Source organism: Megascapheus bottae, chromosome 4 (assembly GCF_031878675.1).
Source record: "Megascapheus bottae isolate mThoBot1 chromosome 4, mThoBot2.hap1, whole genome shotgun sequence".
Lineage (NCBI taxonomy): Eukaryota > Metazoa > Chordata > Mammalia > Rodentia > Geomyidae > Megascapheus > Megascapheus bottae.
Genome location: NC_143512.1, coordinates 85219195 through 85289489, shown reverse-complemented (window position 1 = coordinate 85289489; position 70295 = coordinate 85219195). Strand labels below are relative to the sequence as shown.

The 70295-nt window shown below is 53.7% G+C and overlaps 2 protein-coding genes across 4 annotated transcripts; one reads left to right on the top strand and one right to left on the bottom strand.

Moving 5' to 3' along the window:
- Positions 1-13320: 13320 nt before the first annotated feature.
- On the bottom strand, positions 13321-14117 carry Mrpl36 (mitochondrial ribosomal protein L36). 3 transcript variants are annotated; one of them, XM_090331191.1, is made up of 2 exons: positions 14066-14117; positions 13321-13772 (listed from the first exon to the last, which is right to left on the bottom strand). In XM_090331191.1, the coding sequence occupies exon 2, from the start codon at positions 13769-13771 to the stop codon at positions 13427-13429; it is 345 nt and encodes a 114-aa protein (XP_090187317.1). In that variant the 5' UTR covers position 13772; positions 14066-14117; the 3' UTR covers positions 13321-13426. The 3 variants fall into 3 exon arrangements, with proteins under 3 accessions (XP_090187317.1, XP_090187316.1, XP_090187318.1); XM_090331190.1 differs by lacking the exon at positions 14066-14117 and adding an exon at positions 13923-14050; XM_090331192.1 differs by lacking the exon at positions 14066-14117 and adding an exon at positions 13939-14050.
- Positions 14118-18131: 4014 nt separating this feature from the next.
- Positions 18132-49219, top strand: Ndufs6 (NADH:ubiquinone oxidoreductase subunit S6). The gene is made up of 4 exons (XM_090331189.1): positions 18132-18288; positions 19885-19938; positions 48022-48144; positions 49016-49219. The coding sequence occupies exons 1-4, from the start codon at positions 18181-18183 to the stop codon at positions 49079-49081; spliced, it is 351 nt and encodes a 116-aa protein (XP_090187315.1). The 5' UTR covers positions 18132-18180; the 3' UTR covers positions 49082-49219.
- The last annotated feature ends 21076 nt before the right edge of the window (positions 49220-70295 follow it).

Sequence of the window (70295 nt, the reverse complement as noted above, 5' to 3'; positions counted from 1 at the left end):
CCTGAGGAGAACACAGTACCTGAGGAGAACACAGGACCTGAGGAGAACACAGGACCTGAGGAGAACACAGGACCTGAGGAGAACACAGGACCTGATGAGAACACAGTTTCTGATGAAACATAGTACTTGAGGAGAACACAGGACCTGATGAGAACACAGCACTTGGACTGGTCATTTGCTATGTATCTGACAATTCACCTTAACATTAGATTGAAAATATTTGAAAAAACATGTTTGTGCCGAACATGTAGAGATTATATGTTCTTGTCATTATTCTTCAAACAGTATAACATGTCAATTGTTGACACAGCATTTAGTGTCTCCATTTTATTAGGTGTTTTTAGTAATCTGGACATGGTTCAAAGCATATAGGAGTATTGGCAAGTATGGTGGCATTTTATACAAAGGCCTTAGCCCTGTGAACCCCAGCAGAAGTGGGGCCCTGGACTCAGTTCTCACTGGGCCCGTGGGTGTATGTGTGTGGATGAGGTAGGCCTGCAGGGTAATAAGACCTCAGGGAACTGTGAGAGTGATTTGTTCCATTAAGCTGTCAGAATAGAGAGGCCTTGTGTCTGGGGTGAGGAGGGGTCCTTGATTCTGGGGTGAGGAGGGGTCCTTGTGTCTGGGGCCTGGGAGCCCAGCACTGGTGAAGCAGACAATGTTAAAGCTCAACAGATGGCTGGAGCGTCATTAGCCGTCCACTCTTAAAAGGTCTGTTTGTGCTGCACCTGGGTCAGGTGCAGGGCCCCAGTTAGAGAGGGGGTCCTGAGCAAGGACACAGCAGGTCCTGCTGAGGTGTGAGGCTGGCCCGGGGCCTTCTCTAGACCCCTCAGGGGTCCCCAGGGGCCTCAAGGGTGGCCACGGCCTCCCCAGGGGTCTGAGCGTCACCTTCGTGTTAACTGCCCGTGGGAGGCCCAGCGTGACTCTTTGATGTAAGGAGTATCTTTTTTTTAGAGAGAGGAAAGCTTGGAAGCTGGTTTCCCTTTGGAGAAGGGAAGGGCTGAGGGAATGAGATGGGTGCCCGACTCTCCAATTGCTCTCTGCTGTGTTTCCATGTGAGTTTGATACCTAGTTTGTATTCCATATAGTCATAAAGAAGGTTCTTTAGAAGCTCAACATATAAAAGTCAAAAGCTGGCTCAAGCCTCAGGGTGGATGGATCACAATACAGCATGGTGGCAGAGCATTCAAGGCCACCCCACAAGGGTGAAACAAGAAACGCTAATGAGAACACAGACAGACACTGGGCATATCCTGGGGCCAGCTCCAGTGGCTGTCTCCTGTGGCTGTGGTTCTGTGGTGGTGCTGATATTGGTACTTGAGCCCATGTAAGATATGGAAAAACCAACTGAGTCCTTGGTGCTGTGTTGTGGATAGCCAGAGATCAACCTGGAGCCAGACACTGAGCCAGCTGCCAAGGGGGGAAGCATTTGACATGAAGTGAAACTTCCCTTTCTGCCTTCAGTATTTTCCTTAATTAAATGAAAGTGAATAAGAAAAATAGCTTTTGTTCTTCAAAACCACCCATTTATCAATGCAGAGGCAGGAGAGCCTGAGCTATCTCCTGCATGCTGGAGGCCCCAACAGCAGGGAATCTCCCGTGGGTGGCTGCCATGGCAGCGTGGTCTCCCTGAGGACCACACTGCGGTGACCACTCTGGCACTGGATTTCGGGCAGGTGGCCCTGGCATTGCCCTCTGGGAGTCTAGTCCTGCTGCCGTGCTGGCACCAAGTCCCATGGCCAGCCTTGGGCCCGCTCTCCCTGGGGCAGGGGTGTCATGATGGCCCTGAGCAGCCTGAACTGCCTGTCCCTCACTGCTTCGTGGCCTCTTGTAGTGGCTGCTGTGTCACAAGCTACTTCCCCAAAGGCTGCTGTGTGCAGGGCCTGCTGCCCTTGAGCAAGCCCAAGGCTGAGTCTGGTCACCTGTTCACCATCAAACACCGACAGCTCTCCCAGGGACCTCGTTTGCACCACCCTCCCATGCCCCCCCCCAAAACCCTTATGTCCCCACAGCCAAGGATACTTTGGGAGGTGAGGCCTGTGCAGGGATGAGGGCAGGAGGGGTTGGGGACCTCATGAAGAAGGGATCCACAGAGGCCCCTTCCACCATGATGCAAGGACACGAGTCAGCAGGGTCATCAGTAAGTCAAGAAGTGGGGCCTCACCGGAGTAGACCGTGCCACGGGGCATCACTGGAGAGGACTCACCGTGCCACAGGGCTTCACTGGAGTGGATTGACTATGCCACGGGGCCTCACTGGAGTGGACTGACTGTGTCATGGGGCTCAAACGTGGGCTTCTAGAGCTGAGAGAAAGGCCTGTCTATGGTGAGCCCCAGTATATAGTCGTAGTGGTTTGGACATGAAGTATCCCCCGAAAGCTCCCACGTTGCAGGTCTGGTCCCCGTAGGTGGATCGGGTCACTGGGAGGTGACTGGACTCTGGGCTCTGAGCTGGTCAGTGAATGAGTCCTCAGAGGTTCAAAGAGACTGGGCTGTGGGAGGATGGTGGAGACGGGGTGGGGGGTGGTGTCTGACTGGAGGAATCTGGTCACAGGGTATCTGAAGGATGTGGCCTGTCCATGGCCTCTTCCTGTCCCATTTTTGGGGTCCTGGCCACCATAAAGTGAGCATCTTTCTCCTCCACCCGTTCCAGGACTAATGCCAGGCTGCCTCGGGCCTGGGAGCGACAGAGCCCCGATGCCAGGCCACCTCAGACTACATGACGGAGCCAGCTGCCACAGGCTGAGAGCTCTGAGACCATGGCCCAAACAACTCCTTCCTTAGGTTGTCTCTAGTGTCTTGTCACAGCAGTGCTAGGCCAACTCCACAGGGGTGCTGTGTGTTCAGCTTGGAGACTCTGCTGGCTCTCTGGCCTTGCAAGTACGATGCTTAAAAACATAAAATCCAAGCTGGGTGCTGGTGGCTCACACCTGTAATCCTCTCTACTGGGGAGGTTGAGATCTGAGGATTGTGCTTTGAAGCTAGCCAGGGCAGGAAAATCTGCGAGACTCTTATCTCTAATTAACCACCAAGAAATGGGAAGTGGAGCTGTGAGGCAAAATGGTAGAGTGCTAGCCTTAAGAGAAAAAATTCAGGGACAGTGCCCAGGCCTCGAGTTCAGGGCCCATGACTCACACACACACACACACACACACACATTTATAAATACACACATACACACATACATACATATATACCAGATACAAATGAATTTCATTTGATTTGGCATTGCTTTGTCTTATTTGATGTTTTAATTACCCAGCACCTGTATGCTCACTGGAGCAAATCAAGGAAGGTAATGAAGACTCTGTCTTCTTCCCCCGCCTGTAAGCCACCTAGAGGATGATGCAGAAGCAGCGTGTGTCCCATGGGCTGTGTCCCCGGGCAGTCCCTCTGTCTGGCAACTGGCTTCCAGCAGCATCAAGAGACAAGCTGGGGGAGCTTCTCCCCAGGTGGTACGTGGCCCAGGAGAGGCCTCTGCAGCCCCTGCGGGCCCACTGATCCAGTCCTGGGACTATGTCTGGCTGTGAGGCAGAACGGGAACAGCAGCCATCTCCATGACAGCCTAATGGTTGGGGTGCTGGCCGTGCCATCCCCATTCTTACTTCTAGCAGAAATTCAGGTGCCACTGGCTTCAACACCTTTGCCAGCAGGCAAGGAGAGAAGCCAAGGCCAGCACAGTCAGCGGGCCTCGCACCACCCAGCAGCCAGGACGGCAGCACTTGCACCAAATACACGTCACCACGACGTGAATGCCCATGAGTTCACGGTGAACACGTGCGTCATCTCAACGTGAATGCACGTGAGTTCACGTGAACACATGCATCATCTCAATGTGAATAACTGAGCTCACGATGAACACGTGCGTCATCTCGACGTGAATGCCCGTGAGTTCACGGTGAACACGTGCGTCGTCTCGACGTGAATGCCCGTGAGTTCACGGTGAACACGTGCGTCGTCTCGACGTGAATGCAGGTGAGTTCGCGGTGAACACGTGTGTCAACTCAACGTGAATAACTGTGAGCGCACGATGAACACGTGTGTCATCTCAGTGTGTAGTCACTGATCTTCTAGCTCCTCCTCTGTGGCCAGACCTTTTTTTTTTTTTTTTCTGTTTTCTTGTTGTCTTCATTTCTTTTCCGGGATGGGAACTCGAGACCTGAGCATATTCAGGAGGCCTTGTTTTCTATGCATCACTTTCTGTGCATCTCTAATTTGTTCTTGTAATAGAAAATATTCAGCGGACACCAACGATTATGGTTCAAAACCATCCTGGCAAAGAAAGGCTCTCTGAGGACAGATGTTGTGATGTCCTGCTGGACCCCTGCGGACTTGTGCCTGACCTTGCCAATGGCCTTCACCGTGTCCTGGACACCTGCTGCCCCTCCCATTTCCCAGCACTTCTGACTGTGCAATCTCTCTGTGCACAGTGAGCAGGAGCCAGCCCTGCCACGTGAGTGGTGGCCACATGTGACACCCAGAGCAGCCTTCTTGTGGGCTCAGGGGTCCCCACATTTCACTGACCCACGAGGACCTGTGCCCAGGCTCTCGCACTCCCAATCCCTGATGACGTCTGAGAGGCCTGGGACAGAGGCTCTGATCTTGGGTTCCTGCAGTGAGGGAAGCAGTGTGGAATCCAGCCCCGGCAGGATGCCGAGGGGAGTGGAGACAGGAGTGGAAGGCTGTGCGTCCTTCCTCAGTTCAGGTCTGTCATGTAGGAGGGCTGTTTAGCTTGTCTTGGCAGGGAAGAGCCAGAGCGGTCAGCTCAAGTCCACAGAGGGCAGTGCAGACACACAGAGGCCACACGATGACCAGAGCGCATGCGTTTTCACCTGGAAGGAAAGCGTGCTATAAACTTGCTATTACCACAGAGTCAACATGCCTCTTCTATTAGGAATGTCACATCACCAATGACATGTGTTTGTGTCCCAGCTGTGTGAGTCCCCCTTGCTGCAGAAGAGTCTGTGTCTAGTCAGTTCTGGTTCTGGGCGTGAGACACAGAGCAGGCAGGGGACGGGCAGCGTCTTTTCCTTGTTTCCTGCAGGGAAGCGCTGGTGAAGTAGATTCAGGGAAGGACAGGTTGGACAGCAAGGCTGTGCATTCCCCTCTCAATGACCTCGGGTCACTGGTGCTCTGGGGTGGGGGAAACGCCCCTTCCCCACCCCTGTCACTGTGAGGACCCAGGCTGAGGAACTTGCTGGAGAGGAGCAGATGAGCTGCTGGACACCCTCACCACAGACTGTGGGTCTTCAAAAAGAATGCTGTCTCCCTTAAAAAGACCACCTCGAGCAATTGTCTTTTAATTAAAAGAATGAAGCCGGGCGCTGGTGGCTCACACCTGTCATCCTAGCTGCTCAGAAGGCTGAGATCTGAGGCTCGGAATTCAATGCCAGCCTGGGCAGAAAAGTCCCTGCGAGGCTCTTATCTCCAATTAACCACTCAAAACCTGGAAGGGGTGCTGTTGCTCAAGTATTAGAGCACTCTCCTGGAGCACAGAGGCTCAGGGACAGTGCCCAGGTCCTGAGTTCAAGCCCCACTCTGACAGCATGGAACAGCAGCTCCCCCACTGTGTGCTCCTCAGGCTGTCTCAACCCGGGTTCTTCAGAGTGTGCCAGGGTGTCTGTGGAAGCTACAGTAGAGAGAGGCACGGATCCCTCTGCCCTGTAGTCTTTGTGATGGGAATTTCATGCCAGCTTGATGAGGATGCCCCAGAAGACACCAACACCAGTCCAGATGTGGCTAAATGAGATGAGCACTGAAGTCAGCAGGAGAGTTCGACTGTGAGCTTACGGGATGGAATCCATCAGACCATCACACCCGCCTCCGACAGCCTGCCTGTGGTGGCTGTGTCCACGGCTCAAGGCAGGAGGGTCAGGGTTCCAGGCTGGCCTGGGCAGAACCATTCCAAGACCCCCATCTCAACCAAAAAGGCTGGGTACAGCAGTACAAATCTGTCATCTCAGCTGCATAGGGAAGTGTGAATGGGGGCACTGTCCAGACACGGGCAAAAATAAAGAAGAGCACAAGAGGCCAAAGGCCTGGCTCAGGCTGTTGAGCACCTTCCCTGCAAATGTAAAGCTCTGGATTCAAAGCTTCACACCACAGTACTACCAAACGCAGATGAACAAAATGCCACCAACAGATGTGCAGATGTGGGCACAGATGTGGGGGCCTGGGCTTTGTCTACAGCCAGGCTGCAAAGCACATTGTCCCTTTCTGTTTGGGGACACTGCAAAGACATGGCAAGTGTGTGGCTCCCTGACCATGGGAGTGGGCCAACGCTGGGTGAGGTCTGTGGGCAGGTCTGGCTGTGTGGACACCGGTGTCTGAACACCTCAGAGTCAGGCAGCATGTGTGTGTGTGTGTGTGTGTGTGTGTGTGTGTGTGTGTGTGTGAACATGTGCAAGAGATTGTGTAGGCTGAGTGTCCCCAGGGCTGGCCTGAGGGTGGGGTGTCATCCCGGAGAATGCTGGGCCATTAGGGGACTCTGCTGGAACAGCCAGTTCCTGCGTTTGTTTCTTTCTGCTGGAAGAAAGCTTCTGTGTGGTTCTAATGAGCAGCTCTCCTAAAGAGAAACAATAATAGCAGGGAAACGGAGGCTGTAAACTTGTAATCATGTGTGTCAAACACAGGGTGGTATTTCCCCTGAAAACCAGAATCGCTGGAGTGAGAGAGGGAGTGCGGAAAGCGTGTTTTCTCTGACAGAAGTTAATTCCAAACTAAGTATTCCCTGAAAGAAAGGCAAGAAAACATTTTTACATGTCTGTCATTTGTCCTCAAAGGACTCAAAACAAATGCATTTCTCCGAGCCTGACAGGGCCTCACTCAGGTGGCCTGGGGCTGTAGGCTGGCTCCAGTGGGGAGGGCTGGGGGGGGGGGACGGCTCCTGTGGGAGGAGCTCAGTGCTGGGTTAATGATAACCAGGGAAGGTCAGCTGCCAGTGGGATGGGGGCCCCAAGCGGGCCAGCGGGGAGCCTGGGCAGCCACTGCTGGCAGGGCTGTGGACTGAGTGGGCTCCACACACAGATTGGCCAGGCTGTCCCCAGGAAGCAGGGCGGCTCTTCACCAGAGCCCGTGCGCGGGGCAGCGCGGGCCTTGGCATGGATGCCAGCCTTCTGCAGAGTGGGAAGTTCTTTAGCTTGGCCTCCCCGGGTTTCTGCTCTGAGCCATAGGACTGTGTCTCCATCCAGTGTGGCCAGGGCCAAGTATCTGAACAGCTAAACCCAGAGTCCCCACATGCCCGCTGCTAGGGAAGGGGCTCCAGAACCTGTCCCCTCCCGAGGCCAGCCGAGGGCCGGGGTATGTGGCTTACACCTGCGAGCTGGTCCTGACCTTCCAGGTCTCCTGGAGGCCCTGCTGGTGAATGAGCCACACTGCGAGGCTGGGGTATCGCTGGGGTTCCAGGCAGAGGAGCTGGGCTGGGCAGCCTTGCCCTCCTGTGGACACATGCCCTGAGACATGCCTCCACAGTGCTGGACTCTCCATGTTGGTGGACTCAAGTTCTGAAGCCATGTGGCCTGGCCCGAGTCCCCGGGGCTGGGTTAGTGGGAAGCCATGGTGCTGCTGTGGCCTGTCACGCACGTGTGGCGATGCCAGCACCCAGGTCAGAGGTGGGGCCTGTACTGTGCCCACGGATGCCGGGGACCAGCTCTTCCACGTGGGCCGGGAAGGCCAGCTTCCGCCCCACAGTTGGGAGGGCCCTCACCTGGTGTGGGCTCCTGCCATAGGGCCGAGACATTGCTGCTGCTCCAGAGCTGCCACCTGGTGGGTTCGGGGCCAGGCCCTGGTGGGAGGGGCAACCTGGTCACCAGACCCGGGCTGGGCTGTCAGCTTTCCTGACGGAGACACGCCCTCCGGGGTCCAGCATAAGGCTCAACTTCTTCTGGTTTCCTGAGCTTCTGCTGTGCCAAGCATGTGGCATCTGCCATTGTACATGCATGCACCCCATGCCAGGTGTACACATAACCATCACACGTGTGTGAACATGCCTAAACACATCACATGGGTGCACACGTATGCACATGTGCTGGTGCATGTGGCACACAAATGTTGAATGGGTGAACAGTACACACATGTAGCACGGCACAGGCATACCCAGACGTGTGTTCACATGCACCACACACAGCTGCATGCCTTTGCACGCAGTCCCCATACCTCATACATGTGTGCCCAGTCAGGCTGTTCTAATCAAGACCCCGTGGGAACTCCCTCAAAGTGGCCCTATATAACAAATGATTGTTGTCCTTACTGTACTATGTTATCTCTCATCTCCTTTGCTGTCCCTTGGGTATCTCATATTGTTATAGTATCTCACTTTGTTATCTGATATATTGAATTTATTTGTATTTGGTTATTTGAAATTTGATAGGGAAGGGGGGAAAACAAAGTGGGGGGGTAAGGGGAGGGTAATGGGTACCAAGACATGTGAAAGGGTATCAATGTATGTGAATTAATGCACCTTCTATCTGGCAAATATCATGTAACCCTTTTATTAATTACAATAAAAAATAAACATAAAAAAAAGGTAACAACAAAAAAAAGTGGCCCTGCCCAGGGGCCCATGGTCGGCCGCTGGTCTGACCTGGGCCCTAGTTTGCTACCGAGGGACTTGTCCCTTTGGGAAGCTGGCCAGAGGATCGGTCTCTGCTCATCACCCTTGCTCTGGCCTGAGGAAGCTGGGCTATTGACCACTGTGGGGGTATTTTCAGGCCTTTTGAAGCAGCCTTTGAATCTAGAAGCTGTGAATTGGTGCCGGCCTATAAATAACGGCGCTGACAGGGCCCGCTGATGGACGGCCCCTTCTCCCCATTACAGCCGGTGACTGTGGGAAAATTAATGTAAGTGGTGGTTAATTTCTAATGAATTCCATTCAAGCGGTTAATATGGTCCCTGGTGTTAGGGTAACCTTCATGGATCATTGCATTATGTAAATAAATTCTACTTTATGCTAGTTTATTTAAAAAGACAGTGAAGATTTGAAAGTCTGGCGAAATCTCTGCACATTCAGGCAACAGACCCATGGCGGGCAGGAAACTGTCGTAAAGGGAGAGAAAATCAATCCATCAAGAGCTGGCCTGGAAGTTGACTTTCCCAGACTGACTGGCTGGCCTACTGTTGTATTTCAACCACAAAAGTAATTTTTGCTTAAAACCTGGTGTAGTTGGTATCGCAGGGCAGAGGGCGGTGGTCTGAGAGTTCAGGAGAGGCTCTCAGAGTTGCTGGGGCCAGCTCAGCCCTCTGCATCACTCAGGAAACTGCCCCACCCCTCACCTGCTAGGCCCTGCTGGCATGTGCCACACTGGGCACCCCCCTGCCTGTGCTCCTCCTAAGGTGGCAGTCAACCCCCAGGCCCAGCCTCCCCTCAGTGCACCCCTCCCTCCACACTCTGGAGCCGGGGCCTTTCTTCTGGGCCTGCATGAGGCCACCTGGAGCCTGAAGGGACAGCCTGCTCCCTGAGATGGGGAGGGCGGGTTCCGTGGGAACTCTTGGGGTCACTCGAGGGCAGGGTGGGTCCTGTGGGAACTCTCTCGGGGTCACTAGTGGGGAGGGTGGGGCTCTGTGGAAATTCTCAGGGATGTCCACACAGTGGACAGACATAATGGCAATGGCCCTCTCCAAGCTATCTTTGTCACATTGTCACCTGGCTATGAAGACAGCCCTGGGCACTACAGACCTGTGTAAATGGCTTCTCCCCATGGCAGCCATAAGACCACAGGCTACTGAAATGGCCATCGTGGCCCCCTGCCAGAGTCTGTGCCCAGAGGTGAAACAGATGCCAGGCGGGTGGTGTGAGGGCCTGGGTCTCCAGTGCTGAGGGAGAGGGTGTGGTCACTGGAGGTGAGAAGGTGTGGTCACTGGAGGTGAGGGGGTCTCCAGTGCTGAGGGAGACAGTGTGGTCACTGGAGTCTCACCGCCAGGGTGAAGTCCAGGCAGGTGGCAGGGCTGCCCCAGCTCTGAGCTTGTTCCCATGTCAGGGTGTTGAGGGGCCGTGTGGGGCCTCGCCCATCCTCAGGCTCCTCTGAGGACCGGCTGTCACCCTGTTTGGGCATCCCAGGTCCCCCTGCAGACTATACCCCTGTCCAGTCTGGTTTCCAGACCTTGGAGAGGGAAGCGGGAAAGGTCAGTGCGCAGGGGACCAGCAGTGTAGATTTCCAGGCGCAGGACTTCCCCCCATCTGCTCACCACAGAGCAGAGCCACCTCACCTACCCAGGATTACTTTCCTTTGTGAATTGCCAGATATGTTCTGAGATGCAGGAGAATTAAAGCAAGCCTCCATCCATTTTCCTTCTCCAAATTGTGTGCCCTGGGGATCCAGAGAGGGAGGCTAAGGAGCTGGAGACAGCTTTGGGGAGTCACTCGGGGAAGCTCCAGGGGCTCCCAGAGCTGGCCAGAACACCAAAGGCTCAAGCAAACAGAGCATCTGCCTTTCTAAAGGTCAAGTGTAAAACTCCTAGTCAAAGGCTTATGTGAATCCTGCCTCCTTCCAGGGATGTTTCCGAGGACAGACTTTGTGTTTTGAACACCTCGTTGAAACAGTGAGTGCTGCCAGCACTCCGTGCAGGCTCTGACCTAAGAAGCCTCACACACAGCCGGGGCGCCATGGCTCACACCTGCCATCCTAGCTACTCAGGGGGCTGAGATCTGAGGATCCAGGTTCAAAGCCTGCCTGGGCACTGAAGAACGTGAAACTCTTATCTCCAATTAACCACTAGAAAACCGGAAGGGGGTGCTGTGGTCCCAGGGGTAGGGCGGTAGCCTTGAGCTGAAGAGCTCAAGGACAAAGCCCAGGCCCAGAATTCAAACCTACCACCACCAACAAAAAAAGAACCTACACACATGCCTGCCTTTACCACAGGACCTGATTTCAAAACAAAGCTTGAGGAGTAACTGTTAAAGAATCACAGGTGGAGTCCCCGCATCTCAGGAGACTCCTTCATCCTGTCTCAAACAATGGGTCTGTTCATTAATGTGAACAACTATGACCATAACTGCACTGAATCACCGAAAGAACAGTTGTATGTGTAGATTAGAATTGTGGTCCACACCTTGACTTCCAGATGATCTGAGACTGCAGAGCTCCCTGCCGGTGTGCCACCCCAGGAGACCCGCAGCTGCAGCCTAACAAGACAATGGCGCTTCAATGGTGTCCAGCCAGGCAGGACCCCGAGTGAGTGGAACCCTGAGACTGACCAGGCTGGTTCCCTGAGGCTCAGTTCTTCACATGGAGGCTGCCTACTGCAATTTATCTCAAGATGCAAAACAGCTCCCTTGTGTCTATAGTTCTTCACTGGTGCCTAGCATCTTAATGAAGGGAGGCAAGTTGGAGAAAAAGAACTGATCTGAGTATGAAGTTTTCAAAAGGAAAAAGTCAGCAATAAAGAAAAAGTTCATGTAGATTTTTAAAAATGCTCAAGTAAAAAATATCACTTACAGGGCTGGGAGTTTGGCCTAGTGGTAGAGTGCTTGCCTCGCATGCACAAAGACCAGGGCTCAATTCTTTGGTACCACATACATAGAAAAAAGCTGGAAGTGGTGCTGTGGCTCAAGTGGTAGAGCTCTAGCCTTGAGAAAAAGGACCCAAGGACAGTGCTCAGGCCCTGAGCTCAAGCCCGGGATTGGCAAAAAAAAAAAAAAACACTTACAATATCCTGTCCAGTGGATCTCAACTGACAGAAGCCAGAGCCTGGGAGCTGCAGCCCAGGGCAGGAACCATGGCCCCCAGGCTCCTCAGATTGCAGAGCAACTGCTGAGTGGAGAAAGGACAGGAGTTCCTCAGAGGACACCGGATAGGGCCAAAGGATTCTCCAAGAAAGACAGTCGTAGAATGGAATGGAGTCTTGACTGGGACAAATTTACTAGATCCTTTTGTGTCTTCCTCATTTTGAACCATGTCAACATAGTATCTAGTAATGATACTTTAAGGTGATTTAAAATACATACTTAATCTACTTCCATTGAGTTAATCAGCATTCATCCAAATTCATGCCAACTTGAAGCTAGACACGGGATGGTGTTTAGAATTGAATCTGTGGATATGTCGTCAGGATTTGGAGACAACAGTGACATGGACTACGGCAGACCCAAGCCGGTGACTGGGGCCATCGTGACAAGAGACTCGGGCTCAAGAACAGGTGAGGGGCAGGCTGTGGCTGGGTGGCAGAGCGTATTTCTAGAATGCACAGGGTCTGGGTTGTTGAAGGCATCAAAACACCAAACCAACCAACCAAGATTGAAGCAGAGGCCAGTGAGACGGCTTCCAGCCGATCACTGGGCAGGCAGGGCCCTCAGGCCTCACTCTGCACTTTGGATTCTTTTAGTCGGGCCTGTTCTGGTGTAGACTCTGCTCCTGGGGCCGAGTTCTCTGTAGACCTGGCTGCCCCAGGACTCTCATAGCCACCTTCCATACGACGCAGGGTTCTCTGCCACCCTGAAGTGCACACCACTGCACAGGCCTTCCTCCTCACTGCCAGGTGACCAGTTAACGCACAGCCCACACGGAGACCCCTCCACACCACAAGACCCCGGGAAATGGCATCAAGTGCCCAAATTCTACCAACTAGCCCTTCACTGTCAGCGTCCACTGAAAATGTCCCCAAATGCATGGCACTCCTGGTGAGATTGGTCCTCATAGCCTCTAAGCATGAGTTGTGCCCCCTGTCTGTAAAACGGGTAGTGTGCTGCACAGGAACCACAAGGCCAACTAGCACTGTAGTCTTTTTTTTTTTTTTTTCCGCCAATCCCAGGGCTTGAACTCAGGGCCTGAGTGTGGTTCTTGGGCTTTCTCAAGGCTAGAGCTCTATCACTTGAGCTACCGCACAATTCCTGGCTGTTTGTAGGTAAGTGCTGAGGAATGGAACCTGTGTCTTCCTGCAGGCTAGAGGCAAGCACTCGACCACTAGGGCAAACTCCTGACCTAGCCCATTAGTCTTGAACCAGTAGCCTCCCAACGGCCTGAAATCTAGTGCTTTCCTGAGTGGAGGCCCCAAACTGCAAGGCGAGGCTTTCCCTAGACGCTGGACCACGCTGCTTCTGTCCCAGACACGGACGGTTTTTTAAGGAAGTGTTTTCGCTGTCTTTGAGGAGCAAGTCCACTAGGACAGTGGAAGACATCAACCTGCTAGCTCAGAGCACATGACTGCGTCCAGGGTCCCAGGCCCAGGGTGTACCCATTCACTGCTGCCCAAAAGGCAGCCCCTCTCCTTCTGAAGAGCCACCACCCCGCGACGTGGCGCAGGGAGGCGGCCCCGCTCCTTCAGAGCCACAGAAGACCTCCCTAACGGGGCCCCGGCTGCAGTGGAGTGGAGTGGTTCAGGGCGCGGATTCAGCGAGGTCCACAGCGCTGGGCTCACTCAGGTTTTATTTCCCGGGGTTGGGGTGGGGGGGGGCGGACACGTTCCTGGGCCCCGCGGGGTCCCCGCCGGCCCGGCTACTTCTGCCTCTGCTTGTGCTTGGGGTTGGTCCTGCACAGCACGAACCAGCGCCCGCGCCGCTTCACCAGGTAGCAGTCCCGGCAGCGCTTCTTAATGACGACCTTGGTCTTGAACCCCAGGGCGGGCTGCAGGAAGGAGGGCAGCGGGGACGCGGGGCAGGCGCGGGGCCCGGCGAGGCCCGGCAGCCCGGAGCAGGCGCGGGGCCCGGGGAGGCCGGGGAGGCCCAGCACCGGGGACGCGGAGCAGGCGCGGGGCCCGGCGAGGCCCGGCAGGCCCGGGCGCACACGCAGGAGAGGGTCCACGACCGAGGCCACCACGGCCCGGAGGAAGGCGGCGGCCATGCTGCGGGGGAGAGGGGCCGGGTCAGCTCGGGGAGCGCGGGTCACCCCGCGAGGTCTCCAGCGCCCCCCACCCCCGCCCCGGGGTCCCGCCGCGTCCCCCGCCCCGCCCCGCCAGCCCGTCCGCCCGGGTCCCGCTCCTCGGCGCCCCGACCCTGTGGCCAGCGGACCCCGCGGTCAGGCCGTCAGGAACGCGGCCCCGTCCTCACTCGAGACCCAGAGACGCCGGCCCGCCCCGCTCCCCGCCCGCGGGCTGCGGACCCCACGTGGAAGGGGCCGCGGGCCCGCAGCACCTACCCGGATCCAAGGCCCGCGTCCGCGCCTGCGCCTGCGCCTGCGCCTGTGGCCAGGAAGCCCTCGCCGGGAGGAGGGACGCGCGCGGGTCACGTGGAAAGCCGGGCGGCGCATGCGCACCAGCGCCGCAGAGCCGCCCCCTGCGGAGGTCGGGTGGGGCCCAGTGCAGCCCTGAGAGGCCTGGCGCCTCCAGGCCGGCGGAGGCCAGGACGAGGTCCCGGGCGCAGGCAGGGGGCGAGGCGGGCGAGGGCGCCCCTTAACACGACGCCCCTCACTCGGGGGCCGTGCTCCCCGCAGCTCCCCTCGGGGTAATAAACGAGGAGAGCTTCACAGAGGGACCAGAGCGATCGGCCGCCATGGAGGGACAAGGGCTGTGCACGGGGCCTGCGCCTAGGGACAGGGGGGCCCGGCTTCCACCCAGGTCAGCACCCCTGCCCTTCACAGGACTGCAGATCCACTCACTCCTTCACCCCAGGTCAGCACCCCTGCTCTCCACAGGACTGCAGATCCACTCACTCCTTCACCCCAGGTCAGCACCCCTGCTCTTCACAGGACTGCACCTCCACTCACTCCTTCACCCCAGGTCAGCACCCCTGCCCTTCACAGGACTGCAGATCCACTCACTCCTTCACCCCAGGTCAGCACCCCTGCCCTTCACAGGACTGCACCTCCACTCACTCCTTCACCCCAGGTCAGCACCCCTGCTCTCCACAGGACTCCACCTCCACTCACTCCTTCACCCCAGGTCAGCACCCCTGCCCTTCACAGGACTGCACCTCCACTCACTCCTTCACCCCAGGTCAGCACCCCTGCTCTCCACAGGACTGCACCTCCACTCACTCCTTCACCCCAGGTCAGCACCCCTGCCCTTCACAGGACTGCACCTCCACTCACTCCTTCACCCCAGGTCAGCACCCCTGCCCTTCATAGGACTGCAGATCCACTCACTCCTTCACCCCAGGTCAGCACCCCTGCTCTTCACAGGACTGCAGATCCACCTACTCCTTCACCCCAGGTCAGCACCCCTGCTCTTCACAGGACTGCAGATCCATGCACTCCTTCACCCCAGGTCAGCACCCCTGCTCTTCACAGGACTGCAGATCCACTCACTCCTTCACCCCAGGTCAGCACCCCTGCCCTTTACAGGACTGCAGATCCACTCACTCCTTCACTGCAGGTCAGCACCCCTGCTCTTCACAGGACTGCAGATCCATGCACTCCTTCACCCCAGGTCAGCACCCCTGCTCTTCACAGGACTGCAGATCCACTCACTCCTTCACCCCAGGTCAGCACCCCTGCCCTTTACAGGACTGCACCTCCACTCACTCCTTCACCCCAGGTCAGCACCCCTGCCCTTCACAGGACTGCAGATCCACTCACTCCTTCACCCCAGGTCAGCACCCCTGCCCTTCACAGGACTGCACCTCCACTCACTCCTTCACCCCAGGTCAGCACCCCTGCTCTCCACAGGACTGCACCTCCACTCACTCCTTCACCCCAGGTCAGCACCCCTGCTCTTCACAGGACTGCACCTCCACTCACTCCTTCACCCCAGGTCAGCACCCCTGCTCTTCACAGGACTGCACCTCCACTCACTCCTTCACCCCAGGTCAGCACCCCTGCTCTTCACAGGACTGCACCTCCACTCACTCCTTCACCCCAGGTCAGCACCCCTGCTCTTCACAGGACTGCTGATCCACTCACTCCTTCAACCCAGGTCAGCACCCCTGCTCTTCACAGGACTGCACCTCCACTCACTCCTTCACCCCAGGTCAGCACCCCTGCCCTTCACAGGACTGCAGATCCACTCACTCCTTCACCCCAGGTTAGCACCCCTGCTGTTCACAGGACTGCAGATCCACTCACTTCTTCACCCCAGGTCAGCACCCCTGCTCTTCACAGGACTGCACCTCCACTCACTCCTTCACCCCAGGTCAGCACCCCTGCTCTTCACAGGACTGCAGATCCACTCACTCCTTCACTGCAGGTCAGCACCCCTGCTCCTCACAGGACTGCACCTCCACTCACTCCTTCACCCCAGGTCAGCACCCCTGCTCTGTCTCTGGCAGGTCATGGCAAGCCTGCTCTTCTGGAGGGAAGCGGGCTGGCGAGGAGGCAGCCTGCTGGCGCTTCCTGCTTCTATGTCTTGTAGACACAGGAAGGTCGTGGAGATCGGCCATGGCCTGGCAGTCACTGTTCAGGTTGTCTGCCCTCCTCAAAGTCACAGCCAGGCTCAAACATAAAGAAGAATGGAAGGAATTGTTTCCCAGTCTGGGCTTTGAACTCGGGGCCTGAGCAGGGTCGTTGGGTTTCCTCAAGCCTGGAGTGCCATCCTCTGAGCCGTAGCTCCCCTTCCAGTCCTTTTCTACATGTATGGCACCTGGGATCGAAGTCGGGTCTGTGCGCGCTAGGCAGCCATGCACCACTGACCCTCACCACATTCTACACCAGCCGCTTCCACCCAAGCAGCGCCCTCCACTCCACGTCCTCACCACATTCTATACCAGCTGATTCCACCCGAGAAGTGCCCTCAACCCGACAGGCCCCGGCGCTGCCCAGGCCACCCCGCCCCGTCCTCTGCTCTCCGTGGGTTCTTCACGCGGTGTCACCTCGTGCAGTCCCTCCGCTCTCCGTGGGTTCTTCACACAGTGTCACCTCGTGCAGTCCCTCCGCTCTCCATGAGTTCTTCACACGGTGTCACCCGCCCTGTCTCCTGGCTCTCCACGAGTTCTTCTTGCGGTGTCACCTCGTGCAGTCCCCCCGCTCTCTGTGGGTTCTTCACGCGGTGTCACCCACGCAGTCCCCAGGTCCCTGCGGGTTGTTCTTGCAGTGTCACCCACCCCGTCTCCCCGCTCTCCGTGGGTTCTTCTCCTGGTGTCACCCGCCCCGTCCCCCAGGTCTCCGTGGGTTGTTCTCGCGGTGTCACCTGCCCTGTCCCCCGGCTGTCCGTGGGTTCTTCTCCTGGTGTCACCTGCCCCATCCCCCAGCTCTCCGCGGGTTCTTCTCCTGGTGTCACCGGCCCCGTCTCCCAGGTCTCCGTGGGTTCTTCATGGGGTGTCACCCGCCCCGTCCCCCGGCTCTCCGTGAGTTCTTCTCCTGGTGTCACCCGCCCCCCCCCCCCCCCCCCCCCCCCCCCCGCTCTCCGTGGGTTCTTCACGGGGTGTTACCCGCCCCATCCCCCCGCTCTCCGCGGGTTCTTCTCGAGGTGTCATGGTGACCCCTGGGCTGGGCTCACAATTCTCCTTTCTGATTCCTGCATGGCCCGCAGGCCTCCGGAGCAGGACGGCTTCAGGCGCGGATCTCCCGCCTCTCGGAACCTGGGATTACCTGCACACCCGGTACCCGCTGCTGGGCCAGCCGCCAGATGCCCACGGGGCAGCCCGTCCACCTCCCAGCCTGGCGGCGCGCCCTGTCGAGGAAGGGCGTGGCAGGGAGGCTCCGGACCGCGCTCCCTCCCTGGGCCTGTCTGGGCCGCGGGGGCCGAGCCCGAGGTGAGCCCGGCCCCGGGCGGCGCGGAGGGGACAGGCCTCGCCTGCTCCCGCGTCCCCGGGGTGAGCCCGGCCTCGGGCAGCGTGGAGGGGACAGGCCTCGCCTGCTCCCGCGTCCCCGGGGTGAGCCCGGCCCCGGGCAGCGTGGAGGGGACAGGCCTCGCCTGCTCCCGCGTCCCCGGGGTGAGCCCGGCCCCGGGCAGCGTGGAGGGGACAGGCCTCGCCTGCTCCCGCGTCCCCGGGGTGAGCCCGGCCCCGGGCGGCGCGGAGGGGACAGGCCTCGCCTGCTCCCGCGTCCCCAGGGTGAGCCCGGTGCAGCCTGTCCCGCCCCTCCGCCCCGCCCCGTCCCGGCCCCGCCCCACCCGGACGCCCCGCCCCGCACGCCCCGCAGCCCAGCCCCGCCCCTCCCAGGACGCCCCGCCCCGCACACCCCGCAGCCCAGCCCCGCCCCTCCCAGGACGCCCCGCCCCGGACGCCCTGCCCCGCCTCGCCCCGCCTCCGGAAGCATCCCGGGCCGCCGCTCCCGCCCGTGTCGCTGCGAGGTCCCGGCGCCAAATAAGTCCCGCGGAGCGCCGTGCGCGTGCGTGGACGCCCCGAGCCGCCGCGCGCCGGTCAAGGGTCGCCGGGAAGATGGCGGCGCTGGTGACCTTCCGCCGGCTGCTGGCTCTGCCCTGGGGCGCTCGGGGCTTCGGGGTGCAGCTGTCGCCGACAGGGGAGAAGATCACGCACACCGGGCAGGTAACGGCCACCCCACCGCGGCGCGGGCTGGGACGGCGCTCGGGGCGGACCGGGGGACGGGGACGGGGGCGGGATCCACGGGGGACGGGGGGACGGGGACCGGGACGGAGGGACCGGGGGACGGGGACGGGATCCACGGGGGACGGGGACGGGGACGGGGACGGTGGGACCGGGGGACGGGGGCGGGATCCACGGGGGACGGGGACGGGGGGGGAGGACGGGGGCGGGATCCACGGGGGACGGGGACGGGGACGGGGACGGTGGGACCGGGGGACGGGGGCGGGATCCACGGGGGACGGGGACGGGGGGGGGAGGACGGGGGCGGGATCCACGGGGGACGGGGGCGGGGGCGGGGGCGGGATCCACGGGGGACGGTGACGGGGGGGGGAGGATGGGGGCGGGATCCACGGGGGACGGGGACGGGGACGGGGGCGGGATCCACGGGGGACAGGGACGGGGGGGGGAGGACGGGGGCGGGATCCACGGGGGACTGTGACGGGGGAGGCGGGATTCACGGGGGACGGTGACGGGGGGGGGGGAGGACAGGGGCGGGATCCACGGGGGACGGGGGACGGGGGCGGGGGCGGGATCCACGGGGGACGGTGACGGGGGGGGGGGGGGAGGACGGGGGCGGGATCCACGGGGGACGGGGGACGGGGGCGGGGGCGGGATCCACGGGGGACGGTGACGGGGGGGGGGAGGACGGGGGCGGGATCCACGGGGGACGGGGGACGGGGGCGGGGGCGGGATCCACGGGGGACGGTGACGGGGGGGGGGGAGGACGGGGGCGGGATCCACGGGGGACTGTGACGGGGGAGGCGGGATCCACGGGGGACGGTGACGGGGGGGGGGGGGGGAGGACAGGGGCGGGATCCACGGGGGACGGGGGACGGGGGCGGGGGCGGGATCCACGGGGGACGGTGACGGGGGGGGGGAGGACGGGGGCGGGATCCACGGGGGACGGGGACGGGGGGGGGGCGGGATCCATGGGGGACGGGGACGGGGGCGGGGGCGGGATCCACGGGGGGCGGGGGCGGGATCCACGGGGGATGGGGACGGGGACGGAGGGGACTGGGACTGAGGGACCGGGGACGGAGGGACCGGGGACGGAGGGACCGGGGACGGGGGCGGGGGGACGGAGGGACCGGGGACGGGGGCGGGGGGTCGGGGACACAGGGGGGACGGGGAAGGGGGAAGGAGGGCGGGGAGAGGACAGGACTCTGGGGGTGCCGGTGTCCCCCGTGGGGACGGCCTTGCGCAGCTCGGGGTCACAGGTCACCTGGTGGGAGCCCCCCACCCGGGGTTCCCCGTGGGCTTGAGCCAGCACGCCTTGCTGGTGAGCGGAGAGCCGAGCACTGTCCCAGCGAGCCTCCACCGGCTCCACCCAGCGGCGCCCAGCAGACGTGGAGACTCGAGCTGTGCGGCCTGGTGGGAAGGCTGGCGGCCGGCACCGTCCCCTGGCCTGCCCGGCCTCACGTGAACCCCACAGGCACCGCTCACTAGCCTCCTGCTCCATGGCGTCCCTTCTGAACGCTTGCACTCCACACCCCTTTCACAGTGGCTCTGTAAAAGTCGCAGCTGCTCTTTTTCTTCCAGGCCTACGATGACAAAGACTACAGGAAAGTTCGATTTGTAGGTCGTCAGAAAGAGGTGAGTAAAAGTCTAGTCCATCAGAGCGTGCAACTCTGTGTCACGTCCAGACCGCGAGAGCCAGGGGATCGTGCTTTCAGTCCAGACCTCAGACTGCCACGGGGGAGGCAGGTTGAGAGTGGCGCCGGCTGCCTAATCAGCCTTTGTCCTTCCTCTGTCCCGCAGGCCTGTCCGGCCCTGCGCTCTGGACTCTGACAGGCTTTCCTCCATGTCTCCTCCTGGAAGCTCCTTCCTTCCGGCCTCAGAACACCTGTCAGGTCTTCTTGCTCCACTAACGTGGTCCTAAATTGGAGTTTTCCTCAGTGCTGGTCTCAGCTGCATTCTTTCCCCTCTTCGTGGTGTGGCATTTGAACTGTGGCTGCCATAGGGAGTGTGTTCTTTGCAAGCCACAGCCCGTACTCCTTGGTATCCGAGGAAGGGTGGGTAGAGCTGTGTGCTGCCCTGCAGCAGCCGCCCCTCGCACTCTGGGACTACACAGATGGTCGCCACTGGGGTGGACGCTGGAGACGGATGGTGGTATGGCTGCAGGGCCTTAGGTGAGCAGCTAAGAAGCTGATGGGTCTGTAGCATGCTCCCTATCTCCTTGTCTGACTCTTAAGAGATTGAGCACATGCACACACACGGATGTCTGTTACAGAGGCTGAAGGCGAATTCTCTGTGGTTTCCTGAGGGATAGATAAAAAGTCTGATTCCTAGAGCCAGTGTTGGAAGGGATACTGGCAGTCAGTGAGCCCGTGGCATCTGTATCAGAGCCAAGAGAGGTTCTGGTATTCTTGCCGGCTGGGTGGCTGGCAGTAGTGAGTCACGGGTCTTGGCCTCACCTGTCTGTCCTCTGGAAGTCCCTGTCAGGTGAACGCTGCCCTGCCCTGCAGTGGTGGGGTGGCTCTCGCATGTCGCCGTGGTGTTGGTGAGCCTGCACTGCGCTGTCTCTGCATCTGGCAGTGGACTTCTCTCTTCCCAGCAGCCATGGCTGTGTGGTTTTATGTCAGCACTTGGCCCCTGCTGTGGTGCTTAGCTCTGTCTTGTCACAGCGATGGAGCCACTGGCCTCGCACAAAATCCTCTGAAACTGAGCCAGCATAGATATACCCTTTACGTTGTATGTTAGGTACTGTTCTTGCTATAGCAACACCCCATCGTGTTGAGGAAGCATTATTCGCAGTAGCTCAAATGAAAACAGTCACCCACAGACATGGACATGACAAGGCAGGACACATGCATGGGGCCAGGAAAAGGCACAGTGTTGTCCCCAGGGGTAAAGATGGACATGGTTCTGTGAAGGGTGTTGTGTATATAGGTGAAGATGAAGATCTGGACACTGGGTCTGTGAAGGGTGTTGTGTATATAGGTGAGGATGAAGATCTGGACACTGGGTCTGTGAAGGGTGTTGTGTATATAGGTGAACATGAAGATCTGGACCCGGGGTCTGTGAAGGGTGTTGTGTATATAGGTGAAGATGAAGATCTGGACACTGGGTCTGTGAAGGGTTTTGTGTCTATGGGTAAACATGAAGATCTCGACACTGGGTCTGTGAAGGGTGTTGTGTATATACGTGAGGATGAAGATCTGGACACTGGGTCTGTGAAGGGTGTTGTGTATATACGTGAGGATGAAGATCTGGACACTGGGTCTGTGAAGGGTGTTGTGTATATAGGTGAGGATGAAGATCTGGACACTGGGTCTGTGAAAGGTGTTGTGTATATAGGTGAGGATGAAGATGTGGACACTGGGTCTGTGAAGGGTGTTGTGTATATAGGTGAGGATGAAGATCTACACTGGGTATGTGAGGGTGTTGTGTATATAGGTGAGGATGAAGATCTGGACACTGGGTCTGTGAAGGGTGTTGTGTATATAGGTGAGGATGAAGATGTGGACACTGGATCTGTGAAGGGTGTTGTGTATATAGGTGAGGATGAAGATCTACACTGGGTATGTGAGGGTGTTGTGTATATAGGTGAGGATGAAGATCTGGACACTGGGTCTGTGAAGGGTGTTGTGTATATAGGTGAGGATGGAGATGTGGACACTGGATCTGTGAAGGGTGTTGTGTATATAGGTGAAGATAAAGATCTGCACAATGGGTCTGAAGGCTGTTGTGTATATAGGTGAAGATGAAGATCTGGACACTGGGTCTGTGAAGGGTGTTGTGTATATAGGTGAGGATGAAGATCTGGACACTGGGTCTGTGAGGGGTGTTGTGTATATAGGTGAAGATGAAGATCTGGACTCTGGGTCTGTAAAGTGTGTTGCGTATATAGGTGAGGATGAAGATCTGGACACTGGGTCTGTGAAGGGCCTGTGTATATAGGTGAAGATGAAGATCTGGGCACTGGGTCTGTGAAGGGTGTTGTGTATATAGGCGAGAATGAAGATCTGGACACTGGGTCTGTGAAGGGTGTTGTGTATATAGGTGAAGATAAAGATATGGACAATGGGTCTGTGAGGGGTGTTGTGTATATAGGTGAAGATGAAGATCTGGACACTGGGTCTGTGAAGGATGTTGTGAATACTGGTGAAGATGAAGATGTGGACACTGGGTCTGTGAAGGGTGTTGTGTATATAGGTGAAGATGAAGATCTGGACACTGGGTCTGTGAAGGGTGTTGTGTATATAGGTGAGGATGAAGATCTGGACACTGGGTCTGTGAAGGCTGTTGTGTATACAGGTGAGGATGAAGATCTGGACACTGGGTCTGTGAAGGGTGTTGTGTCTATGGGTAAACATGACGATCTCGACACTGGGTCTGTGAAGGGTGTTGTGTATATAGGTGAGGATGAAGATCTGGACACTGGGTCTGTGAAGGGTGTTGTGTATATACGTGAGGATGAAGATCTGGACACTGGGTCTGTGAAGGGTGTTGTGTATATAGGTGAGGATGAAGATCTGGACACTGGGTCTGTGACAGGTGTTGTGTATATAGGTGAGGATGAAGATCTGGACACTGGGTCTGTGAAGGGTGTTGTGTATATAGGTGAGGATGAAGATGTGGACACTGGGTCTGTGAAGGGTGTTGTGTATATAGGTGAGGATGAAGATCTGGACACTGGGTCTGTGAAGGGTGTTGTGTATATAGGTGAGGATGAAGATGTGGACACTGGGTCTGTGAAGGGTGTTGTGTATATAGGTGAGGATGAAGATGTGGACACTGCATCTGTGAAGGGTGTTGTGTATATAGGTGAGGATGAAGATCTGCACACTGGGTCTCTGAAGGCTGTTGTGTATATAGGTGAACATGAAGATCTGGACACTGGGGCTGTGAAGGGTGTTGTGTATATAGGTGAAGATGAAGATCTGGACACTGGGTCTGTGAAGGGTGTTGTGTATATAGGTGAGGATGAAGATCTGGACACTGGGTCTGTGAAGGGTGTTGTGTATATAGGTGAGGATGAAGATCTGGACACTGGGTCTGTGAAGGGTGTTGTGTATATAGGTGAGGATGAAGATCTGGGCACTGGGTCTGTGAAGGGTGTTGTGTATAGGTCAAGATGAAGATCTGGACACTGGGTCTGTGAAGAGTGTTGTGTATATAGGTGAGGATGAAGATCTGGACACTGGGTCTGTGAAGGGTGTTGTGTATATAGGTGAACATGAAGATCTGGACCCGGGGTCTGTGAAGAGTGTTGTGTATATAGGTGAGGATGAAGATGTGGACACTGGGTCTGTGAAGGGTGTTTTGTATATAGGTGAACATGAAGATCTGGACACTGGGTCTGTGAAGGGTGTTGTGTATATAGGTGAAGATGAAGATCTGGACACGGTCTGTAAAGGGTGTTGTGCATATAGGTGAGGATGAAGATGTGGACACTGAGTCTGTGAAGGGTGTTGTCTATATAGGTGAGGATGAAGATCTGGACACTGGGTCTGTGAAGGGTGTTGTGTATATACGTGAGGATGAAGATCTGGACACTGCGTCTGTGAAGGGTGTTGTGTATATAGGTGAGGATGAACATCTGGACACTGGGTCTGTGACAGGTGTTGTGTATATAGGTGAGGATGAAGATCTGGACACTGGGTCTGTGAAGGGTGTTGTGTATATAGGTGAGGATGAAGATGTGGACACTGGATCTGTGAAGGGTGTTGTGTATATAGGTGAGGATGAAGATCTGGACACTGGGTCTGTGAGGGTGTTGTGTATATAGGTGAGGATGAAGATCTGGACACTGGGTCTGTGAAGGGTGTTGTGTATATAGGTGAGGATGAAGATGTGGACACTGTGTCTGTGAAGGGTGTTGTGTATATAGGTGAAGATGAAGATCTGCACACTGGGTCTCTGAAGGCAGTTGTGTATATAGGTGAAGATGAAGATCTGGACACTGGGGCTGTGAAGGGTGTTGTGTATATAGGTGAGGATGAAGATTTGGGCACTGGGTCTGTGAAGGGTGTTGTGTATATAGGTGAAGATGAAGATCTGGACACTGGGTCTGTGAAGGGTGTTGTGTATATAGGCGAGAATGAAGATCTGGACACTGGGTCTGTGAAGGGTGTGGTGTATATAGGTGAAGATGAAGATCTGGACACTGGGTCTGTGAAGGGTGTGGTGTATATAGGTGAGGATGAAGACCTGGACACTGGGTCTGTGAAGGGTGTTGTGTATATAGGTGAGGATGAAGATCTGGACACTGGGTCTGTGAAGTGTGTTGTGTATATAGGTGAGGATGAAGATCTGGACACTGGGTCTGTGAAGGGTGTTGTGTATATAGGCGATAATGAAGATCTGGACACTGGGTCTGTGAAGGGTGTTGTGTATAGGTCAAGATGAAGATCTGGACACTGGGTCTGTGAAGAGTGTTGTGTATATAGGTGAAGATGAAGATCTGGACACGGTCTGTAAAGGGTGTTGAGTATATAGTTGAGGATGAAGATGTAGACACTGGGTTTGTGAAGGGTGTTGTCTATATAGGTGAGGATGAAGATCTGGACACTGGGTCTGTGAAGGGTGTTGTGTATATAGGTGAACATGAAGATCTGGACACTGGGTCTGTGAAGGGTGTTGTGTATATAGGTGAAGATGAAGGGTGTGGTGTATATAGGTGAAGATAAAGATCTGGACACTGGGTCTGTGAAGGGTGTTGTGTATATAGGTGAACATGAAGATCTGGACACTGGGTCTGTGAAGAGTGTTGTGTATATAGGTGAGGATGAAGATCTGGACACTGGGTCTGTGAAGGGTGTTGTGTATATAGGTGAAGATGAAAATCTGGACACGGGGTCTGCGAAGGGTGTTGTGTATATAGGTGAAGATGAAGATCTAGACATTGGGTCTGTGAAGGGTGTTGTGTATATAGGTGAAGATGAAGGGTGTGGTGTATATAGGTGAAGATGAAGATCTGTACACTGGGTCTGTGAAGGGTGTTGTGTATATAGGTGAAGATGTAGATCTGGACACTGGGTCTGTGAAGGGTGTTGTGTATATAGGTGAACATGAAGATCTGGACACTGGGTCTGTGAAGGGTGTTGTCTATATAGGTGAAGATGAAGATGTGGACACTGGGTCTGTGAAGGGTGTTGTGTATATAGGTGCACATGAAGATCTGGACACTGTGTCTGTGAAGGGTGTTGTGTATATAGGTGAGGATGAAGATCTGGACACTGGGTCTGTGAAGGGTGTTGTCTATATAGGTGAGGATGAAGATCTGGACACTGGGTCTGTGAAGGGTGTTGTGTATATAGGTGAACATGAAGATCTGGACACTGGGTCTGTGAAGGGTGTTGTGTATATAGGTGAAGATGAAGGGTGTGGTGTATATAGGTGAAGATAAAGATCTGGACACTGGGTCTGTGAAGGGTGTTGTGTATATAGGTGAACATGAAGATCTGGACACTGGGTCTGTGAAGAGTGTTGTGTATATAGGTGAGGATGAAGATCTGGACACTGGGTCTGTGAAGGGTGTTGTGTATATAGGTGAAGATGAAAATCTGGACACGGGGTCTGCGAAGGGTGTTGTGTATATAGGTGAAGATGAAGATCTAGACATTGGGTCTGTGAAGGGTGTTGTGTATATAGGTGAAGATGAAGGGTGTGGTGTATATAGGTGAAGATGAAGATCTGGACACTGGGTCTGTGAAGGGTGTTGTGTATATAGGTGAAGATGAAGATCTGGACACTGGGTCTGTGAAGGGTGTTGTGTATATAGGTGAACATGAAGATGTGGACACTGGGTCTGTGAAGGGTGTTGTCTATATAGGTGAAGATGAAGATGTGGACACTGGGTCTGTGAAGGGTGTTGTGTATATAGGTGCACATGAAGATCTGGACACTGTGTCTGTGAAGGGTGTTGTGTATATAGGTGAGGATGAAGATCTGGACACTGGGTCTGTGAAGGGTGTTGTGTATATAGGTGAGGATGAAGATCTGGGCACTGGGTCTGTGAAGGGTGTTGTGTATATAGGTGAAGATGAAGATCTGGGCACTGGGTCTGTGAAGGGTGTTGTGTATATAGGCGAGAATGAAGATCTGGACACTGGGTCTGTGAAGGGTGTTGTGTATATAGGTGAAGATAAAGATATGGACAATGGGTCTGTGAGGGGTGTTGTGTATATAGGTGAAGATGAAGATCTGGACACTGGGTCTGTGAAGGATGTTGTGAATACTGGTGAAGATGAAGATGTGGACACTGGGTCTGTGAAGGGTGTTGTGTATATAGGTGAAGATGAAGATCTGGACACTGGGTCTGTGAAGGGTGTTGTGTATATAGGTGAAGATAAAGATATGGACAATGGGTCTGTGAGGGGTGTTGTGTATATAGGTGAAGATGAAGATCTGGACACTGGGTCTGTGAAGGATGTTGTGAATACTGGTGAAGATGAAGATGTGGACACTGGGTCTGTGAAGGGTGTTGTGTATATAGGTGAAGATGAAGATCTGCACACTGGGTCTGTGAGGGGTGTTGTGTATATAGGTGAAGATGAAGATCTGGACACTGGGTCTGTGAAGGGTGTTGTGTATATAGGTGAGGATGAAGATCTGGACACTGGGTCTGTGAAGGGTGTTGTGTATACAGGTGAGGATGAAGATCTGGACACTGGGTCTGTGAAGGGTGTTGTGTCTATGGGTAAACATGACGATCTCGACACTGGGTCTGTGAAGGGTGTTGTGTATATAGGTGAGGATGAAGATCTGCACACTGGGTCTGTGAAGGGTGTTGTGTATATACGTGAGGATGAAGATCTGGACACTGGGTCTGTGAAGGGTGTTGTGTATATAGGTGAGGATGAAGATCTGGACACTGGGTCTGTGACAGGTGTTGTGTATATAGGTGAGGATGAAGATCTGGACACTGGGTCTGTGAAGGGTGTTGTGTATATAGGTGAGGATGAAGATGTGGACACTGGGTCTGTGAAGGGTGTTGTGTATATAGGTGAGGATGAAGATCTGGACACTGGGTCTGTGAGGGTGTTGTGTATATAGGTGAGGATGAAGATCTGGACACTGGGTCTGTGAAGGGTGTTGTGTATATAGGTGAGGATGAAGATGTGGACACTGCATCTGTGAAGGGTGTTGTGTATATAGGTGAGGATGAAGATCTGCACACTGGGTCTCTGAAGGCTGTTGTGTATATAGGTGAAGATGAAGATCTGGACACTGGGGCTGTGAAGGGTGTTGTGTATATAGGTGAAGATGAAGATCTGGACACTGGGTCTGTGAAGGGTGTTGTGTATATAGGTGAGGATGAAGATCTGGACACTGGGTCTGTGAAGGGTGTTGTGTATATAGGTGAGGATGAAGATCTGGACACTGGGTCTGTGAAGGGTGTTGTGTATATAGGTGAGGATGAAGATCTGGGCACTGGGTCTGTGAAGGGTGTTGTGTATAGGTCAAGATGAAGATCTGGACACTGGGTCTGTGAAGAGTGTTGTGTATATAGGTGAAGATGAAGATCTGGACACGGTCTGTAAAGGGTGTTGTGCATATAGGTGAGGATGAAGATGTGGACACTGAGTCTGTGAAGGGTGTTGTGTATATAGGTGAGGATGAAGATCTGGACACTGGGTCTGTGAAGGGTGTTGTGTATATACGTGAGGATGAAGATCTGGACACTGCGTCTGTGAAGGGTGTTGTGTATATAGGTGAGGATGAACATCTGGACACTGGGTCTGTGACAGGTGTTCTGTATATAGGTGAGGATGAAGATCTGGACACTGGGTCTGTGAAGGGTGTTGTGTATATAGGTGAGAATAAGATGTGGACACTGGATCTGTGAAGGGTGTTGTGTATATAGGTGAGGATGAAGATCTGGACACTGGGTCTGTGAGGGTGTTGTGTATATAGGTGAGGATGAAGATCTGGACTCTGGGTCTGTGAAGGGTGTTGTGTATATAGGTGAGGATGAAGATGTGGACACTGGGTCTGTGAAGGGTGTTGTGTATATAGGTGAAGATGAAGATCTGCACACTGGGTCTCTGAAGGCTGTTGTGTATATAGGTGAAGATGAAGATCTGGACACTGGGGCTGTGAAGGGTGTTGTGTATATAGGTGAGGATGAAGATCTGGACACTGGGTCTGTGAAGGGTGTTGTGTATATAGGTGAAGATGAAGATCTGGACACTGGGTCTGTGAAGGGTGTTGTGTATATAGGCGAGAATGAAGATCTGGACACTGGGTCTGTGAAGGGTGTGGTGTATATAGGTGAAGATGAAGATCTGGACACTGGGTTTGTGAAGGGTGTGGTGTATATAGGTGAGGATGAAGACCTGGACACTGGGTCTGTGAAGGGTGTTGTGTATATAGGTGAGGATGAAGATCTGGACACTGGGTCTGTGAAGTGTGTTGTGTATATAGGTGAGGATGAAGATCTGGACACTGGGTCTGTGAAGGGTGTTGTGTATATAGGCGATAATGAAGATCTGGACACTGGGTCTGTGAAGGGTGTTGTGTATAGGTCAAGATGAAGATCTGGACACTGGGTCTGTGAAGAGTGTTGTGTATATAGGTGAAGATGAAGATCTGGACACGGTCTGTAAAGGGTGTTGAGTATATAGTTGAGGATGAAGATGTAGACACTGGGTTTGTGAAGGGTGTTGTCTATATAGGTGAGGATGAAGATCTGGACACTGGGTCTGTGAAGGGTGTTGTGTATATAGGTGAACATGAAGATCTGGACACTGGGTCTGTGAAGGGTGTTGTGTATATAGGTGAAGATGAAGGGTGTGGTGTATATAGGTGAAGATAAAGATCTGGACACTGGGTCTGTGAAGGGTGTTGTGTATATAGGTGAACATGAAGATCTGGACACTGGGTCTGTGAAGAGTGTTGTGTATATAGGTGAGGATGAAGATCTGGACACTGGGTCTGTGAAGGGTGTTGTGTATATAGGTGAAGATGAAAATCTGGACACGGGGTCTGCGAAGGGTGTTGTGTATATAGGTGAAGATGAAGATCTAGACATTGGGTCTGTGAAGGGTGTTGTGTATATAGGTGAAGATGAAGGGTGTGGTGTATATAGGTGAAGATGAAGATCTGTACACTGGGTCTGTGAAGGGTGTTGTGTATATAGGTGAAGATGTAGATCTGGACACTGGGTCTGTGAAGGGTGTTGTGTATATAGGTGAACATGAAGATCTGGACACTGGGTCTGTGAAGGGTGTTGTCTATATAGGTGAAGATGAAGATGTGGACACTGGGTCTGTGAAGGGTGTTGTGTATATAGGTGCACATGAAGATCTGGACACTGTGTCTGTGAAGGGTGTTGTGTATATAGGTGAGGATGAAGATCTGGACACTGGGTCTGTGAAGGGTGTTGTCTATATAGGTGAGGATGAAGATCTGGACACTGGGTCTGTGAAGGGTGTTGTGTATATAGGTGAACATGAAGATCTGGACACTGGGTCTGTGAAGGGTGTTGTGTATATAGGTGAAGATGAAGGGTGTGGTGTATATAGGTGAAGATAAAGATCTGGACACTGGGTCTGTGAAGGGTGTTGTGTATATAGGTGAACATGAAGATCTGGACACTGGGTCTGTGAAGAGTGTTGTGTATATAGGTGAGGATGAAGATCTGGACACTGGGTCTGTGAAGGGTGTTGTGTATATAGGTGAAGATGAAAATCTGGACACGGGGTCTGCGAAGGGTGTTGTGTATATAGGTGAAGATGAAGATCTAGACATTGGGTCTGTGAAGGGTGTTGTGTATATAGGTGAAGATGAAGGGTGTGGTGTATATAGGTGAAGATGAAGATCTGGACACTGGGTCTGTGAAGGGTGTTGTGTATATAGGTGAAGATGAAGATCTGGACACTGGGTCTGTGAAGGGTGTTGTGTATATAGGTGAACATGAAGATGTGGACACTGGGTCTGTGAAGGGTGTTGTCTATATAGGTGAAGATGAAGATGTGGACACTGGGTCTGTGAAGGGTGTTGTGTATATAGGTGCACATGAAGATCTGGACACTGTGTCTGTGAAGGGTGTTGTGTATATAGGTGAGGATGAAGATCTGGACACTGGGTCTGTGAAGGGTGTTGTGTATATAGGTGAAGATGAAGATCTGGACACTGGGTCTGTAAAGTGTGTTGCGTATATAGGTGAGGATGAAGATCTGGACACTGGGTCTGTGAAGAGTGTTGTGTATATAGGTGAGGATGAAGATCTGGGCACTGGGTCTGTGAAGGGTGTTGTGTATATAGGTGAAGATGAAGATCTGGGCACTGGGTCTGTGAAAGGTGTTGTGTATATAGGCGAGAATGAAGATCTGGACACTGGGTCTGTGAAGGGTGTTGTGTATATAGGTGAAGATGAAGATCTGGACACTGGGTCTGTGAAGGGTATTGTGTATATAGGTGAGGATGAAGATCTGGGCACTGGGTCTGTGAAGGGTGTTGTGTATATAGGTGAAGATGAAGATCTGGACACTGTGTCTGTGAAGGGTGTTGTGAATACTGGTGAAGATGAAGATGTGGACACTGGGTCTGTGAAGGGTGTTGTGTATATAGGTGAACATGAACATCTGGACACTGGGTCTGTGAAGGGTGTTGTGTATATAGGTGAGGATGAAGATCTGGACACTGGGTCTGTGAAGGGTGTTGTGTATATAGGTGAGGATGAAGATCTGGACACTGGGTCTGTGAAGGGTGTTGTGTATATAGGTGAGGATGAAGATCTGGACATTGGGTCTGTGAAGGGTGTTGTGTATATAGGTGAACATGAAGATCTGGACCCGGGGTCTGTGAAGAGTGTTGTGTATATAGGTGAGGATGAAGATCTGGACACTGGGTGTGTAAAGGGTGTTGTGACTATGGGTAAACATGAAGATCTGTACACTGGGTCTGTGAAGGGTGTTGTGTATATAGGTGAGGATGAAGATCTGGACACTGGGTCTTGAAGGGTGTTGTGTATATACGTGAGGATGAAGATCTGGACACTGGGTCTGTGAAGGGTGTTGTGTATATAGGTGAAGATGAAGATCTGGACACTGGGTCTGTGAAAGGTGTTGTGTATATAGGTGAGGATGAAGATCTGGACACTGGGTCTGTAACAGGTGTTGTGTATATAGGTGAGGATGAAGATCTGGACACTGGGTCTGTGAAGGGTGTTGTGTATATAGGTGAGGATGAAGATGTGGACACTGGATCTGTGAAGGGTGTTGTGTATATAGGTGAGGATGAAGATCTGGACACTGGGTCTGTGAGGGTGTTGTGTATATAGGTGAGGAAGAAGATCTGGACCCTGGGTCTGTGAAGGGTGTTGTGTATATAGGTGAGGATGAAGATGTGGACACTGGGTCTGTGAAGGGTGTTGTGTATATAGGTGAAGATGAAGATCTGCACACTGGGTCTCTGAAGGCTGTTGTGTATATAGGTGAAGATGAAGATCTGGACACTGGGGCTGTGAAGGGTGTTGTGTATATAGGTGAAGATGAAGATCTGGACACTGGGTCTGTGAAGGGTGTTGTGTATATAGGTGAGGATGAAGATCTGGACACTGGGTCTGTGAAGGGTTTGTGTATATAGGTGAAGATGAAGATCTGGACACTGGGTCTGTAAAGTGTGTTGCGTATATAGGTGAGGATGAAGATCTGGACACTGGGTCTGTGAAGGGTGTTGTGTATATAGGTGAGGATGAAGATCTGGGCACTGGGTCTGTGAAGGGTGTTGTGTATATAGGCGAGAATGAAGATCTGGGCACTGGGTCTGTGAAGGGTGTTGTGTATATAGGTGAGGATGAAGATCTGGACACTGGGTCTGGGAAGGGTGTTGTCTATATAGGTGAGGATGAAGATCTGGACACTGGGTCTGTGAAGGGTGTTGTGTATATAGGTGAACATGAAGATCTGGACACTGGGCCTGTGAAGGGTGTTGTGTATATAGGTGAAGATGAAGGGTGTGGTGTATATAGGTGAAGATAAAGATCTGGACACTGGGTCTGTGAAGGGTGTTGTGTATATAGGTGAACATGAAGATCTGGACACTGGGTCTGTAAAGTGTGTTGTGTATATAGGTGAGGATGAAGATGTGGACACTGGGTCTGTGAAGGGTGTTGTCTATATAGGTGAGGATGAAGATCTGGACACTGGGTCTGTGAAGGGTGTTGTGTATATAGGTGAACATGAAGATCTGGACACTGGGTCTGTGAAGGGTGTTGTGTATATAGGTGAAGATGAAGGGTGTGGTGTATATAGGTGAAGATAAAGATCTGGACACTGGGTCTGTGAAGGGTGTTGTGTATATAGGTGAACATGAAGATCTGGACACTGGGTCTGTGAAGAGTGTTGTGTATATAGGTGAGGATGAAGATCTGGACACTGGGTCTGTGAAGGGTGTTGTGTATATAGGTGAAGATGAAAATCTGGACACGGGGTCTGCGAAGGGTGTTGTGTATATAGGTGAAGATGAAGATCTAGACATTGGGTCTGTGAAGGGTGTTGTGGATATAGGTGATGATGAAGGGTGTGGTGTATATAGGTGAAGATGAACATCTGGACACTGGGTCTGTGAAGGGTGTTGTGTATATAGGTGAGGATGAAGATCTGGACACTGGGTCTGTGAAGGGTGTTGTGTATATAGGTGAACATGAAGATCTGGACACTGGGTCTGTGAAGGGTGTTGTGTATATAGGTGAAGATGAAGATGTGGACACTGGGTCTGTGAAGGTTGTTGTGTATATAGGTGAACATGAAGATCTGGACAATGGGTCTGTGAAGGGTGTTGTGTATATAGGTGAGGATGAAGATCTGGACACTGGGTCTGTGAAGGGTGATGTGTATATAGGTGAAGATGAAGATCTGGACACTGGGTCTGTAAAGTGTGTTGCGTATATAGGTGAGCATGAAGATCTGGACACTGGGTCTGTAAAGGGTGTTGTGTATATAGGTGAGGATGAAGATCTGGGCACTGGGTCTGTGAAGGGTGTTGTGTATATAGGTGAAGATGAAGATCTGGGCACTGGGTCTGTGAAAGGTGTTGTGTATATAGGCGAGAATGAAGATCTGGACACTGGGTCTGTGAAGGGTGTTGTGTATATAGGTGAAGATGAAGATCTAGACACTGGGTCTGTGAAGGGTATTGTGTATATAGGTGAGGATGAAGATCTGGGCACTGGGTCTGTGAAGGGTGTTGTGTATATAGGTGAACATAAAGATCTGGACACTGTGTCTGTGAAGGGTGTTGTGAATACTGGTGAAGATGAAGATGTGGACACTGGGTCTGTGAAGGGTGTTGTGTATATAGGTGAACATGAAGATCTGGACACTGGGTCTGTGAAGGGTGTTGTGTATATAGGTGAGGATGAAGATCTGGACACTGGGTCTGTGAAGGGTGTTGTGTATATAGGTGAGGATGAAGATCTGGACACTGGGTCTGTGAAGGGTGTTGTGTATATAGGTGAACATGAAGATCTGGACCCGGGGTCTGTGAAGAGTGTTGTGTATATAGGTGAGGATGAAGATCTGGACACTGGGTGTGTAAAGGGTGTTGTGACTATGGGTAAACATGAAGATCTGTACACTGGGTCTGTGAAGGGTGTTGTGTATATAGGTGAGGATGAAGATCTGGACACTGGGTCTGTGAAGGGTGTTGTGTATATACGTGAGGATGAAGATCTGGACACTGGGTCTGTGAAGGGTGTTGTGTATATAGGTGAGGATGAAGATCTGGACACTGGGTCTGTAACAGGTGTTGTGTATATAGGTGAGGATGAAGATCTGGACACTGGGTCTGTGAAGGGTGTTGTGTATATAGGTGAGGATGAAGATGTGGACACTGGATCTGTGAAGGGTGTTGTGTATATAGGTGAGGATGAAGATCTGGACACTGGGTCTGTGAAGGGTGTTGTGTATATAGGTGAGGGTGAAGATCTGGACACTGGGTCTGTGAAGGGTTTTGTGTATATAGGTGAGGATGAAGATGTGGACACTGGGTCTGTGAAGGGTGTTGTGTATATAGGTGAACATGAAGATCTGGACACTGGGTCTCTGAAGGCTGTTGTGTATATAGGTGAAGATGAAGATCTGGACACTGGGGCTGTGAAGGGTGTTGTGTATATAGGTGAAGATGAAGATCTGGACACTGGGTCTGTGAAGGGTGTTGTGTATATAGGTGAGGATGAAGATCTGGACACTGGGTCTGTGAAGGGTGTTGTGTATATAGGTGAAGATGAAGATCTGGACACTGGGTCTGTAAAGTGTGTTGCGTATATAGGTGAGGATGAAGATCTGGGCACTGGGTCTGTGAAGGGTGTTGTGTATATAGGTGAGGATGAAGATCTGGGCACTGGGTCTGTGAAGGGTGTTGTGTATATAGGCGAGAATGAAGATCTGGACACTGGGTCTGTGAAGGGTGTGGTGTATATAGGTGAAGATGAAGATCTGGACACTGGGTCTGTGAAGGGTGTTGTGTATATAGGTGAGGATGAAGATCTGGACACTGGGTCTGTGAAGGGTGTTGTGTATATAGGTGAGGATGAAGATGTGGACACTGGATCTGTGAAGGGTGTTGTGTATATAGGTGAGGATGAAGATATGGACACAGGGTCTGTGAGGGTGTTGTGTATATAGGTGAGGATGAAGATCTGGACACTGGGTCTGTGAAGGGTGTGGTGTATATAGGTGAAGATGAAGATGTGGACACTGGGTCTGTGAGGGTGTTGTGTATATAGGTGAAGATAAAGATCTGCACACTGGGTCTCTGAAGGCTGTTGTGTATATAGGTGAAGATGAAGATCTGGACACTGGGGCTGTGAAGGGTGTTGTGTATATAGGTGAAGATGAAGATCTGGACACTGGGTCTGTGAAGGGTGTTGTGTATATAGGTGAGGATGAAGATCTGGACACTGGGTCTGTGAAGGGTGTTGTGTATATAGGTGAGGGTGAAGATCTGGGCACTGGGTCTGTGAAGGGTGTTGTGTATATAGGCGAGAATGAAGATCTGGGCACTGGGTCTGTGAAAGGTGTTGTGTATATAGGTGAGGATGAAGATGTGGACACTGGGTCTGTGAAGGGTGTTGTCTATATAGGTGAGGATGAAGATCTGGACACTGGGTCTGTGAAGGGTGTTGTGTATATAGGTGAACATGAAGATCTGGACACTGGGCCTGTGAAGGGTGTTGTGTATATAGGTGAAGATGAAGGGTGTGGTGTATATAGGTGAAAATAAAGATCTGGACACTGGGTCTGTGAAGGGTGTTGTGTATATAGGTGAACATGAAGATCTGGACACTGGGTCTGTAAAGTGTGTTGTGTATATAGGTGAGGATGGAGATGTGGACACTGGGTCTGTGAAGGGTGTTGTCTATATAGGTGAGGATGAAGATCTGGACACTGGGTCTGTGAAGGGTGTTGTGTATATAGGTGAACATGAAGATCTGGACACTGGGTCTGTGAAGGGTGTTGTGTATATAGGTGAAGATGAAGGGTGTGGTGTATATAGGTGAAGATAAAGATCTGGACACTGGGTCTGTGAAGGGTGTTGTGTATATAGGTGAACATGAAGATCTGGACACTGGGTCTGTGAAGAGTGTTGTGTATATAGGTGAGGATGAAGATCTGGACACTGGGTCTGTGAAGGGTGTTGTGTATATAGGTGAAGATGAAAATCTGGACACGGGGTCTGCGAAGGGTGTTGTGTATATAGGTGAAGATGAAGATCTGGACACTGGGTCTGTGAAGGGTGTTGTGTATATAGGTGAACATGAAGATCTGGACACTGGGTCTGTGAAGGGTGTTGTGTATATAGGTGATGATGAAGGGTGTGGTGTATATAGGTATAGATGAAGATCTGGACACTGGGTCTGTGAAGGGTGTTGTGTATATAGGTGAGGATGAAGATCTGGACACTGGGTCTGTGAAGGGTGTTGTGTATATAAGTGAACATGAAGATCTGGACACTGGGTCTGTGAAGGGTGTTGTCTATATAGGTGAAGATGAAGATGTGGACACTGGGTCTGTGAAGGGTGTTGTGTATATAGGTGAACATGAAGATCTGGACACTGGGTCTGTGAAGGGTGTTGTGTATATAGGTGAGGATGAAGATCTGGACACTGGGTCTGTGAAGGGTGTTGTGTATATAGGTGAAGATGAAGATGTGGACACTGGGTCTGTAAAGTGTGTTGCGTATATAGGTGAGGATGAAGATCTGGACACTGGGTCTGTGAAGGGTGTTGTGTATATAGGCGAGAATGAAGATCTGGACACTGGGTCTGTGAAGGGTGTTGTGTATATAGGTGAAGATGAAGATCTGGACACTGGGTCTGTGAAGGGTGTTGTGTATATAGGTGAGGATGAAGATCTGGGCACTGGGTCTGTGAAGGGTGTTGTGTATATAGGTGAACATGAAGATCTGGACCCGGGGTCTGTGAAGAGTGTTGTGTATATAGGTGAGGATGAAGATGTGGACACTGGGTCTGTGAAGGGTGTTTTGTATATAGGTGAACATGAAGATCTGGACACTGGGTCTGTGAAGGGTGTTGGGTATATAGGTGAGGATGAAGATCTGGACACTGGGTCTGTGAAGGGTGTTGTGTATATAGGTGAGGATGAAGATCTGGACACTGGGTCTGTGAAGGGTGTTGTGTATATAGGTGAGGATGAAGATCTGGACACTGGGTCTGTGAAGGGTGTTGTGTATATAGGTGAACATGAAGATCTGGACCCGGGGTCTGTGAAGAGTGTTGTGTATATAGGTGAGGATGAAGATCTGGACACTGGGTGTGTAAAGGGTGTTGTGTATATAGGTAAAGATGAAGATCTAGACATTGGGTCTGTGAAGGGTGTTGTGTATATAGGTTATGATGAAGGGTGTGGTGTATATAGGTGAAGATGAAGATCTGGACACTGGGTCTGTGAAGGGTGTTGTGTATATAGGTGAAGATGAAGATCTGGACACTGGGTCTGTGAAGGGTGTTGTGTATATAGGTGAACATGAAGATCTGGACACTGGGTCTGTGAAGGGTGTTGTCTATATAGGTGAAGATGAAGATGTGGACACTGGGTCTGTGAAGGGTGTTGTGTATATAGGTGAACATGAAGATCTGGACACTGGGTCTGTGAAGGGTGTTGTGTATATAGGTGAGGATGAAGATCTGGACACTGGGTCTGTGAAGGGTGTTGTGTATATAGGTGAAGATGAAGATCTGGACACTGGGTCTGTAAAGTGTGTTGCGTATATAGGTGAGAATGAAGATCTGGACACTGGGTCTGTGAAGGGTGTTGTGTATATAGGTGAGGATGAAGATCTGGACACTGGGTCTGTGAAGGGTGTTGTGTATATAGGTGAGGATGAAGATCTGGACACTGGGTCTGTGAAGGGTGTTGTGTATATAGGTGAGGATGAAGATCTGGACACTGGGTCTGTGAAGGGTGTTGTGTATATAGGTGAAGATGAAGATCTGGACACTGGGTCTGTGAAGGGTGTTGTGTATATAGGTGAGGATGAAGATCTGGGCACTGGGTCTGTGAAGGGTGTTGTGTATATAGGTGAACATGAAGATCTGGACCCGGGGTCTGTGAAGAGTGTTGTGTATATAGGTGAGGATGAAGATGTGGACACTGGGTCTGTGAAGGGTGTTTTGTATATAGGTGAACATGAAGATCTGGACACTGGGTCTGTGAAGGGTGTTGGGTATATAGGTGAGGATGAAGATCTGGACACTGGGTCTGTGAAGGGTGTTGTGTATATAGGTGAGGATGAAGATCTGGACACTGGGTCTGTGAAGGGTGTTGTGTATATAGGTGAGGATGAAGATCTGGACACTGGGTCTGTGAAGGGTGTTGTGTATATAGGTGAACATGAAGATCTGGACCCGGGGTCTGTGAAGGGTGTTGTGTATATAGGTGAGGATGAAGATCTGGACACTGGGTGTGTAAAGGGTGTTGTGACTATGGGTAAACATGAAGATCTCGACACTGGGTCTGTGAAGGGTGTTGTGTATATAGGTGAGGATGAAGATCTGGACACTGGGTCTGTGAAGGGTGTTGTGTATATACGTGAGGATGAAGATCTGGACACTGGGTCTGTGAAGGGTGTTGTGTATATAGGTGAGGATGAAGGTCTGGACACTGGGTCTGTAACAGGTGTTGTGTATGTAGGTGAGGATGAAGATCTGGACACTGGGTCTGTGAAGGGTGTTGTGTATATAGGTGAGGATGAAGATGTGGACACTGGATCTGTGAAGGGTGTGGTGTATATAGGTGAAGATGAAGATCTGGACACTGGGTCTGTGAAGGTTGTTGTGTATATAGGTGAAGATGAACATCTGGACACTGGGTCTGTGAAGGGTGTTGTGTATATAGGTGAGGATGAAGATTGGACACTGAGTCTGTGAAGGGTGTGGTGTATATAGGTGAACATGAACATCTGGACACTGGGTCTGTGAAGGGTGTTGTGTATAGAGGTGAGGATGAAAATCTGGACACTGGGTCTGTGAAGAGTGTTGTGTATATAGGTGCAGATGAAGATCTGGACACTGGGTCTATGAAGGGTGTTGTGTATATAGGTGAGGATGAAGATTGGACACTGGGTCTGTGAAGGGTGTGGTGTATATAGGTGAACATGAAGATCTTGACACTGGGTCTGTGAAGGGTGTTGTGTATATAGGAGAGGATGAAGATCTGGACTGGGTCTGTGAAGGGTGTTGTGTATATAGGTGAAGATGAAGATCTGGACACTGGGTCTGTGAAGGGTGTTGTGTATATAGGTGAAGATGAAGATATGGACACTGGGTCTGAGAAGGGTGTTGTGTATATAGGTAAGGATGAAGATGTGGACACTGGGTCTGTGAAGCGTGTTGTGTGTATAGGTGAGGATGAAGATGTGGACACTGGGTCTGTGAAGAGTGTTGTGTATATAGGTGAGGATGAAGATCTGGACACTGGGTCTGTGAAGTGTGTTGTGTAAATAGGTGAGGATGAAGATCTGGGCACTGGGTCTGTGAAGGGTGTGGTGTATATAGGCGAGAATGAAGATCTGGACACTGGGTCTGTGAAGGGTGTGGTGTATATAGGAGAGGATGAAGATCTGGACACTGGGTTTGTGAAGGCTGTTGTGTATATACGTGAAGATGAAGATCTGGACACTGGGTCTGTGAAGGGTGTTGTGTGTATAGGTGAGGATGAAGATCTGGACACTGGGTCTGTGAAGGGTGTTGTGTGTATAGGTAAGGATGAAGATCTGGACACTGGGTCTGTGAAGGGTATTGTGTATATAGGTGAACATGAAGATCTGGACACTGGGTCTGTGAACAGTGTTGTGTATATAGGTGAAGATGAAGATCTGGACAAGGTCTGTGAAGGGTGTTGTGTATATAGGTGAGGATGAAGATCTGGACACTGGGTCTGTGAAGGGTGTTGTGTATATAAGTGAGGATGAAGATCTGGACACTGGGTCTGTGAAGGGTGTTGTGTATATAGGTGAACATGAAGATCTGGACACTGGGTCTGTGAAGGGTGTTGTGTATATAGGTGAAGATGAAGATCTGGACACTGGTTCTGTGAAGGGTGTTGTGTATGTAGGTGAAGATGAAGATCTGGACACTGGGTCTGTGAAGGGTGTTGTGTATATAGGTGAGGATGAAGATCTGGACACTGGGTCTCTGAAGGGTGTTGTGTATGTAGGTGAAGATGAAGATCTGGACACTGGGTCTGTGAAGCGTGTTGTGTGTATAGGTGAGGATGAAGATCTGGACACTGGGTCTGTGAAGGGTGTTGTGTATATAGGTGAGGATGAAGATCTGGACACTGGGTCTGTGAAGGGTGTTGTGTATATAGGTGAGGATGAAGATGTGGACACTGGGTCTGTGAAGGGTGTTGTGTATATAGGTGAGGATGAAGATGTGGACACTGGGTCTGTGAAGGGTGTTGTGTATATAGGTGAACATGAAAATCTGGATACTGGGTCTGTGAAGGGTGTTGTGTATATAGGTGAAGATGAAGATCTGGACACTGGGTCTGTGAAGGGTGTTGTGTATATAGGTGAAAATGAAGGGTGTGGTGTATATAGGTGAAGATGAAGGTCTGGACACTGGGTCTGTGAAGGGTGTTGTGTATATAGGTGAGGATGAAGATCTGGACACTGGGTCTGTGAAGGGTGGTGTGTGTATAGGTGAGGATGAAGATCTGGACACTGGGTCTGTGAAGGGTGGTGTGTGTATAGGTGAAGATGAAGATCTGGACACTGGGTCTGTGAAGGGTGTTGTGTATATAGGTGAGGATGAAGATCTGGACACTGGGTCTGTGAAGGGTGTTGTGTATATAGGAGAGGATGAAGATCTGGACACTGGGTCTGTGAAGGGTGTTGTGTATATAGGTGAGGATGAAGATCTGGACACTGGGGCTGTGAAGGGTGTTGTGTATATAGGTGAGGATGAAGATCTGGACACTGGGTCTGTGAGGGTGTTGTGTATATAGGTGAGGATGAAGATCTGGACACTGGGTCTGTGAGGGTGTTGTGTATATAGGTGAGGATGGAGATGTGGACACTGGGTCTGTGAAGGGTGTTCTGTATATAGGTGAAGATGAAGATCTGGACACTGGATCTGTGAAGGGTGTTGTGTATATAGGTGAACATGAAAATCTGGATACTGGGTCTGTGAAGGGTGTTGTGTATATAGGTGAAGATGAAGATCTGGACACTGGGTCTGTGAAGGGTGTTGTGTATATAGGTGAAAATGAAGGGTGTGGTGTATATAGGTGAAGATGAAGGTCTGGACACTGGGTCTGTGAAGGGTGTTGTGTATATAGGTGAGGATGAAGATCTGGACATTGGGCCTGCGAAGGGTGTTGTGTATATAGGTGAAGATGAAGATGTGGTCGCTGGGTCTGTGACAGGTGTTGTGTATATAGGTGAGGATGACGATCTGGACACTGGGTCTGTGAAGGGTGTTCTGTATATAGGTGAAGATGAAGATCTGGACAGTGGGTCTGTGAAGGGTGTTGTGTATAGAGGTGAGGATGAAGATCTGCACACTGAGTCTGTGAAGGGTGTTGTGTATATAGGTGAACATGAAAATCTGGACACTGGGTCTGTGAAGGGTGTTGTGTATATAGGTGAACATGAAAATCTGGACACTGGGTCTGTGAAGGGTGTTGTGTATATAGGTGAAGATGAAGATCTGGACACTGGGTCTGAGAAGGGTGTTGTGTATATAGGTGAAGATGAAGATCTGGACACTGGGTCTGTGAAGGGTAGTTGTGTATATGGGTGAGGATGAAGATGTGGACACTGGGTCTGTGAAGGGTGTTGTGTATATAGGTGAACATGAAGATCTGGACACTGGGTCTGTGAAGGGTGTTGTGTATATACGTGAGGATGAAGATCTGGACACTGGGTCTGTGAAGGGTGTTGTGTATATAGGTGAAGATGAAGATCTGGACACTGGGTCTGTGAAGGGTGTTGTGTATATACGTGAGGATGAAGATCTGGACCCCGGGTCTTTGAAGGGTGTTATGTATATAGGTGAAGATGAAGATCTGGACACTGGGTCTGTGAAGGGTGTTGTGTATATAGGTGAAGATGAAGATCTGGACACTGGGTCTGTGGAGGGTGTTGTGTATACACGTGAGGATGAAGATCTGGACCCCGATTCTTTGAAGGGTGTTATGTATATAGGTGAAGATGAAGATCTGGACACTGGGTCTGTGAAGGGTGTTGTGTATATAGGTGAAGATGAAGATCTGGACACTGGGTCTGTGAAGGGTGTTGTGTATATAGGTGAGGATGAAGATTGGACACTGAGTCTGTGAAGGGTGTTGTGTATATAGGTGAAGATGAAGATCTGGACACTGGGTCTGTGAAGGGTGTTGTGTATATAGGTGAAGATGAAGATCTGGACACTGGGTCTGTGAAGGTTGTTGTGTATATGGGTGAGGCTGAAGATGTGGACACTCGGTCTGTGAAGGGTGTTGGGTATATAGGTGAAGATGAAGATCTGGACACTGGGTCTGTGAAGGGTGTTGTGTATATAGGTGAACATGAAGATCTGGACACTGGGTCTGTGAAGGGTGTTGTGTATATAGGTGAGGATGAAGATGTGGACACTGGGTCTGTGAAGGGTGTGGTGTATATAGGTGAACTTGAAGATCTGGACACTGGGTCTGTGAAGGGTGTTGTGTATATAGGTGAAGATGAAGATCTGGACACTGGGTCTGTGAAGGGTGTTGTGTATATAGGTGAGGATGAAGATTGGACACTGAGTCTGTGAAGGGTGTGGTGTATATAGGTGAACATGAAGATCTGGACACTGGGTCTGTGAAGAGTGTTGTGTATATAGGTGAAGATGAAGATCTGGACACTGGGTCTATGAAGGGTGTTGTGTATATAGGTGAGGATGAAGATTGGACACTGGGTCTGTGAAGGGTGTGGTGTATATAGGTGAACATGAAGATCTTGACACTGGGTCTGTGAAGGGTATTGTGTATATAGGAGAGGATGAAGATCTGGACACTGGGTCTGTGAAGGGTGTTGTGTATATAGGTGAAGATGAAGATCTGGACACTGGGTCTGTGAAGGGTGTTGTGTATATACGTGAACATGAAGATCTGCACACTGGGTCAGTGAAGGGTGTTGTGTATATAGGAGAGGATGAAGATCTGGACACTGGGTCTGTGAAGGGTGTTGTGTTTATAGGTGAGGATGAAGATCTGGACATGGGTCTGTGAAGAGTGTTGTGTATATAGGTGAAGATGAATTCTGGACACTGGGTCTGTGAAGGGTGTGGTGTATGTAGGTGAAGATGAAGATCTGGACACTGGTTCTGTGAAGAGTGTTGTGTATATAGGTGAGGATGAAGATCTGGACACTGGGTCTGTGTAGGGTTCTGTGTCTATAGGTGAGGATGAAGATCTGGCCACTGGGTCTGTGAAGTTAGGTGGTAGGTGCTTTATTACCTGGTCAGAGATAGAAAGGAGAAATGTGGTTGCCGGGAACCCCCTGAGAAAGGGAGCAGATTGACGGTGCACTGTTATGTGCAGGCGTGTGTGTGGGTGTGGGTACACTTGTGCGCGCAGTGAGAGGAGAGGTAGGAGCAGGTTAGGGACAGCCTGGCTAACATTTGGAGGCCATGTTTTAAAAGGAAAAAGGAAAGGATTTGGAACGGTGTGTCCCGTCCTGCAGAGAGTCTCCTAGCTCCCCTGTGTTTGGAAGCCAAACTCAAGTGGCCTTCGCTGTCCCAGGAGCCTGTGGGTCGGAATGAGTCTGTGGAGGTCGGGCCCAGAGAACGTGTGTGGAGAAGGTGAGCACCCTCCTCCCCGGCTGGCTGGCGGTGTGCATGCCTGCAGGGCCCTGCGGCCACTTGGGCATGTACTGGGCCACGGAAAGCCAGGTGCCTGTGCAGAGTGTGTGCCAGGTGACATGCACGAGGACGTTGGCTGTGGCTCAGCGATAGGGCGGTTTCCTTGAGCTTAAGAGCTCTAGAGTTCAAGCTCCACGACCGACAAGAAATAAAAAAGTTAAAAAACAAAAACAAAAACAGGGCTGGGAGTTTGGCCTGGGGGTAGAGTCCAGTGTTCCATGCTGTCTGGCCCTAGTTTGCGTGCTTGTCGTTTGTTCTCTGGACACCGTTGTCAATCTTAGTGTCAGTGGGAGAAGTGCTGTAGTTGAGTCTTTATGATTTCCTTGGCAGCTCTTCGGGTCCAATCTTGTCTTCTAAGGAGCCTCTGCTCTGGGCTGTGGGCATCACTAGGGCGTCTCGGTTGTTGCTTGTGTCTTTTCATCCTTAAGGGCTACGAGATGGCTCGAGGAAGGTGTCATATGTTCCTTCTCAGGTCCTGGGGCTTGAACTCAGGACAGGACATTGTCTTCGATCTTTCCACTCAAGGCTAGCGCTCTACCACTTGAGCCACAGCTCCACTTCTGGCTGCTTTGGTGGTTCACTGGAGATGAGTCCCACAGTACCAGTCCCAGAGCACCTACTGGGCTGGCTGGCTCTGACCAATGATCCTCAGACATCAGCCTCCCGTGTGGCTAGGATTGCAAGTGTGAGCCACTGGTGCCTGGCTCACTTTTAATCCAGTCAGAGCCAAGTTGAACTATCAGGTTGAGTAAACTGCTGCCATCCTCCCAGGTTTTCTTCAGAATCACTCATGTGAAGTCTGCCTGTCAGAACGTTCGTCTTTGCAAGATACCTAAAAATCTCATTTGAAATCATGGAGCTCCATGACAGCAGAAGCGGGCGCAGCTTTTCCTGCTTGCTGCTGTGCCTGCTGCAATGCTGCTTCCCAGCGATTGCTTCTCTTGGCTAACGGCACTCTCCACTCTCCCATGTTCCTAGATTTCTGGATGCTTCCCTTTATTTTGGGGTCAGTCTTTTGTCAGCCTGTGATTTATATATGCATCCTTTCCAGCAAGGTCAACTTTGAAGGAAAGCACAAGAAGGAGAAGGAGGTAAAGAAAGAGCAACTAGTATGCCACCTTCTTAGCAGAAAATGCAGGTATCTTGATGTCCACACAGAGCCCTGACGCAAATGCTGTGTCTCTGGAGGAGGCTTGAGGTGTCTGTGGCACATCCGTGCGGAGAGCAGATTTCCAGGAGATTCCCACTGGGCTCTGTGAAAAGAAAAGCAAATATAATTACCAATCCGTTAAACAATGGCAGAAACGCAAGGACTTCACACCGCACTAGGTCCACCGAGTCCCCATCAGTGCGCCAAAAGGCAGAGAAAACTACGTGGGAGAATTATGCTAATGTCTGTGGCTCAGGTTCTCAGAAAGGAGGAAGAAAGAGGGGCTTGGAACATGAACAGTGCAGGTGGGTTCTTCCCCTGGGTTCACGTCTCCCCTGGCACTGCTGTTGATCGAGTGTCATTGGTGTGTACATTGTATTTGTATTGGGCTCTCCCTGGGAGGGGTCCCTTCCAGAGCAGATTGCTGAGGCGGGTGAGGGCCCTGGCATCCTCACGGGCACATCCCTGGTTGGAGGCGCCTGGTGATTTCCGTGTCAGCGCCTGGCGGCATTTCACCAGCATGGGATGGGTGGGGAGGACCCTGTGTCCACAGCCTCTGTGTCCTCTCTGAGGCCAAGGTCACGAGACTCAGCATGGTGTGGCTGGAGTGGGTTTGGCATGGATGTCTGTATTCTTGGCACGGGGCTCAGTCCTCTTAAGTGGACATCAGCAGTGGCAGGTCAGGGTCACCCTGGAGCTGCGTGGTCAGTGACAGAGGGCAGTCTCAGCTACCCTGCCTGCAAGGGGCGGCTGGCAGCTTTGTCGGCTCTGATACGGGCCTGGGAGCTGGGTCGCCTGTGGTGACACGCCGTCACTTAGCCGTCAGCACAGTATTTGCACCCTAAGTCTTCGCTGGTGTGCAGCGGAGGTGAGGTGCTTCGGTGGGAGGGCGCGTGGGGGCCCTGCTGCTCCAGGAAGAGGCTAGACAAAGTCGTGGTCTGCAGCCAGCACCGCTCCCCTAACACGCAGGCCTTCACGGAAGGGATGCCCACGCTTCCGTGAGCTGTGATCCCGCGTGTGGGAGAGGCACCTGGCGTCCTGCGTCTGGCATCTCTGTCCATGAGGGTCAGGGCCAGAAATCAGAGCCTGAACATGGACCCGTTAGTTGCTGCAGAACAAGGAGCTGACGTTACTCTGCCTTTTTTTTTTTTTTTTTTTTTGTCAGTCCTGGGCTTGAACTCAGGGCCTGAGCACTGTCCTTGGACTTTCTCAAGGCTAGAGCTCTACCACTTGAGCCTCAACACCACTTCTGGCTTTTTTCTATGTATGTGGTACCTAGGAATCGAACCTGGATCTTTGTACATGCCAGGCAAGCACTCCACCACTAGGCCAAACTCCCGGCCCCCATTACTCTGCTTTTTATCTGACTTGGGAAGGCAGGCCGTGTGCATGGTAGTACAGGTCCCATATCTTGCCAGCGGAGGAGGTTTGGCTGGCAGAGCTACAGCCAGCCTGGCCTGTGTGCTAAGACAAAGCCCTTCTGGGCCAGGCTCACTGAGTTGGCCTGGCCGAATGCTGGGCTGAGCCACCTCTGCGATAGCCTCTTGTCCTGGGCCCTGAAGATGCAGAGGGCGTCAGGCTCTGCCTCCCTGGCATCCTCCAGAGTGCAGTGCTTAGAGCCCTGGCTTCCAGCAGTGTGGGGCTTTCCTGGACATCTTGTCTTGCTGAGCCTCATTGAGAGTCAGGGTGGGAGAGAAGGCTGGTGTCGGGGTGCTAGCAGGCCTCTCCCTGGGGGCTGCATATCTAGTTCTGGCCTCTCCTGCAACAGCTGGTGACCCGCTGTGTTCAGCTCACCACTCTGCAAGGAGGCCGGTGGAGAGGCCTGGCTGTGGGGAGGCGTGTGTGTGCCGACTCTGGGCCCTGTCCTGTCCCGTTCAGGCAGTGAAGCTCCCCTGTGGGGCCGGTGGAGAGGCCTGGCTGCGGGGAGGCACGTGTGTGCCGACTCTGGGCCCTGTCCTGTCCCGTTCAGGCAGTGAAGCTCCCCTGTGGGGCCAGCCTTACGTCCTTGGTGTTCACTTAGCCACACCTGAAAGCAGCTCGTAACGGACTGAGACAAAGCTCCTCACCAGCCACTCTGGACATGAGAAGGCCCAGTGTGCCCAGCCAGGAAGCAGGGCCGCGGTCCCCTCTTGCCGCGTCCCCGTGTGCCTGGGCACCTGGCTTCCGCAGAGTCCAGGCACGGTCGTTGCCATGGCTGCTCTGCTTTCACGCTGCCCTCCAGAGCCCGCCCACTTGCCAGGCTGTTTTGGAGCGTACTGAGGGCATTGTCCGGACCTAAATCTCCAGCGTGCACCTTCGAGGACCAGGTGGCGCTGTGGCGACAGCTTTCGCGTAACTGGTCGAAATTCTCAGTGGTGCTGCAGCTAAAAAGTAATGGATTACCTGCAGGCTCCAGTCCAGACCTCGTCCCCCGTCTCCAGAGTGGGGCACAGATTCAGAACACAGAACATCGCCCGGCAGCCTTGCATACCGCTGCGTGCGCATGTTGGCCGTTGAGATGATTTACCTGAGGTAGCCCCAGTCAGGCACAGGGCTGAGTCCGGTGAGCTGTTGGAGAGATGACCCTTTGCTGGGCACTGGTGGGCACCCTTGTCACCCCAGCTACTCAGGCGGCTGAGATCCGAGGATCGTGGCTGAAGCCAGCTGGGCCGGAAAGTCCTTTAGGGTAATTTGAGGCACAAAGTAGCCTTGGTGCTTTACCCTGATCAACACAGAGGAAGGGGGTGTGAAGTGTGACTGTTCTGCTGGGAGCAGGTGCCAGCCTGCCCCGGGGCCTCCTGCAGACCCAGTCCCGAAGGATGGACGCCTGGCAAGCGGCAGTGGTGGGGGGGGGGGGGACAGTGTGGACCAGCCACCCGGCAGGGGACCTGGATGGGGCGGGGGGGGGGGGCCTGGGCCTGCAGAGACGCATGGGTTCACCATTGCCTTGGTTTCCCGGATAGACCTGTTAAATCCATCACACTTCCTGGATGTGGGGATTTAAGCACTGGAGTTTGCTCTGGGGACCGTGCCGCGCCCTCAGCCTGCATTTGCTCTTGAGCACGGGTGTGTGTGTGTGGAGACAGGCTCAGGTGGGAGAGCAGAGGCTGCAGCAGCCGACGGGCAGTCTGGACAGGGAGAGTTCTCTGCACTGTCCCCCTGACCCCACCGCAGGGCCTGTGTCGGGCTGGGTGTGCGTGGGGTCGGGGTTTGGTATTCACCTGCTGCTCTGTTCCTTTTCTAGGTCAATGAAAACTTTGCCATCGACTTGATAGCGGAGCAGCCCGTGAACGAGGTGGAACACAGGGTGATAGCCTGCGACGGCGGTGGGGGCGCCCTTGGTCACCCCAAGGTGTACATAAACTTGGTAGGTGGCCTGGCCCTGGCCTACACACCGTGTGCACCTGCGCTGCTGCCCTCTGCCCGCTCTCAGGGTGCACCCAGCGCTACTGCACACCTGCCCCTTCCCCCCTCCCCTTCCTCCTCCTCCTCCTCCTCTTGCTCCTCCTCCCCTCCTCCTCCTCCTCCTCCTCCTCCACCACCTCCACCACCACCTCCTTCCCCTCCTCCTCCTTCTCTTCCACCACCTCCTCCTCCTCCCTCTCCTCCTCCTCCTCCACCACCTCCTCCTCCTCCTTCCCTTCCCCCTCCTTCACCACCTCCTCCTCCTCCTTCTCCCCCTCCTCCTCCTCCTCCTCCTTCCCCTTCTCCTCCTTCTCCTCCACCACCTCCTCCTCATCCCCTTCCTCCTCCTCCTTCCCCTCCTCCTCCTTCTCCTCTACCACCACCTTCTCCTCCTCCCACTCCTCCTCCTTCTCCACCTCCTCCTCATCCCCCTCCTCCTCCCCCTCCTCCTCCTCCACCACCTCTTCCTCCTCCTCTTCTTCCTCCTCCACCATTGCCTCCCCCTCTTCCTCCTCCTCTTCCTCCCCGTCCCTCTTCTTTTCCTCCACTGCCTCCCCCTCCTCCTCTTTCTCTTCCTCTATTGCCTCCTCCTCCTCTACCTCCTCTTCCTCCTCTTTTTCCTCCTCCTCCTTCTCCTCCTCCTCCACTGCCTCCCCTCCCCCTCCTCCTCTTTCTCTTCCTCTATTGCCTCCTCCTCCTCTACCTCCTCCTCCTCCTCCTCCTCCTCTTCCTCCTCCTCCTTGTCCTCCTCATCCTCCACCGTGTGTCACGTCTGGCTCTTGGGCTGAGGTAGGATGTGGAAGCATAAGACCTTTCCTTACGAATTGTTGCAGGACAAAGAAACAAAAACGGGGACTTGTGGCTACTGCGGCCTCCAGTTCAAGCAGCAGCACCACTAGCGTGGCCCCTGATGGTCACCGCAGCTTGTCACTGCGATGGAAGCGGCTTCGACGGAGCTTCGGCGCTCAGGTTGCCGCTGCAGCGCCTTGTGTTCCAGCACTGAATAAACGGCAGCGCCCCGGGGCCGCCAGGGAGCAGAGCGCGTGTCTTTCTTGGTGTTCACTGCCGGCTGCTGTGGGGCTGGGAGGTTCTGCGGTCACACACCAGGGCTGGCCTCAGCCAGTGCCACACGCGGGTGACCACAGGCACGGTCACGGGACGTGCGTTCCATCCCTCTTCTGTGAAGGACACACCGCAGGTACTACCAGAGACCCCGCACGGGAAGTGGGTTTCTCTGTCTCCTGCTACGTGGGAACAGGAGCCATCCCTGTCATCACAGGAATAAAAGACCCATGGAACAAGGCAACAGATCTCTGCACACATTCAGGCCTCACGCCAAGCACAGCGTTCAAGGTGAAGTTAAAAGTGACCTGTAAGCTCAGATAGGGTGCAGATCAAAACAGCTGAATAAGTCAGCTCAGTAAGCCAAATAAGACAGCAGTTGAGAGTGTTACCCGTAGACTTGAGGTGAAAGAAAGAAGTTCAGGGACTTAGGAGAAGGTTGGACAGTGATTTTTAAAAAGCTACAGAAGCAATGTATAAGGCCTTTGAACTTCACCAGGACGGCAAAGCTGAGCGGGGACTTTGGCCTAGTGGTGCAGTGCCTGCCTACCTCGTGTGAGGGCCTGGTTCTGTACCACAGTACCACAGCCGGAAGTGGTGCCGTGGCTCAAGTGGTCGAGTTCTAGCCTTGAGGAAGCTCAAGGACAGCACTTGGGCCCTGAGTTCAAGTCCCAGGGCTGGCAAAAAAAAAAAAAGCTAAATAATTTGTATAGACTAGAGTACAGACTAAAGGCATAGAAAACCTGGTGACATAGTCACATACACTTAAGTTTCAGAAAGAGAGGAGGCAGTAGACTAGAAAAGAGCTTTTCCTCATGGTTTTATACAAAACAATACCCCATGGAACTTTCTCCATAACTTAGGCAAATTCCTGCCTCCCCAGCCCCCCCATCCCTGGGTTTGAACTCGGCCTATGTGCTGCCCCACAGCTCATTTTGTTACCACTTCTGAGGAGTTTGTTGGTGATGAGGGTCTCGGGGACTTCATGCCTGGGCTGGCTTCAAACTGCAGTTTTCCTGAGTAGCTAGGGTGACAGGCGAGAGCCACTGATGCCTGGCTGAGAACACAGTACGTCAGGGATTTCAAGAATTTCTAGATCCACGTGAAAACATAGACACCATCATCAAAGCCTTTAGAATGCACTGGGAGCCACGCTGCCTGGATGCAGTGAAAGCCACGCTGTGTGGATGCAGTGAATGCCATTCTGTGTGGATGCAGTGAATGCCACGCTGTGTGGATGCAGTGAATGCCACGCTGTGTGGATGCAGTGAAAGCCACGCTGTGTGGATGCAGTGAAAGCCACGCTGTGTGGATGCAGTGAATGCCACGCTCTGGATGCAGTGAAAGCCACGCTGTGTGGATGCAGTGAATGCCACGCTGTGTGGATGCAGTGAAAGCCACGCTGTGTGGATGCAGTGAAAGCCACGCTGTGTGGATGCAGTGAAAGCCACGCTCTGGATGCAGTGAAAGCCACGCTGTGTGGATGCAGTGAATGCCACGCTGTGTGGATGCAGTGAAAGCCACGCTCTGGATGCAGTGAATGCCACGCTGTGTGGATGCAGTGAAAGCCACGCTGTGTGGATGCAGTGAAAGCCAGGCTCTGGATGCAGTGAATGCCATTCTGTGTGGATGCAGTGAAAGCCACGCTGTGTGGATGCAGTGAAAGCCACTCTGTGTGGATGCAGTGAATGCCATTCTGTGTGGATGCAGTGAAAGCCACGCTGTGTGGATGCAGTGAATGCCATTCTGTGTGGATGCAGTGAAAGCCACGCTCTGTGGAAGCAGTGAAAGCCACGCTGTGTGGATGCAGTGAAAGCCACGCTGTGTGGATGCAGTGAAAGCCACGCTGTGTGTATGCAGTGAATGCCACGCTCTATGGATGCAGTGAAAGCCACTCTGTGTGGATGCAGTGAAAGCCACGCTGTGTGGATGCAGTGAAAGCCACTCTGTGTGGATGCAGTGAATGCCACACTGTGTGGATGCAGTGAATGCCATTCTGTGTGGATGCAGTGAAAGCCACGCTCTGTGGAAGCAGTGAAAGCCACGCTGTGTGTATGCAGTGAATGCCACGCTCTATGGATGCAGTGAAAGCCACGCTGTGTGGATGCAGTGGGAGCCTGCATGTGCTGCTAGGGGTTCCAGGATCGGTGTTTGCAGCCCCCAAATCCTTGGGTGGTAAGGAAGGTGGGGGTGGAGAATGTGTGGAGCTGTGAGGAGGCTGCTTCAGGGCCAGGTCCTGCTTTGATCTGGGCATTGTGTGGAGCAGCAGGTTGGGCGAATCAACTGCCCCTGGAGTCCCTCCATCTTCACGGCCTCTCCTTCCTGACTCAGAAGTCAGGCGCGTGCATTCTGGACTCCGAAGTGCTCGGGTGGGGAGAAGACCTGCCTCCCCCGGCTGTCAGGCCCCAGTTCTGCTGCAGCTGGAGGGGTTCCCTGGCCACGGGAGGACTGTCACACAGGGAACGTCAGGATATCTGAACTGGGGTGTGCCTGGGTTCAGAGCGCTGGGGAAGGCAGCGGCGCTGCTCTCAGCAGAGGGGTGGGGGGAGGCCAGCCTGGGACCCTGTCCCACCTCAGGGGTGGTGGCCATCCACCAGGTGGGGGTTCGTGAGCCGCTTGCTTAGGGACATGTATACACGGTTACCTGTTTGGTCCCAGACTCACCCTTGTTTGACACCAGCCAGAATGCTGTGGGAAGAGTGGACTTGGTGGAGGTCACGTCCCTGAGAGTGTGGGGGAGACCTACTGCCAGGACACGCCAGCCCTGCGGCGGGCACAGCTCTGGACGCTTCTGTACAGGTCACGCCAACCCCGCGGCGGGCACAGCTCTGGACGCTTCTGTACAGGTCACGCCAGCCCCGCGGCGGGCACAGCTCTGGACGCTTCTGTACAGGTCACGCCAGCCCCGCGGCGGGCACAGCTCTCGGTGTGTCAGCATCGGGCTGGCCTCGGGGAGCGGTGGCCATTGTCCCTGTGTGGGCAGGGCTGTCCTGGAGCCTGGAACCCAGGCCTGGTGAGATCCCCCTGGGCACCAGAGGGCAGTAGTGCACAGCCATGTGTGCGCCCTGGCCCAGGGGGCCAAAGAGCCCTGAGCTCTGGAACTGCAGAGGCCCAGACCCTGGACACAGTTCTGCCTTTGAAACCTTCCCCTGGGAACAGGGGCAGAAGTTGGGAGGGGGGCACCTGGATGCCCCAGGGAGCCCTTCCACGAGGTGACCTTGGTGACCTTCATCTGCAACAGCACATGGGACAGAATGGCCTAGTAGAATGTTCCAGAATCTGAGTGTGCCCCTGGGCCAACTCTGGAAGGCGTGTTTAGTGCTGGGAGGCAGGCTGCTGGAGGAGAAGGAGGGGTTGGCAAGACGCCGAGAGCCCCAGCCACGCCTGTGCAGGGCTTCCACTGCTTCAGAGAAGGTGGCTGGGCTGCCAGCCCCAGGGGGCTTCTGGGTCCCGGTCCCCTGAGGCGGAAGGACACCACCTCACCTCCGTTTCCACTCCAGCACAGAGGCTGCCCCTCAGGGCCCGGGCAGGTATTACGTGCTGATCTAATAGACACCAGGAGATTTCAAATTTCATTTCGGTGCAGTTATTTAAAGTTTAAAGTGATAATGTCTAACCCAATTAAGCTTCAGCGGATCATTCCATACATGCACGAAGTCCTATAAAATATGAATGAGGACTCTTAAGTACTCGTTAACAACTCAATCTCCCTGTGGACGCCCAGCTTCGGAACCATCCTGCCACAAAGCAAGGAAGAAAAGGCAGAGACCAGCAGATCCCAGGCTGGAGAAAGGGCGATCCCAGAGTCGTTTCCTGCCAGGGTGTTTTCTGGCCCTTTTGTTTCCAGCCCTGGCCCTGAGCTTCTTGCGCTCAAGCTTAGCACTTTACCATTTTCGCCGTAGCGCCACTTTTGGATTTTTTGGGGTCATTGGTTGGAGAAGAGTCTCAGGAACTTTCCTACCCCGGGCTGGCTCTGAGCCTCGGTCCTCAGATCCCAGCTTCCTGAGCGCCCGGCGTCTCCTGGCACTTGGGTCTTATTGGCTCTGGCGAGGAGCGTCTTCTTTTCCTGCAAGGATGACAACACGTTGCGTTTGGGGTGTCTTCACTGCACGGGCTCCCTGACACTGTGTCTCCCTTCCTCTGCCTGCTGGGCTGCCTCCCACCGGCCTCTCTGCTGGTGTCCCGGCCGGGGTCAGGGGGCGTGGGGGATCTGGGGGAGGTGGGGCCAGGATGGGCTCTGCCCACGTGGGCTGGGGAGTCCCGCCTCTGCCCCGTCCACCCCCCCACACACAGTCTGCTTCCTTCCGGCCCCAGGCCACCGCGTGCCCGCGCCTGTGTGGCCCTGGCTGAGGGAGCTGGTGGAGAAGAGGTGCTCGCTCGAGGGACGCAGGTCAGAGGCAGGGAAGCCCGTGTGCTCGCTGGGGTCAGCAGCCTCCCCGTCAGCCGGTCACTCGCTCTCCCCACCCACACATTTGCCTCCTTCAAGTGAGTCACGGCACCTCTACCAACAGGCATGGTCCTGCGTGGTCAGTGTGGACAGTGTGTGGTCAGGCATGGACAGAACAGTGTGGGGTCAGGCGTGGACAATGGACAGTGTGGTCAGTGTGGACAGTGGAGTGTGTGGTCAGTATGGACAGTGTGTGGTCAGGCGTGGACAGTGTGTAGACAGTGTGTGGACAGTGGTCAGGTGTGGACAGTGTGGACAGTGTGTGGTCAGGTGTGGACAGTGTGGTCAGTGTGGACAGTGGACAGTGTGTGGTCAGGCATGGTCAGTGTGTGGACAGTGTGTGGTCAGGTGTGGACAATATGGAGTCAGCTGTGGGCAGTAAACAGTGTGGGGTCAGGTGTGGACAGTGGACAGTGTGTGGTCAGGTGTGGACAGTGTGGACAGTGGACAGTGTGGGTTCAGGTGTGGACATTGGACAGTGTGTGGCCAGATGTGGACAGTGTGTGGTCAGGTGTGGACAGTGGACAGTGTGTGGTCAGATGTGGACAGTGTGGGTTCAGGTGTGGACAGTGGACAGTGTGTAGTCAGATGTGGACAGTGTGGGTTCAGGAGTGGACATTGGACAGTGTGTGGCCAGATGTGGACAGTGTGGGTTCAGGTGTGGACATTGGACAGTGTGTGGCCAGATGTGGACAGTGTGGGGTCAGGTGTGGACAGTGAACAGTGTGGGGTCAAGCATGGACAGTGTGGGGTCAGGTGTGGACAGTGGACAGTGTGTGGTCAGGCGTGGACAGTGGTGTTAGGTGTGGACAGTGTGTGGTCATGTGTGGACAGTGGACAGTGTGGGGTCAGGCATGGACAGTGTGGTGTTAGGTGTGGACAGTGGGCAGTGTGTAGTCAGATGTGGACAGTGTGGGTTCAGGTGTGGACATTGGACAGTGTGTGGCCAGATGTGGACAGTGTGGGGTCATGTGTGGACAGTGGACAGTGTGTGGTCAGGCATGGACAGTGTGGTGTTAGGTGTGGACAGTGGGCAGTGTGTAGTCAGATGTGGACAGTGTGGGTTCAGGTGTGGACATTGGACAGTGTGTGGCCAGATGTGGACAGTGTGGGGTCATGTGTGGACAGTGAACAGTGTGGGGTCAAGCATGGACAGTGTGGGGTCAGGTGTGGACAGTGTGGGGTCAGGTGTGGACAGTGAACAGTGTGGGATCAAGCGTGGACGGGGCAGTGTTTGCAGGGTGATGTGGGTTTGCTGGCAGTGTTTCTGCTTCTGGCTGAGCCGTCGGCCCCTCTGTGGACGCTGACTCACTGTCTGGGGTCCATCTGGGTCCAGCCGCTCCCCGGCAGAGCTGACTCTGCATCTCTGCTCTCAGCATGGTGAGGATGCAGCGCCCATTAGGGACTTGCAGTGGCCAGCTACGTCCTGGGCTGTGGGTGGCCTGTCCCCTCCTGGAGGCCTTGCCTCTGCTTGTCCAGGGGAGGGGGGCCTCCTGGAGCGGCCATCTCACCTGCAGGTCTTGCCCACCCGGACCTCCCGGCTTCGGGGACTGTGGGAAATTACCCATGGTGCACCTTTGTGAGCAAGTGGGGCCCATGGCTGTGGTCTGGAGAGTCTCCGTGGCCGTGAGCAATGGCTTCTCCTTCCCCACCTCTACTCCAGGGGCTCCAGGTGGACACGGGGCCCAGGGGGCCTGGGGTGGCCACAGGATTCTGGGCCCTTCTGTTCTTGACCCTGGTCCTTTGGGACGCCTTTGTCCCCACTAGCATGGTCTCTGGGGCTGGGGTCGAGGTCTGGGCGTCTCTGGGAGCCCCCCACCCCCAGTATGGTCAGGCTCCATTCTGAACGCCAGGCCCGTGCCCACTCCTGCGCCCTGGGGCCAGCGGCGTCCAGCACCTCCCCTCCACCTTCCATCGTTCATCCCAGGGTGTGTTCCCCTCGGAGACGGGGGCGAGGGAGGAGGGGGAGCCGTGCACCCACAGAGGGAGGAACGTCCGCCCTGTCTAGCACGCAGGACCTGGCGAGGGCCTCCCTCCCTCCCCGCAGCACCAGCTCCCATCACATTCCTGCGAAAGGTCACATTTGCAAGAAGGAAGGCAGCGTGGGTAATTGCTCTGCCTCCAGAGCAGACTGACGGAGCTGGAACCTTTTTGTTCAGGTAATTAAAAACGAGATTTCATGAGATCAGTGAAATGAGGGCAAGGAAGGTATTTCCTCCGACGGTTGATGGTCTCGGGAAAGGGAAGGGCGCCCTAGGAGGGCGTTAATAAGTGGGGGCAGCTTCACCCCACGTGTGGGCTCCCCAAAGAAGCAGAGAAAGAGCGAGGACTCCACTGGGCTCCACAGTCACCCGTGGACAGAAGGGCGAAGCTGGCAGGCTCTGGGTGAGTCCCAAGTGGCCTCTTTCTGTGTGACATTGTTGGCAGACTTAATTACAGACAGAAGCAAGGGAGGAAGGGAGACAGCCTCGCCCCCCCCTTCTGTCTTCCTGAAGACAGAAGGCCTCAGAGTTGAGGGCCAGGGCCCTGGGGCCGCCGTGTGTCCCGGACATGAGGGGCTTCTCATCCCCCCGCCTCACGGCAGGCCCAGAAAAGTCAAATGGGCACCCACAAGCAGACCTGTGTGTACACGAAATAGTGATTCTCTGTCTAATTCCTGTTCCCTCCCTCTCTCCATGTGGCTCTGTCTGCCTGTGTCTGTCTGTCTGTCTCTCTCTCTCTGTCTGTCTCTTTGTCGTCTGTCTGTCTGTCTGTCTGTCTCTCTCTCTCTCTGTCTCTTTGTCGTCTGTTTGTCTGTCTGTCTGTCTGTCTGTCTGTCTTTCTCTCTCTTACATTCTCTCTCTGCCCGCACCATTCCAACTTGGAGTTTTGCAGGCCCTTTTCTGTGGCAGTGCTCTGAGGACAGGCCGGGCGCCTTCCTGGCAGATGGCAGGTGGATTTCAGGCCCTGTGGAGTTGGAGGCTGGCGTTGCTGTGGGGCTCCTGTCCTGCTGCCTGCAGGCTACCGCAAGGACGGCCCAGGTGTGCAGTCACCTGTCTGCTTCCAGCTTTGGCTGCGGGCGACCTGACGCCAGGGCACACTGTGCAGAGAGGAGGCAGCTGGTCTGAGGCCCACCAAGGGCCTCCAGAGGGCCCAGCGGGCCTCGCCCCACAGACGACCTCGTGTGGTTTAAAAGAGAAGCCATGCCTGGCGCAGTGGTTCTCGTCTGTCATCCTCGCTACTCAGGAGGCTGAGATCTGAGGATCGCGGTTCAGAGCCATCCCAGGCACTAAAGTCCCACAGACCCTTAGCTCCAACGAACCACCAGAAAACTGGAGGTGCTGTGGCTCAAGGGTAGGGCGGTAGCCTTGAGCTGAAGAGCTCAGGAACAGTGCTCCCAGCCCCTCAACAGAAATAAAATGCTTTGTCAGAGAAATCATTCCTTATTCCCTTGTATATTTTTTTCTAAAAACTTTCATTTCTGGTCTGGAAGCATGGCATGGTGATGGAGTGCTTGCCCAGCACACACAAAGCCCTGGGTTAGCGTCCTCGGTGCCATATACACAGAAAAAGCTGGAAGTGGCAATTCTACTAATTGGCATTTACCCACATATCCAGAAACAAGGACATACTGAACCCACTGGCACAACGATGTTCATTGCAGCACTATTCACCATAGCAAAGATATGGAACCAACCTAGATGCCCCTCAGTTGATGAGTGGATCCACAAGATGTGGTATTTGTACACAATGGAATTCTATGCTGTTGTCAGAAAGAATGACATCGCCCCATTTGTAAGGAAATGGAAAGACTTAGAAAAAATCATATTAAGTGAAGTCAGCCCTCATTTGTCATAATTAGTAGAAACCTTGGACTCTCCTAGCAGAGGTTTACAATAGGGCAAAACCTAGATACATAGGGCCATATAGGATGAAGCTAAATGAAAGGACCTCCAGGATATGGAAATAAGAGCCATATAATGAGTGATTGTTGTCCTTAATGTACTATGTTATCTCTCATCTCTTTTGCTGTACCTTGTTTATCTCATATTGTTACAGTATCTTACCTTATTATCTGATATATTGTATATATGCTTATTTGTTTATTTGAAATAGGATGGGGAGAAACAAGACAAGGGGAGGGGACGGGGAAGGGAAATGGGAACAAAAACATGAGAAGGGGTATCAATGTTTGTGCAGTAATGCACCTTCCATCTGGTGAATATAATGTAACCATTCTATTAATTACAATAAAATATATTAAAGGAAATAAATAAGAGCATTGTATTCATATACTGCTTTGTAAAATGACAATTCTGTTGCACAACTACTTAAAGATAATAAGCATTTTAAAGTAAAAAAAAATAGAAAAAGTTGGAAGTTGTGCTGTGGTTCAAGTGGTAGGACACTAGCCTTGAGAAAGCCCAAGATTAGTACCCAGGCCCTGAGTTCAAGCTCTAGAACTAGCAAAAACAAAAACAAAAACACAAAAAACCCCACCTTTCATTTCTGTGTCAGGGTTTGAACTCAGGACGTTGCATTTGATCAGTTCGAGCTCTAACACTTGGGCCACACTTTCAGTCCAATTTTTTGCTGGTTATTTTGGAAAGAGTCTCAAGACCTGTGAGCTGACTTTGAACTGCAGTCCTTCCCATCTCAGCTTCCCAGGAATCTAAGATGACAGGAGTAAGACAGGCACCGTGGCGCGCCGTCTCCTTTCCTTTCTGAGGAAATAGAAATGCTACGCTCAGTTTCCTCCTTATATTTCCAAGGCCTTTTCTTCATGGAGGGGGGGGTGATGAAATTAGCACAGGCCTTTTAAGCCCATAAGGAACTCTCTGGAGAGTAAGGTCTTTGTCATCGACCTAAGGCCACCACGTGAGCCCGGATGTCTCAGTTTCCCAGCATCTGTTTTCTTGTGGCTTAGACCTGGAGAAAATAGCTCCAGAGCCTCTGTCACCTAGGCTATGAGCTGAATGTAGCTCTGGGCTGATAACTCAGTTCCTACTCAAGACCCGCCCCTCGCATAGCCTCTTCTGTCCTATCTCTGGGTCTGCATTCCTTCCTGTGGGCCATAGGTGACAGATGACAATCTAAAGGCCTGGGTGACGGGGTTGGTGGCTCTGGGCTGTGTGAACTCTGGTCTTTGAAGAGGCGTGGCATCCACACACAGGCCAGGCCTCGGATGTCCCCACGCTGGCCGGGGCTCTTGTTTGGCTTTGTGGGATTCCCGTGGGTGCTGTTTGTGGACTCGCCTCTCATGTTGTGTCTGTTCTATGCCCAGTGCCAGGCTCTCTGCCTCTCCCTGCCTCCTGGGGCTTCTGGAGGCTCCCAGAGGGGTGTTCTTCCCTCCTTCCACTGTCCTCCACCGAAGGGTGCCCTCTGTGCTCCTGCCTTCTCCACCCTCCTCTGAGAGCTGAACGGGGCCCCAGTGGGGCGACCTGCCCCGGCTCTTCATTCTGCCGGGGCGTCCTCTGCCCGGGCTCTTCGTTCTGGGGCGTCCTCTGCCCGGGCTCTTCGTTCTGGGGCGTCCTCTGCCCCGGCTCTTCGTTCTGGGGCGTCCTCTGCCCGGGCTCTTCGTTCTGGGGTGTCTTCTGCCTAGGACTCTGCACCTAGCAGGGGCACAGCGGTGTGTGCACAGCAGGGCTCCCTGAAGACCAGAGTGGCACCGTGGGCTCCCACAACCTCTGTCCTGCATGTAGGCCCAGGTGGGGCCTCGGCAAGGCGTCGAGATGACCCGCCATTCTGGGGTTCCTTCCATGGCAACTCAGCACACAGGACACTGAGGAGATGGGGACAGGACAGAGAGGGACCAGGGACACAGAGGGGATGAGGGCACTGAGGGGTGAAGGATGGGGGCCAGGGACGCAGAGGGGACAGGAAGTTCTGCCGTGTGGCCGCGCTGAACCTGGGGCCCTGCAAAGATCGCCTTGCCCAGCTGAGTGAGGCCGCTGCTCCCCGCGGTGGCCAGCTGCCAGGAAGGGCCGAGGACAGCGGACAGCTCCATGCTCCCCAGCAGCAAGCCGCTGGGCACCGGGCGGGAGGCCCTGCTCAGAAACCCGGCCCTGGCCAGCCTGGACTTCAGTTACAGGAGAAAGACCTGTGGGCCCGGAGTTTGGCCTCGTGGTAGAGTGCTTGCCTAGCATGCACGAAGACCCGGGTTCAATTCCTCAGTACCACATACACAGAAAAAGCCAGGAGTGGTGCTGAGGCTCACGTGGTAGAGCTCCAGCCTTGAGAAAGTCCAAGGACAGGGCTCAGGCCCTGAGCTCAAGCCAGGACTGGCAGAAAGGAAGGAAGGAAGGAAGGAAGGAAGGAAGGAAGGAAGGAAGGAAGGAAGGAAGGAAGGAAGGAAGGGAGATCTCCGTGCTTCCAGTTGGACCAGGAGGGTGACCTGGACATGTCCTCTGTGAAGTCCCCATTCTCTTGGTCTCTCCCCTATTCCATCAGGCCCAAGTGGGCCATCCTTTGCAGGCCAGCTGGCCGCCATTCCCAGCCTCCATCCTGAGCTCTGCCTGGCTCTCTTGTCCTCCTTTCCTGACTACCTGGGCTCCCCAGCTGGCCCAGGGGTTGCACGAGGCTGTTTGGTTTTCAGGACCCCCCTGACACCCTGGCCCTCAGAGTTCTGCAGGAACAGGAAGATAATTCGTTGACCATTCCAAGGAGCCAGGAGTGAGATGCCACCCCACCCTCAGGCCCAAGAGATCTCTTCCCTCCCCACCATTTCTCTTCTCGAGGTTCTCCCCGGAGGCCTGCGGGGAGGAGGAGGCTGGGTAAGAGGAGGATCACTGTACCAGGTTGACCAGACCCAGCTCCCAGGACACAGGCCTGCTCTTGTCACCCTGGCTTCTGGACATCCTTCTCACCAGGCACAATCTCTGCCCTGCCCTGTCCCAGCCACAGCCTGACCTACTCCGTTTCTGTTCCCAGAGCCAGGCCAAAGGCTTGCTCACGGAGCGTGTGAACGTGTGAGCACGTACGAGGTCAAGCACGCAAACGCTGTCACCCCCTGGTGGCTGGGGGGTTCTCCCTCCGAGCCCGGCCTTTGAGCCCATACGTGTGTAGCTTCAAACAATAGTTGAGACAAATTGTTTCTGAGCTTGCTTAATTCTAAGCAGAACGGCAACTTCAAGGTTGGAGCCAAGTATGGGGTAGGAAAGCAAGCTGCTTTCCTCAAAAATATTGTATCAGCCGGGCGTGGTGGCTCCGGCCTGTCATCCTGGCTACTCAGGAGACTGAGATCTGAGGATCGAGGTTCAAAGCCAGCCGGGGCACAAAAGGACCTGAGACTCTCATCTCCAATGAACCTCCAGAAAACAGGAAGTAGGGCTTGGCTCAAGGGGTAGGGTGGTAGCCTTGAGCTGAAGAGCTCAGGGACAGCGCCCAGGCTAGAGTTCAAGCCCCATGACCTCCCACCCACATATATATATATATATATATATATATATATATATATATAATTTCAAAATGGGAAATAGGTTCCACTGGCCAGGCCAGGGGCTTAGTGTTTGGGGAATTAACCTAATTTTGTAGTCAATGTAATGTGACTTGATGGTAGAGTGATTGCCTAGCATGCATGAAGGCCTGGGTTTGATTCCTTGGCACCACATAATAGGAAAAGCTGGAGGTGGTGCTGTGGCTCAAGTGGAAGAGTGCTAGCCTTGAGCAAAAGAAGTCCAGGGTCGGTGCCCAGGCCCTGAGTTCAAGCCCCGGACAGGCAAACACAAAAAAACATAAAACAAAATGAAAAAACCAGTCATGTCAGCTAGAAATAGAAACAAGGGATCAGAGTGAGCGCTCACGGTGTGTAGCACCTTACAGCGTCCACAACACTGGCGTGCATTATGGAGGAGGCCGGTCAATGGCTGGCAAGGGCTCCGTGCCAGCGAGAATGCAGGTGGGGCTCCTGCTGTGTCTCAGCTCAAAGGAACTGACAGGAGGATGGTTCTGACTGCACGGAGGTCCTTGTTAAAGTCAGCTCTGCTGGTTCACCTCTTGCCGCCACTGCTGGAGTCTCTTGAGCCTTGGGAAGCTGCGGAGGCCCTTCCACCTGCAGCCTGGACATGGCCTGGATGCCGGCCTGGATACGGCCTGGACGTCGGCCTGGACATTGGCCTGGACACAGCATGGACATAGCCTGGACACAGCCTAGACGCCGGCCTGGACGCGGCCTGGACACGGCCTGGATGCAGGCCTGGACATCAGCCTGGACACAGCATGGACACAGCCTGGATGCCGGCCTGGACACGCCTGGATACAGCCTGGACACAGTCTGGACACTGGCCTGGATGCCGGCCCGGATGCCGGCCTGGACACAGCATGGACACAGCCTGGACGCTGGCCTGGACACAGCCTGGATGCCGGCCTGGACACGGAATGGATGCTGGCCTGGACACCGGCCTGGACACAGCCTGGACGCTGGCCTAGACACCGGCCTGGACACAGCCTGGACACGGCCTGGACACTGGCCTGGACGCCGGCCTGGACACAGCCTGGATGCCAGCCACACAGGCCCCCGGGCTCCTGTCATGACCTGTGCCAGTTCTGTGGCCCAGGATCCCAGTGTCTGGTTCTCTGAGCAGCACACTCCTGTACACGCACACTCCTGTATACACATACACGGGCACACACACATGTACACACACACACATGTACACACACGTGCACACACACGCACACACACATCCTATACACACATGCACACGTGCACACACGCACACACACACACACTCCTGTATACACACACATCCCGTGCACACACACCCCGTGCACACACACATGAACACACACACATACTCCCGTACACACATGCGCACACACATGCATACACATGCACATACATGCACACACACACACACACACACACACACACACACACACACACACACAAACTATCCACCCCTGGTCACAGGGGCTTGTGTCTGGCCTGCCCTGCAGCCTTCACCGAAGGGCAGACACTTGCTCCTGGCTTTCTTTCCCCCACAGAAAGATTTGGGGGGCAGTGAGCTGACTACTTTCCTCCGCTTGCGGGAGCGCGGCTCCGGCTCCGCTGAGAGGATGGCCTCAGTGATGGGGCTCCAGGACCACCCCTCGACCTCAGAGGCGCGCAGCAGTGAGCCGGGCCCAGGCGCCCTGCAGAAGGCGAATGCCACTCTGGAATGGGTGATGTATCTTTAAAGGTGAGGGGTTCTCTGGTGTCTAATTAGTAGTGCTAGTTTCCAAAGAAACAGATTTTTAAAGAAGATTTTAGCTCACCTGGGGGTTTGTATCAGAAAAATTCTGTGGCTTATAAAGTCGTTTGTTATTTTGCTGTGATTTTATACACAATGGAAGGGTGAGGAAAAGGTCAGCAATAACTCTGCCGCTGTGTTTTAGCTCAGAAAAAAATGTAATATTGATCGATAAGAAAATGGAAAAGGCGCAACTATTAGCGCTTGACTCGGTCTTCTGCGACCTTTACCCACCATGTCGATTTTATTCTTAAATGTTATGTCTCCCATTCAAAAGGTTTGTCCTGTTTAGTCCCTTATTTAATTAATACATGATCTTCTTCCCTCTCTCTAATGGTGGAACAAGACATTTCCCTTGATTTCCTTGTTGAACTATTGTCCCAGAGCCATTTTTTCTCCAGCACCCAATCATGGTCATGTAGGATTCGGTGTGGCGGGATCGCCCCAGAGCCGCCACCGGTCAGCCCGCAGCCACGGCCTCCCGCAGCCTGCCCGAGACAGCCGGGCCTGGCCCATGTGGCCAGGTGCTGGGACACCGGCCAGGCAGGGAAGGACCAGGATCCTTGCTGACCAAAAGACCTGGGAGGCGCCCAGACTCTGGCTGGGGATGGACAGAGCCCACCCGGAGGTGGGCTGGCAGGAGGCAGAGAGTGGACGTGTGGACTGCCCACAGAGTGGACGTGTGGAGTGCCCACAGAGTGGACGTGTGGACTGCCCACAGAGTGGACATGTGGACTATTCACAGAGTGGACGTGTGGAGTGTTCACAGAGTGGACGTGTGGACTGCCCACAGAGTGGACGTGTGGAGTGCTCACAGAGTGGACGTGTGGACTGCCCACAGAGTGGACGTGTGGACTGTTCACAGAGTGGACGTGTGGAGTGTTCACAGAGTGGATGTGTGGACTGCCCACAGAGTGGACGTGTGGAGTGCTCACAGAGTGGACGTGTGGACTGCCCACAGAGTGGACATGTGGACTGTTCACAGAGTGGACGTGTGGAGTGTTCACAGAGTGGACGTGTGGTCTATTCACAGAGTGGACGTGTGGACTGTTCACAGCGTGGACGAGTGGAGTATTCACAGAGTGGACGTGTGGAGTGCTCACAGAGTGGACGTGAGGACTGTTCACAGCGTGGACGTGTGGAGTACTCACAGAGTGGACGTGAGGAGTACTCACAGAGTGGACGTGAGGACTGTTCACAGAGTGGACGTGTGGACTGTTTACAGAGTTGACGTGTGGAGTGCTCACAGAGTGGACGTGTGGACTGTTCACAGAGTGGACGTGTGGAGTGCTCACAGAGTGGACGTGTGGAGTGCTCACAGAGTGGACGTGTGGACTGTTCACAGATTGGACGTGTGGAGTGTTCACAGAGTGGACATGTGGAGTGCTCACAGAGTGGACGTGAGGACTGTTCACAGAGTGGACGTGTGGACTGTTCACAGCGTGGACGTGTGGAGTGTTCACAGAGTGGACGTGTGGAGTGCTCACAGAGTGGACGTGAGGACTGTTCACAGAGTGGACGTGTGGACTGTTCACAGCGTGGACGTGTAGAGTACTCACAGAGTGGACGTGAGGAGTACTCACAGAGTGGACGTGTGGAGTGCTCACAGAGTGGACGTGTGGACTGTTTACAGAGTGGACGTGTGGAGTGCTCACAGAGTGGACGTGTGGACTGTTCACAGAGTGGACGTGTGGAGTGCTCACAGAGTGGACGTGTGGACTGTTCACAGAGTGGACGTGTGGAGTGTTCACAGAGTGGACGTGTGGAGTACTCACAGAGTGGACGTGTGGACTGTTCACAGAGTGGACGTGTGGACTGTTCACAGATTGGACGTGTGGAGTGTTCACAGAGTGGACGTGTGGACTGCTCACAGAGTGGACGTGTGGACTGTTCACAGAGTGGACGTGTGGAGTGCTCACAGAGTGGACGTGTGGACTGCTCACAGAGTGGACGTGTGGACTGTTCACAGAGTGGACGTGTGGAGTGTTCACAGAGTGGACGTGTGGACTGCTCACAGAGTGGACGTGTGGACTGTTCACAGAGTGGACGTGTGGAGTGTTCACAGAGTGGACGTGTGGAGTGTTCACAGAGTGGACGTGTGGACTGCTCACAGAGTGGACGTGTGGAGTGTTCACAGAGTGGACGTGTGGACTGTTCACAGAGTGGACGTGTGGACTGTTTACAGAGTGGACGTGTGGACTGTTCACAGAGTGGACGTGTGGACTGCTCACAGAGTGGACGTGTGGACTGTTCACAGATTGGACGTGTGGAGTGTTCACAGAGTGGACGTGTGGACTGTTCACAGAGTGGACGTGTGGAGTGTTCACAGAGTGGACGTGTGGACTGCTCACAGAGTGGACGTGTGGAGTACTCACAGAGTGGACGTGTGGACTGTTCACAGATTGGACGTGTGGAGTGCTCACAGAGTGGACGTGTGGACTGTTCACAGAGTGGACGTGTGGAATGTTCACAGAGTGGACGTGTGGACTGTTCACAGAGTGGACGTGTGGACTGTTCACAGAATGGACGTGTGGAGTACTCACAGAGTGGACGTGTGGACTGTTCACAGAGTGGATGTGTGGAGTGTTCACAGAGTGGACGTGTGGAGTACTCACAGAGTGGACGTGTGGACTGTTCACAGAGTGGACGTGTGGACTGTTCACAGATTGGACGTGTGGAGTGTTCACAGAGTGGACGTGTGGAGTGTTCACAGAGTGGACGTGTGGAGTGCTCACAGAGTGGACGTGTGGACTGTTCACAGAGTGGACGTGTGGACTGTTCACAGATGGGACGTGTGGAGTGTTCACAGATGGGACGTGTGGACTGTTCACAGAGTGGATGTGTGGATTGTTCACAGAGTGGACGTGTGGACTGTTCACAGTGTGGATGTTTTTTCAGAGCCCCTGTCCGCTGTGTGCTTCTCCTCCCTGGGTAGTGGTTGGCTGGCCTGGATTGCTCCCCCCCTTCCCCCCCTTCCGGGTCCATGGGTGTTCTGTTCCTGCTCAGGATGGAGGAGGAGGATGCAGATAAAGCCTTGAGGACTAGGGCTATCAGACTGGGCCTGTGGAGGGGCCGTCAGGGGAGTGTTGTCACACATACAAGATAGAGGGTCGCCTGGCTGGGACCCCCAGAGCCCCTGTTTGGTCAGAGGCAGGGCTGTGGGAAGATAGCCTGGCCTGGGGCCCTGGCCTGGGTCCTTGCCTGGGCCTGTCAGCACCTCACATACACTCTCAGCTCAGGACCCCAGACACGGCAGGCTCCGGCCCACACGAGCCCCACAGGAATCTGCTCCTGAGAGGGGCCAGGAGCCTGGCTGCCCCCACAGGCCTGGCAGGCCACAGTGCTTGCTGTTCCTGGGGCCCAGATTGGAGACAGGGCCCTCGTCAGGTGGGAGACGTCACTGCGCTGCCCCTGCTGGAAGAGCTCTGGAGATGGCAATGAGTTGCAGGGCAGTTCTGAAGTCTTGGCCTTGGGTTTGCTTAATTCTGCGTCTGTAGCATTTTCCCAACAATGCCAAGGAGTCAAAAGTGAATTCTGTAAAGAATCAAAGCAGAATCAAAGCACAATCAAAGCAGAACCTGCTCCGACCAGCAGGCTCCAGAAAGAGCAGAGGAGTCGGAACACGTTTTTCCCAGGTGGTCATCACTTCAGATTTCCTGGTGGCCAGTGATTGAATGAGGGGGCTGTGGGTGTGAGTGTGGGGGTGGGGGAGTGGAGTTGGGGGTGATGGGGTGGGGAGGGGGAGTGGGGGTGTGTGGGGGTGTGTGGGGGTGTGTGGGTGTGAGTGTGGGGGTGAGGGAGTGGAGTTGGGGGTGATGGGGTGGGAGGGGAAGTGGGGGTGTGTGGGGGTGGGGGTGTGGGTGTGAGTATGGGTGTGGGGGGTGGGTGGGTGTGGGGGTGTTTGTGGGGGATGGGTGAGGGGGTGTGGGTGTGAGTGTGGGTGTGGGGGGTGGGTGTGGGGGTGTGGGTATGAGTGTGGATGTGGGGGGGCACAGGAGTGTAGGGGTGGGGGTGGAGTCCTTCCTATCAGCACAGATCCACTGCCTTATTCACAGCACCACTTCTGGCTTATCTGTGTATGTGGTACAGAGGATTTGAACCCAGGGCTCCGTGCATGTTAGGCAAGCACTCCACCACTGGGTCACACTCCTGGCCTTACAAGGTGTATTTTATTACTCATTCCTACACTATGCTATCAAAGGAAAATAAATTTCCACATTAGAAAATACATTGATTTCTTTTAAAGACGTGTTATTTTGGTTATAGGGTCCACTCTATCAAAATAATAAAACATATGATACTTTTTTGGGGGCCAGTTGTGGGCCTGGCCACTCATTCAGTGCTCAGTCAGGGCCTGAGCACTGTCCTTGGGTTTTCTCAAGGCTAGAATTCTACCACTTGAGCCTCAGCACCACTTCCAGCTTTTTTCTACGTATGTGGTACAGGGGAATTGAACCCGGGTCTTTGTGCATGCTGGGCAAGCACTCTACCACGAGGCCAAACTCCTGGCCCACATGATACTTTTATATGCAGCTAAATGTAAGGGGAATTTTTAAAATTTCTTTATTATTGGGATAATGTATAGAGGGGTTACAATTACATTCATCAGGTAGTAAGTGTATTACTTTTTGCACATTGATACCCCTTCTCATCTTTTGTCCCATTTTCCTGTCCCCACTCCCTCCCAATCATCTTGTTTTCCCCCCTTCCCTTTCCTATTTCAAATATACAAATAAATGTATATACAATATACCAGGTAACAAAGTCAGATACACTAACCACATGAGATTAACTATAAGGGAAAAAAAAGAGAAGATAAATAACATAGTCCATTGGGAACAACAATCACACATTATATGGCTCTTGTTTCCATATTCCAGAGGTCCTTTCATTTGGCCTCATCCTATATGGCCTGGTGTATCTAGGTTTTGAGCTATTATAATCCTCTGCTAGGAGAGTCCTAGATGTGTACTAATTATTACAAATGAGGGAAACCGTGGAGCCTATGTTCCTTTGGGTCTGGCTTCCTTCAGTTAATATGATTTTTTCCAAATCTTTCCATTGCCTTACGAATAAGGCGATGTCGTTCTTTCTGATGGAAGCATAGAATTCCATTGTGTATAAATACCACATCTTGTTGATCCAATCATCAACTGAGGAGCATCTGGGTTGGTTCCCTATCTTGGCTATGATAAATAATGCTGCAATGAACATGGTTGTGCTGGTAGCTTTAGTATGTCCTTGTTTCTGGACATTTGGGTAAATGCCAAATAGTGGAATTGCCGGGTCATAGGGGAGCTCTATGTTTAGTCTTTTGAGGAACTGCCACACTGCTTTCCAGAGTGGTTGAACAAGTTTGCACTCCCCCCCACAGTGCAGTGGTGATCCCTCCTGGCACATCCTATTCCTTTTTATAAAGTTTTCAGGGTGTCTACTTTTAAGGAGGGGAATCTTTTTATTAATGTAAATCTCTAAATCACATTCTGCAATCTCTAACTCCAAAAAAAAAAAAATAAGATTGAATTTGGGTGAACCAAGAAATGCGTGAGCTATTTACACAGAAACCAAGTTGAATCTGCCCCGTAACGATGCGGAAATTGCTGTTAATTCCTAACTGTCATTGGATGGTAAGAAATATTCCACACCAGCAGTCAGTTCTGTTGTGTGTCGGGGCGGCGTGGACAGCAGGGGTGGGTCAGCGCTCGGGCGCCCAGCGGCCTGCGGTGAGGGCGTGGACACACGGAAAGGTATGGAGCCACCAGCTCTCAGCGGCCCTATGACAGGACACCGCTGCGTGCCCTGCTGTGTCACGTTGATTTCTATTCATTTTCTTCGAGAATCCTTGTTTTTAAAATCATTTCTCAGTGAAGAAACCGGTCCATGATACCTTCCGGAACTTTGGCTCCCTGCGGTGCCACCATCCCTAAGGTCCCTAAGGCCTGAGGAGGACGGGGTCCCCGTGCTGGCGCCACCCCTGGGGAGCCGGCCTCTCCCAGCGAGGAGGGCGGTGCTCTTCCAGGGCGGGCAGAGCTCTCTGTGGAGGGAGAGCAGCAGACGTGATGCGTGATGCGTGCACCTCCATGCTGCCGCAGGTGTGGGGACACGAGGCTCTGTCTACAACTCACATTGCCTCAGCCTGCCAGATGCAGAGAGGGTGGAAGGCAAGGAGGGGCAGGGGGGTGGGGAGGAGGGGGGAAGAGGGGAGGGAGGTGGGGAAGGGGGAGGTCTTTCCAAGTTGGGGCTCTGTGCCCTGCTCTGACCCTTCTGGCAATCCAGGCAATGGGCAGCAGCAGGGATCATGACATCTCGTTCCACGGGAGCGGGAGCTGGGCTCCTCCTCCTCCTCCTCCTCCTCCTCCTCCTCCTCCTCCTCCTCCTCCTCCTCCTCCTCCTCCTCCTCCTCCGTGCCTCATTCCACGGGAGTGTGTGCTCCTCCAGCACTCCAGTGGCCATCCTGCCAGGCGCTAGCACCACTCTGTATTGACAGGTCCAGAATGCCTCTCTGTGCCTGTGCCCACTGCTTCCAGTGTCCAGGGTGCATGTACTGTGTCCCGGGGTGCCTGTACCCGACAGCCACACCTTCCGCGCCAGCTTTGCCTGGGGTCATTCTCTAGCTGGGGTCCCCAGGACAGTGTAGGCCCTGGGCTGAGCTCACAGAGTGGCTTCTGTGGCTGCCTTCAGGGAGGCCTGTGAGGACCTGCCCCGGTGTCTGAGGAGGGGCTGTTGATAAACAGGGGTGTGGAGACTGAGCCAGGGTACAGGTGTGAGGACCTGCCCCGGTGTCTGAGGAGAGGGGCTGTTGATAAACAGGGGTGTGGAGACCCAGCCATGGTACAGGTGGGAGGCTTTGAGTTCCAGATAGAGCAACTCTGCAACAGGAGCTTCCTCCCTCCGCCACGCTCGCTGGGGGGATTTCCTCACCTCCTCTCCTGCTTGCTGGGCTGTGATGACACCATGACTGCCTGCTGTCTCCTGGAGCCAGGGGCCATCTTGGAGGGAAGGGCAGTCGTGGTTCTCGTGGAATCACACGTGCACGCACCCTCCCCGGTGCAGGCACGAGCACACAGAAGGAGCACTCATGCACACACGGGCACGCACATGGCACCCGATCCTGGTGGGATTTGCTAATAGCCAGGTGAGTTCCACTTCTATCCAGTGCGCTCCTCGCTTGCGTCAGGCAGACCTCACCTGCTTAGCCTTGTGGAACCCTTGTCCCCCATCTGTGAGAGGGGCTCAGGATTCATCCTGTTTAACAGCGGGGCCTCATGAGGTGGGCACAGCCGAGGGCCTGCCTTGGCCTGGCCCGTCTGTCCAGCCACCCTGCGCTGCAGGCCTTCCTCTGCTCTCATCAAGAAAGAAGCCTAAGGCTATGGCCTCTTAGCTCACACCAGGCCC

Excerpts from the sequence above, each read along its gene's own strand:
- Ndufs6 (XM_090331189.1), top strand. The coding sequence starts at position 18,181 with ATGGCGGCGCTGGTGACCTTCCGCCGGCTGCTGGCTCTGCCCTGGGGC. Across the intron at positions 18,289-19,884 it reads AGATCACGCACACCGGGCAG|GCCTACGATGACAAAGACTA; the intron begins GTAACGGCCACC and ends TTTTTCTTCCAG. Across the intron at positions 19,939-48,021 it reads TTGTAGGTCGTCAGAAAGAG|GTCAATGAAAACTTTGCCAT; the intron begins GTGAGTAAAAGT and ends TTCCTTTTCTAG.
- Mrpl36 (XM_090331191.1), bottom strand. The coding sequence starts at position 13,771 with ATGGCCGCCGCCTTCCTCCGGGCCGTGGTGGCCTCGGTCGTGGACCCT.